Here is a 52802-nt window from a genome sequence, read left to right as displayed (position 1 = left end):
AATATTAATTCTTCCCAGAAAATTCTAATTCACTGATTCTCATCTTATCCAGAGCTCCAAACACAACCTATAACATATTCTATGCATCGGTCATAGTGAATTTCCTCACCAACAAAGGAACACAGCCACAGAGTCATGAGAAACCCACTCTATTACTTTGTTTAAGACCAAGCTTTAAACATACCAATGCTAATCCTCATTATCCATCGTAAGAGAGTTTGAGTCCCAAAACTGTTACGATATCCTGGCACTGATATACTGCTTTCCAGAGCTTACTGTTTTATTAAAACAAACTCTGAAGAATACAAACCCGACATTAAACAAGCACTTAAAGAGTCAGGCACTATGCTAAGCACTTTATACGCATTGACTAGTTTAAAATTTCATAACAGGGTTTTAGAAGAAAAGTAATATTATTACATTTACCTTTTTTTAAAAAAACACTGTGGTGGTAATGTCACCAATCAACGTGAAGGGGACAATAGAAGATGCAAGGAAACCAGTTTTTACACAGTTGGAATCGTCCAGGAAAAAGGACTGTGTTTTGGACTAGGACAGTGAGAACTGAAAGAAGTGGCTGAATTCCAAGAATATTTAGCAGCTATACCCACCGGCCTTGGTGCTATAGGGGGTGAGGAAAAGCTGGCTGCCTGAGCAGACTCTGTGGCATGAATTTTCTGATGATGAGCAAGGTGTGCACTTTGTCTGAAGACATTTCCACATTCCTTACATTCATAAGATCTCTCTCCAGCATGGACTCTTCTATGTAGATTAAGGTGTCCAATCTGGCTAAAGGTTTTCCTACATTCCTGACATTCATATGGTTTCTCTCCTGAATGAATTCTCTGATGAACAGTAAGGGACTGACGATGGCTAAAGGCTTTGCCACATGTACTACACTCATAAGGTTTTTCGCCAGTGTGGCATCTTTGATGACAAATAAGGGATGACTTTGTTCTGAATGCCTTCTCACAGTCAACACATTCATAGGGCCTTTGGCCAGTATGAAGTCTCCAGTGCTGTGCACGGGATGAACTATCACTAAAAGCTTTTCCACATTCGGTACATTGATAGGGTTTCTCTCCAGTATGAACTCTCTGATGTTGAATGAGGCGGGTAGTCTGGCTGAAGGCTTTACCACATTCATTACACTCATAGGGTTTCTCTCCCGTATGAATTTTATAATGTTGCACAAGGTGTGCCCTCTGATTGAAAGATTTCCCACATTCCTTGCATGTGTAGGGCTTCTCTCCAGTATGTATTCTCTGATGAGTGGCCAGCTGGGAACTGATGCTAAAAGCTTTCCCACATTCCTTACATTCATAGGGTTTTTCACCAGTATGAGTTTTCAAATGACTAGCAAGGTGTATACTCTGCCTAAAGCCTTTCCCACATTCCTTACACTCATAAGGCTTCTCTCCAGAATGCACTCTTTGATGTTGAGTGAGTGATGCGTGATGGCTAAAGGCCTTCCCACAGACATCACATTCGTAAGGTTTCTCTCCTGTGTGAATTCTATGATGTACAATAAGGGATGAGCCATAGCTGAAGGTTTTCCCACACACATCACACTTGTAGGGTTTCTCTCCAGTATGAATTCTCCTATGTTGAATAAGGCCTATGTGATCACTGAAGGCTTTCCCACAGTTGAAGCATTCAAAGGGTTTCTCTCCAGTGTGATAATATCTCCAGTGACGAATAAGGGATGTGTTCTGCCTGAAGGCTTTTCCACATTCAACACATTCATAGGGTCTTTTGCCAGTGTGACATCTCTGATGTCGGGCAAAGGAGGAGCCATCACTGAACGCCTTTCCACATTCCTTACATTTGTAGGGCTTCTCCCCGGTATGAATTCTCCGATGCTGAGCAAGGTGTGCAGGCTGACTGAAGGCTTTTCTACATTCCTTACACTTATATGGTTTTTCTCCAGTATGAATTCTTTGATGTTGAATAAGGTGTACATTTTGACTGAAGGCTTTCCTACATTCTTTACATTCAAAGAGTTTCTCTCCGGTATGTGTTCGGTGATGCTGAGCAAGGTGTTGACTCTGGTTGAAGGCTTTTCCACATTCTTTGCATTCATATGGCTTTTCACCAGTATGAATTCTCTGATGAACAGTAAGGGACGACCTCTGGGTGAAGGTTTTCTCACATTCGTTACATTTGAAAAGTTTCTTTCCTCCATAGACTCTTTTGTGTTTTCTTACCTTGGAATTTTTGGAAAAGCTTTTTTTATCAGACCTGTGATTATAAACATTCTCTCCTGCATTATCTAGATGGACAAATTTCCCAGATTTGTTGTATTTTTGGTCTATTTCATTAGTAAGGGTTTCTTTATAAGTGAGTGTTTCTTGCCTGATAAGTGACTCTTGGCTTACCAGCTGCCTCTCAAAAAAATCTCTACCTTTCCAGATTTCTCCAAAAATGCAATGTTCAAGTCCATAGCTTGTAATGTTCTCCATTAACACATCATCATACATGAATGGCTTCAGAGATAATTCTTGTGTCTCATATCTAGATTCCCGATCTGAAAGATATCAAAAAAGCAAATGTTTACTTTCATGGACTATAACAAAGGAAATATTTAATATAGAAAAGGTGATTCAAAAAATAATGAATCCCACAAAATGTATTATGTACAGGAATGTCAGCTGAAAAATATGCAAGAAGATCCCAAAGACTGAAAAATCATACAGGAATGTGAAACAGGTGATTAAGAAAATGAAATGTAAGATAATGAGGTAAGTTACCTTCCTCTACCTCTAATTAATTTGTATAACAGCTTAAATATTTTAAAATATTAATATCATCACAAAACTATTATTCCAACTGGTGTTCAGAAACCTCTACAATTCCCAACCACCGCAAATACCTTATGCTTTGTGATGTCCCTTGGGGTTTAGGTGAACTCCTGGAGTTATCTTTCGTACTCAGAAAATAGTAACCCTGTGAACCATCTCCACGTGCTTCAATGCAGTGCACTCTTCACTCTTTCTGTCTCACACATCCTTAACTTAAGGCCGCATATTAAGGAATTTTTTCATTCATCTTTTCACTTTGACTAGTCCAGGAAAGGTGTCACTTCTCAGGCTGCATCTTAATGGGATTTGGCCATGTGTCATTCTGAAGAAACTAGTTTTATAATAATATGTAGGTTGGTATCACTATTATTAATCTCATTTTTATTTACTGACACATAAGTATCTTTCTTGCCTTATCATGTAGATGATGTCTTTTTTTTTAATTGACTTTAGAGAGAGGAAGAGAGGGAAAGAGAGAAACATTGATTTGTTGTTCCACTTATTTACGCACTCTTTGGTTGGTTCTTGTATGCTCTGTCTGGGGATTAAACCCACAATATTGGCACAACAGAATAACCTTCTAACCTACTGAGCTACCCAGCCAGGACCTAGACATTGTCTTGAAGAAGGAATAAATGTGCATAAACACTAGACTCATTTGGTCTCCAAGGCTGAGAGACTCCTATGTTACCTTAACATACCTGTGATGTACTTGGAGCATATCTTGGTACCTTGCATAGTTTAGAAAACTCTGGATTGACGTATAATGAAAAAGCTAAAATGTGAAAGAGGATGAGGTCGGAGAAGTAGAAAATTACTGATCACATAGGGCCTGAAAGAGTTTGTATTTTTATTATTTGTAATGGGAAACCAAAGAAAGATTTAAAGGAGCAGAGTGTGTTATAATTGCAAGCAGCACCTAATTTTGGATTAAGAAACATTTAAGAAACCCAGAAGCTTATATATGTATATATGGCAAAATGAAAGAGGGGATAGAAAGGAGCTGGATAAACATTTTTGCAAAATGAATTAGGACAGCAAGTAGAAGAGAAGATATTTGAAAAGGCCATGCTAAAGAGTAATATTTCAACCATCCTCCAGGACCTTGAAGGCTTCAGAAGACTTCTAAGAGGCAAAACTGAAAAGGTATCACCTTTGAAAATGACTGAACTGTTACCTAGAAAGGATTCCCCTACCTGGTTTTCCAACACTCACCTGGGAATGGGCTTCTTGTCATCTCACTCTTCACCTCCCAAGGCTCCTTCCCTTGCTCCAATAAGGAGATCACATATGGCTTAGAGATACAAAGTCCTGCATGCAACAAAAGACATAAAAATTGGCCAAGTTTTGGGTATCTCAGACTAAAAGCCAATTCCTTAATGCTGATGGAATAACATGATAGGAATGATTAGGGAAAGGGATACAGCACATTTTTAGGATATATTACCTAAATCTTCGGCCATACTCTAGTGGGGCTGCCATCAGTGAACTCTATAAGTTAGACCATTTTCTAAGGGGTCAGGGGCAGAAATTTAGCCCAGCATTTTCAGAGGATCATCTGACAGTAGGAAATGAATATTAACCTTTAGAGACATGGTTTGAAATTTGAGTCAAGTTAACTGACTGCTTTAAAAAAAGTCAGTACTCTCCCAAGCATATAACAGAATCTAGAGTCTCTACAAAATATGTTATTTATAGTGTCCAGGATAAAATCCAAAACACCAGACATAAGAAAAAAGAGGAAAAAGTAAATCATACTCAGAAAAAAAGGCAATCAGTGGAGATCCAACCTACAATAATAAGAACTAGCAGACCAGGATTTTAAAACAGCTATTCCATCTATATTCAGTAATATAAAAAATATACAGTTGTTATTTCTTAACAGAGAAATAGAAATTATAAAAAGGAACCAAGCAGAAATTTTAGAATTAAAAGTACAGTAACTGAAGTTTTAAAATTTACTAGATGGGCTTAACAGATATTAAAGATGATAAGGAAATAGTGAACTTGTAAATAAGTCAATAGAAATTACCTAATTTGAAAAACAAAGAAAAAAATTTTAAAAAGTAAACAAATCCTTAAGTCCTTATTCACATTATCAGACATATTTGTAATCAAAGTCCCAGAAGAGCCCTGGCTAGTGTGGCTCAATGGATTGAGTGCTGGCCTGCAAACTGAAAGGTCACTGGTTCAATTCCCAGTCAGGGCACATGCCTGGGTTGTGGGCCAGGTCCCCAGTTGGGGGTACACGAGAGGCAACCACTCATTGATGCTTCTGTCCTTCTCTCCTTCCCTTCCCCTTCTCTAAAAATAAATAAAGATAAAACCGTAAAAAATAAATAAATAAATAAAAGTCCCAGAAGAAGAGAGGGATCTGAAAAAATATTTGAAAATATAATGGCCAAAAATTTAATTTTAATAAAAGACATAAATTTAGTTTCTGATGCTCAGTGAGCCACAAGCAATATAAAAGGACCCTTTAGAGAGGAAGTTAGTCTACCCAAGGAGATGGTCTCAGGGCTGAGAAGAAGGGTCCATGTTAGTTTCCTGATAACAAGTGAAGCCACGTTCACAGTTTGTGCTTCAGTTGTTCACTTGTTCCATGTTGATAAAAAGATACAAATTTAAAAATGGATATTCTAAATTTACAGTAATCCAGCTATATTCTTGGTGAAGCTTGTTACTGCCTGTTGGTGATAATGATACTGTAAAGAACAAGGAAGCCCAGGAGACCAGGAAGAGTCACATTACAGCCTGTGTTCCCAAATGTTTAAAAAGCATACCCATGGAATCTTTGATGGATAATCAAATTCACTAAGTCTGAAACTTCCATTAGTCCCTAAATACCCTCTTCCTTCCCTGATTCTATTCTGACCTACACAAAATAAAAAGTTTTATTATAATAAACTAAAAATGTAAAGAGCCCCTAAGCAGAGATTTTGAATTACGCACAGGGGAAAAGGTCCTCACCCAGTGATACCAGGCTCTCATAGTTCTCCAACATCATACTCCTGTATAAACTCCTTTGAGTAGGGTTCAGCCAGTCCCATTCCTCTTGGGTGAAGTCTATTGCTACATCCTTGAATGTCACCAAGTCCTGAAACGACGCAAATACATTCTTGATTAACCAATGCTCATGTCCACACGTGACTCCAACCTGAAGTGTTAAGTTGTCCCTACATTATGTTAGAAATAGCCCCAGAGAAGAAAACTCTAAACACAGGCTCCAACCTAATACAGCACTTATTGAAGCATTAAACTGAATTGAATGCAATTGTACTAATCAATTTCTCATCACCAGGAAATACGGATTTTTCTTACACAATAAAAATAATAAATATATTTAGAATGCAATTTTTTAAAATCATCACCTGAGGATATGTTTCTATTGCTTTTGGAGAGATAGGAAAGGAGAGAGACATAGATCAGTTGCCTCCGGTACGTGCCCTGGCTGGGGATAGAAACCGCAACCTCTTGATATGTGGGACTACACTCCAACCAACTGAGTCACCTGGCCAGGGCCTAGAATGCAATTTCTCAGGCTGTGTCATACCAGAGTAAGCTGGGAAGCAACATGAGGAATCTCCCAACATCAAACATACAATATATCCAACCCTCATACATGCTGCTGAGAAGGCAAAATGGCACAGCCACTTCAAAAAATAGTTTGGCAGTTTCTTTCTTTCCTTCTCTTTTTTTAAAGATTTTCTTTATTTATTTTTAGAGAGCGGGGAAGAGAGGGAGAGAAACATCAATGTGTGGTTGCCTCTTGCACACCCCCAAACAATGACCTGGCTCGCAACCCAGGCCTGTGCCCTTACTGGGAACCGAACCGGTGACACTTTGGTCCGCAGGCTAGCAGTCAGTCCACTGAGCCACACCAGCAGGGTTGGCAATTTATTAAAAAGTCAAATATGAATTTACCATATGACCCAGCAATTCTACTCCTAGATTAACCTACCAGAAAAATTTTAAAAAGTCCATTAAATGATGACAGGAGCATTACTCGTGATTGCTATAAAGAGGAACCAGCCCACATGTCTGTCAGCTGATGTGGATGAACAAAATGTGGCACACCTTTTAATGAAATACCATTGGCAATAAACAGAAATGAAATATTAATACATGTTGCAATAGAGACAAAACTCAAAAATATAAAACTAAGTGAAAAAAGCCTACAAGGGACTACATACTGTATAAGTCCATTCATATGAAATGTTTGAAAAGTGAAATTTAAGATACAAACGAGGTTAGTGGTTGCCTGGGGGTGCCAATGGTATCAGGGATCATTTTTTATGAGGGATCTTAGTGAGGTAATGAATGATCTAAAATCGGATTATAATAATGATTATACAACCTGGTAAGTTTACTAGAACTCATGGAAGTGTACACTCAATTTTATGCTACATAAATGATACCAAAATAAAGTTGTTTAAAAAAACAGAAACCTGCCCTGGATGGTTCGACTCCCAGTCAGAGCACATGCCTGGGTTGTGGGCCAGGTCCCAAGTTGGTGGCGTGAGGGAGGCAACTGATTGCTATTTCTCTCTCACACATCCTGTTTCTCTCCTTCTTTCTCCCTCCTTTCCCCTCCCTAAAAGTAAATAAATAAAATCTTTTTACGAAAAAAAGAAAAAGAAAAAGAAACCTAGTATTATTAGTTATCTAGAAAGGTACAAAAAAGACACATTACTGTCATAAGTAATCGATATTTAGAATAGCTATACTACAGAGATACCCACAAACGAAACAAAAACAATAATAAATAGTCCACTAAATATTGGGAAAATATTGGTTAACTATCTTTCCTATGATGATATGAATGTAGAGCTAAAATAGGGCCATCAAGCCACATAATTCCAGAATGACTATTATATCAAGGCCATGTGAATGTTATAGTCTAATATTGTCCAACAAATGTCCCTACACTAGGAAACTAGTTAAAAAACACAACATAAGCCAATCAGTCAAACAAAAAACTTAAAAGGAAATTTTTAAAGAAGAGGTTTAAATTTTAAAACTCAAGTTTTAAAACAAATTTTTTAGAAAGGTGCCTGGGTGTAAGACACATATTAAACAATTTATTTTTCCTTTTCAAACAACATACACTAGAGATGGAAATGGGAAAATACTCCATTCAGAATAGTGATGTATCTCTTTAAAACATTTAAACATATATTTAACAGAAAAGGTACCAAACCTACAATAAAGGCAACTGTAGAATTTTCTTAAAGGAAGTACAATACAAGAACAGGTGGAGAACATACTTGTGAGCAACACACAGGCTTAAATAAATGTAAATACATACTCATTTTTTATTCTGGTATAAAAACTCAGCTTTCTATGACTCACGTTGACAGACACATAGAAGCCCAAAACCCATAAATCTTCTTGAATATTTAAAGACATCTGATAGTGGACGTGGGAAGCAGTAGTGTTTTAAAATTAATTTAATATGGGACTTTTAATGTAAAATGTGTAAATAAAACAAATAAGTGGGCATTGACTTTTATTTTAATAGAAAGTGAATTTTCCACATGGAAAGACTTCTCTTTGGGAAACTACTCATTGAAAAAACTCAGGGCTCCCTTTATATTCAAGTTTCCTGCAAATGATGTTTTTTAATCATCCTTACCTAAAGATATGATTATTAATTTGAGAGAGAGAGAAACATTGATGTGAGAAGTATTGATCGGCTGTCTCCCATACGCGCACCGACCAGGGCTTAAACCTGTAATCTAGGTATGTGCCCTGACTGGGAATCAAACCTGAAACTTATTTTATTTTTTAAGATTTTATTTATTTATTTTTAGAGAGAGGGATGGGGGTAGGGAGAAAGAGGGGGAGAGAAACATTGATGTGTGGTTGCTTCTCGCACACCCCCAACTGGGGACCTGGCCTGTAATCCGGGCATGTGCCCTGACTGGGACTCAAACCAGCGACCTTCTGGTTCGCAGGTGGGAACTCAATCTATTGAGCCACACCAGCGAGGGCCAAACCTGAAACTTTTTGGTGTGAGGGACAACATTCCAACTGGGTCACCACGCCAGGGCGAAATGTGTATTTTTATACCACAAGATTAAAACAAGTAAAATTGAAATTAACCCAGCAACAAAATCAAATACATGCAGGAACTGAATGCAAGATGTAGGTGCCAATCCCAATAAGTAAGAAAGATTATTCAATAACTGCTAGTGGGTCGACTAGACAGGCAACTGAAAAAGAAAAAAAATGAAACTCTGCCTTACTTATCATGATAGGTTAAACATTTAATTTAACAATTTAACATACACTCAAATTTAATGTAATTTGGAGCTTTATCCTCATAGAAAAAAAATCACAAAGTCAATTCTCAATTCATCAGAAACTTACTGTGATGGGCAAAACACATGTGTTAGGTGAAAAAATATCTACATACCCTAGGGGTAGTGAAAGTTTTTTAAACAAAATACTAACTATAAATGAAGAGAAAATAGTATCTCTCTGTACATAGTGTGGCCCTGAATGAAACAGAAGCAGAGAAGTTACTGTCTCACAAGAACTGGGAGGCAAGAGGGGAAATTGAAGACCTTTGAATTTTGTTCTAAGTGCACTTCTTTAAATTTCCAATTTGGAAAAATTAAGTAGGATCAAATTTTGTAGGTGAACAAATTCGGCTGGGAATTCATATGTAGAAATTAAAGAAAAACTTTTAAGAATTAGGGATAGCCCTGGCCGGGTAGCTCAGTAGATTGGAGCATCATCCCACATACCAAAAGCCTGCGGGTTCGATTCCTGGTCAGGTCACATTCGTAGGTTGTGTGTTTGATCCCCAGTCAGGGCATATACCTAGGTTGGGGGTTTGATCTCTGGTTGGGTCGCACATGGGAGGCAACCAACCAATGTTTCTTTCTCACATCAATATTTCTGTCTCTCTCTCCCTTCCTCTCTCTAAAATCAATACACATATCCTTGGGTGAGGAGTGAAAAAAAGTTTAATTAAAAAAAAGATTTTAGAGATATAATTAGAGATTTGGACAAAATTCAGCTAGAGATGATTGTGATGCATTCCACGAACAGGAGAGAGCTATTTAATGCACATTTAACTTGGAACCCAGCTCGCTAGTCCTGAGATCTCTCCATTCTGCATAACAGAAACCAAATCTTCTCACAAGTATCTAACAACAATGAATTAAAATGTACTCATGAGGTGAGAAGAGAAGGCTCTGTGCCCCATCTTACCCAGTTCCACTTATCCACTAAGCAGTGTAAGGACAGTGTCCTCGAGGAGAAGTGGTCTCTAGACCCTTGGACAAGCTGGTTCATCGGGGAACCTTCCAAAGAAAAGAGGCATTACTAAGTCCTATGACGTAAGAACGTCTTTCATGGAGGAGAAAGGAAATAACTAACCTGCGGTATGGTTTTCATTGGTTCAACAGTCATTTTCGCCTTCACCTCCTGGCTTCTCTTGGAGAACAGCAGGGTCCTGGGAGGGCAAAGCTAAGGGAGGAGAAAGGATAGTGAGCGAGGAGGCCTGCTCTGCACCCCCAGCATCACCAGCCTAGCACCTGCTTTCCCCTCCGGCCTCCCAGCTTTCTCCCACTGCCCACATAACTGGGAGACTATGGGGAACCTATAGCTGTTGGGGGGGGGGTATAACTAATAACTGTTCCTCTTATGTTTGAGGTCCAAATTTTAGTGTTTTTTTACTAAAAGTTGCCTTCCCATTCTTTAGTCTTATCATGACTAAAGATTGCCCTGGCTGGGTGGCTCCGTTGGTTGGAGCATGTCCTTACACCAAAAAGTTGTGGGTCAGATTCCCTGTCAGGGCACGTACCTAGGTTGTGGGTTCCATCCCTGGTCGGGGCAGGTACAGGAGGCAACCAACAGATGTTTCTCTTTCACATCGATGCTTCTCTCTTCCTCTCTCTAAAATCAATAAACATCCTTGGGTGAGGAGTGAAAATAATAATAATAATAATAATAATAAAATAGGCGTGCCAGATAACTCTATATTATATTCTTTCACTCTATTTTTGACCTAATCCTTTGAAATAGTTATTTCCTCCACTTTGCTCTCCTTTCCCACTTTGTGGTCTGACACAGTCTAGAGTCTGAAAATCCGACTCCCAAATTCCAGAGGCCAGAGTTGTCCTCCTTCTGTCCAGACGCCCACAGGCTTCACGGCCGTCTCCGCCGGCGACGGTGGGTCCCTCAGCATCCAGTCCTGCCGCCCTCACCCCCACCCGCCCTCAGCTCTTTGGTTTCCCCTCCCGTCTGTCACCCAGGACGGACGGAGACTCCCACAGTCAGGTCTAGTTGCCACACCTTTTTTTTTCTTTTTAAATCTCCCTCAAGGGTTTGCTTGTTGATTTGAGAGAGAGAAGCAGGTTGGGGAGAGGGCGAGGAAGAGAAACATCAGTCGGCGGTTCCCGGGAGACCCAACCAACGGGGCCCCCCGGCCAGGGCTGGTTTCTCACATTCCGGTTGTCCTTTCCGTCGCGCTCTCTCACACACACTGGCCTCACTCTCTGACACACGAACCGGTCTCGGTCACACTCGGTCACACACGCTCTCACATAACCTCACAGGCCGGACACACACACCGCGCCCTCTCCTGCTCAGTCTCCCCGGGCCGCTCACACTCGGTGACCTTTCACCCCGCGCGCTCACACTCGTCGGACTCCACACGCCCGGCCCAACAGCCCCGAACACGGGTCCACCGCGGCCTCAGCGCGCCCACCCCGACACCCACCCGAAAACCCAGCCGCACGCCGCGCGCTGGCCTCTGGGAAATGTAGTCGGCTCAGGGACGACGACGCAGCGGCGCCCGGCCTGGTTCCCGCGTGCCGCCTCGCCTGCCAGGCCCGGCCCAGTCGTCGGGTTCTGACTCGCGACCACCCAGACGCCCCCTGCTGCGCCCGGAAGCCGGCCGCTCTCACCCGAAGGACTTCGGGAGTCGACGCCTGGACTCCGAGTGCGCAGGCGCCGAGTCTCTTGCGGAGGTGGGGCTAACAGAGAGGTCTGGCTCGAGGGGCGGGGACTGGGCGTGGCTTAGAGGAGAGGGGCGTTGAGAGTGGGAGGAGAATTTCAGAGCGTGGAGGCCTGCGACGTACGTCACAACGTTAGAAGGCGTGGCCCAGGGAGCAAGGTGGGGCTGCGCGCTAGTGTGCGCAGGCGCATAAAATCGAGCTCCTCCCACCCTTTCCCGGTCCTAGGAGACCACAGCGTCCTTAGTTACTGTATCCACTTGCTGCCCCCGAGCCAGGCGCAGGACCGCTGCGCCCTTGCCGTCTCCTGCTGTGGCTTTGTGACCTGTGTCTGTGTAACCGAGGTGTCTTGCGGGTCCGGCCGGAGTCTGCCCCTGGGAGTGTGATTTTCGTTCTGGGCTAAGTTTTCCGATACTAAGAACACCGACTGGAAACCCTGTGTTTAATCAATTCTTTGACTATAGCCTATTTTTCACCTGTAAAATGGGAATATTATTATTAGTGCTCGGAGGCAGTGAATGAGGGGACGTCTTTGGGACCTGACTGCCAGGATGGTACCCTGTTCTGTCCATTACCAGAGTGGAAATGGTGCCTGGTATTATCGGACTCATACTCCTTCACTGGAAGTTGAATCAAATAAGGGAAAGAAGAAGAAAAAAAAAAACCTTTCAGGAGATCCAGCAGAGAAAAAAATACATAAAATTCCATACCCGCTTAGATCTTATTTTCAAGTGGATGGAGACAAACCACCAATGAATGAGAAAAATAAATAGTCGAATGGTGAAAAGGGCTATGGAGAAATATAAAGCAGAGAAGAGGAATACAGAGTAGAGAAAATTAGAATGTTTATTGTCTAAAAATGAGCAAAGGAGTCAAAAAGAAGAGAATGGAAGTCATCGAGAATCCCAGAGCTTGGGGCTGCTGCTAACACCATTAACATTTTTGGCTTGTAGCTTGATACATATTTTTCTTTCACATCCAGGTTGAGATTTCTATGCCTAAACAAATAATTTAGAAAAATGAATTATACAGTATCTGATTTTGAAACTTTTTTTTCTCTGTTGTATCTATCTCAGGACCATCTTTTTCTATCATGAAGCACTTTAACTCAATTTTAAAGGATTATAATGTAAAAATTATTGATTGCCACAAGCGATTTAATACACAGCTATTGTTGGGCTCAAAATCCTGAATACTGAGCAAATTCTTAACCTGCTTCCTTATTTCATGTCTTAGCCAACTTACCCTCCTGTTCATGCAGTGTGGGTGCCTGGTAAGTAATTATTCATTTCTGGGGTCAGATTTGTGAGGTGTATGAACTACAGAGGATTGCATACTGTTGTTATTGGAAAGCTACAGAAAGCGTTGGGATTCGAAAAGTTACATTTTCCTATCCCAACTTCTTGTTCTACCCTGCAGAGTCCCTAGCACCCTCCACAGAAATGTAACATTAAAGAAAAAATCTGGGCCAATTTTCCTGCAGATAACAGATATAAACCACAGGCCAGGTCCCCAGCTGGGGATGTACAACAGGCAACCGATCAGATCGACGTCTCTCTCACATATTGAAATTTCTCTTCCTCTCTCTCTTACTTCCCTTCTCTCTGAAAATAAATAATTAAATCTTTTTTTTTTTTAAAGGAAAAAGGACTCATGAACATGGACAACAATGTGGTAATTGCTGAGGGGAGGGGGTATAAGAGGACTAAATGGTAATGGAAAAATACAATAAAGTTTAAATTAAAAGAAAAATAAATTAAGTGAACTTGATTCTATATGCAATGAGAAAACAGCACAATCTACCGTAAGTTCCATTAACATGCTTCGTAATTGTCATTGTACTGTCTGGTATGACATTCTATACTTATTTACTTGTGTGTATCGTCTAACTCCCTTGCTAAACACGTGTGCTCCGTGGGAATAGTTCTGTTAGTTTTATGTTTACAACAGTTCGTGGTACAAAATAGGTAACAATAGATGTGGAATGGATGAATTTTAAAAAATGCGCGTGTTCTAGCCTGACCTGTAAATGCCCACCAAAGATCGGAGGAGATTATCCTATTCTGAGATTTCCTCAGGGAGAAAAGATACTTTTCCCCTCTCAGGTGATCTAATGAAAAACACTATGAAATCGCCCACAGGAAAGAAAAAGAAAGAAGAGCATTAGGTGAAAACACCTTTGCGGAGTCCTCGGAGGCTGTTTCGCAGTGCGGCAGCGCCACCGTGTGGCCAGGAACACCGACTACAACAGCTCTGTACCCTGGAAGCTGAGACTTTCCTGGTGGAGCCCCCATTATTCTCCCTCCTCCTGATACCCCGATTGAGGGGCAAGACAACTTAGACTGAATAATTAGAGAGCAGGGGACCCAAAAGGCTTAGCTGGTCAAATTAAAATGCCATTCAGGGGTGGCAGCTACGGTTTCAGGAAAATTTTACCCCTTTCTCTACCCCCTAAAGAGACAGTATCCTAATGGGGCTTTTTTAAGGTCCCCCTTAGATGCCTGGACCAGATTCATTGATGTTTCGGCTCAGGTGGAAGCTTATGGTCTCTGCCGACGGAGGCAGCTGTGCAGACCCACGCGGTTTGGAGCAGGTGGCAGCACAGGCGGAACGGAATGGCATCAGCTGCAGACAACACTCGAACGACCAGACCTTACAAAACGCTAAGACTGGCAGAGAAATGGCCCAGCAGGAGACATAAGAAGGGAGCTCCGAGTTTATTAGAATAAAAGCCACACTGGGCCCTGGCTGTGTGGCTCAGCAGATTAAGTGCCAGACTGTGAACTAAAGGTAGCTGGTTTGATTCCCAGTCAGGGCACATGCCGGGGCTAGGGCCAGGTATCTCCTGCCCATCGATGTCTCTCTCCCTCTCTTTTCTCCCTTCCTTCCCCCCTCTCAAAAAGTAAATAAAATCTTTTTTAAAAATGTCACAGTGGTTGTCTAACAGAGGGAGAAATACAAAACTAAGCATACGACCTTTAAAATAATACTGTGATATTAGGTAAGGCCGCCCCCCACTAAGAACCAGAAAACCTATTTTATATAAAACAAGAGTTCTTTATCATTCAGCCGTAACAAAAAATAAAATCGTATGATTTGTGACAACATGGATATGGTGCAAAGTAAAATCAGTCAGTCAGAGGAAGGCAAATGCCATATGACTTCACTTATATGTGGAAACTAAAGAAAATAAATGAGCAAACAAAACAGAAACAGACTCAGAGATACAGAGAACAACTGGTGACTTCCCGATGGGAGGGGGTTTGGGGGACTCGGTGAAAAAGGCTAAGGGGTTAGGAAGTGCAGGTTGCCAGGTATAAAAATAGTGACCAGGATGTAAAGTCCAGCACAGGGAATATAGTCCATAATATGGTAATAACTATGTATGGTGTCAGGTGGGCACTGGAATTATTGGGGGGGGGGTCACTTTGTAAGTTATATAAATGCCTCATCTCTATGTTGTACACCTGAAACTAATATAATATTGTATATCAAGTCTAATTGTTTACTCTTAGTTTGTTCAAATTGTATAGCTAAAATTTCTGTTGCCATCGTGATTAATATTTAAATATAAAAATTTGTATCTTTACAAAATTCACTACCACGCATCTGAGGGATGAATCCACCAACATGTATATGCCAAGTGCAGGGACAGTAGAGTTCATTTTGGGGGAAGTGTCTGAACTGGGTTCACCAGGCAATGAGGTGAGGGATGGCTTTCCCAGGTGACCGGAACCCCATTCTCAGAGAGACAGAGTCACACAGTGCGGCATTACTGGAGGTTTTACAAGTAAGAAGGGAGCCCTGGTTGAGTGGCTTAGTTTGTTGGAATGCCCTGCTGTTCACCAAAAGGTTGTAGGTTCGATCCCAGGTGACAGCACATACAAGAAGCAACCAATGAATTAGTGCAACAAAAATCTCTCTCTCTCTCTCTCTCATTAATAAATAATTTTGCTCTTGCTGGTGTGGGTCCGCGGATTGAGCGCTGGCCTGTGAACCAAAGTGTCACTGGTTTGATTCCCAGTCAGGGCACAAGCCTGAGCTGTGGGCCAGGTCCCCAGCTGGGGGCACACGAGAAGCAACCACACATTCATGTTTCTCTCCCTCTCTTTCTCCTCCCTTCCCCTCCCTCTCTATATAAACTTTAAAAATATTAAAGATCAATCAATCAATAATTTTTTAAAAACCCATGGGAAGATCTTACATATCACAACATGAAAGAAAAACCAGCTACTACATAATACCCAGATGTGATCCCAAATGTAGGTTGGAATTACCTGACCATGGTTCACCTGAATTTTCTCTGACACTTCCTACAGTTGTTGTATTTTAAAGATCTCATCACCGTTTCTACCACCTATAAACAAGAATCGAGAGAAGGCCAACTGACAGGAGGGAATGTCTCTGGGGACAAATAGAAGGGGTATCAAGGTATACGTCAAGGATAAATATTCCCATACTGAATTTCCATTAAATGCGTATATAAAAAGCATTTAATGGGGATCATCTGGTAGGTTATCAGCTGGGAGGAGGAAGGGGGAGAAATGGGGAAAAGGTGCAGGGATTAAGAAGCATAATTGGTTGGTACAAAACAGACAGGGGGAAGTTAAGAATAATATGGGAAAGGGTGAAGCCAAAGAACTTATATGCATGACCCATGGACATGAACTAATGGGGGGTGGGATTGCTGGAGGGGAGGGGGGCACTGGGCAGAGGGGAGCAAAGGGGAAAAAAATTGGGACTACTGAAACATAATAAAATATACTTTTTAAAAAAGCATTTAAAAAATGCTCATGCTGGTCTAGAGAAGAAGAGATACTCCTGAACTCACCAACCGAGCTAAGATGGGGAACATTACCAGTACCTTAAAATTCACAGTGTATCCTTGAAGTACCATTTCCTTCTTAACCCATCAGCACCTCAGGTGATCCGTTTACAAAGTGACCCTACAATTCTCTGGGTTTTTGTTGCTGTTTTACACCTATAAATGTAATCCTAAACGAAATGTTCAGATGATTCTAAGGTGTGGTGAATAGTTATTTTTAGGTTTCACATTTGAATTCTACATATGCGAAGGCATTCTTCACCACAAGGATCAAGTGATTTTTCAATATTTTTCTCTTTAAGCAGCCTAAACTCTGGAAGAATAACCAACCTTAAACAGGTATATTCTTCCAAATTCTCAACAAATCATCTAATTAAAAAATGTATCTTAATGATTATCTTACTGGTTTAAAATTTTACATTTTGAAGAGGAAAATAAAATGTGTTAATTTTCTAGAAATTACAATTTTTTAAATTTAAATTTAGAAAATTTCACAACATGTAGAAAAGTGTGGCACTCATAGATACCTGGCACATTTTGTAATTCAGGAGCTTGAGGACATTTGCATATTTAGGCTTCAGTTTGTGTATTGAGATTACACTAAACTTGCAAATGTGTATCATCAATATTCTCTGTACATTTACAGTTTGGTAAATCTTTATTCTTAACTGATAATAGTGGATAAAAAAAAAAAAAAACTCAGTTGTAGTCCCTATAAAATTTGCCCTTTGATAATCTTTAGTCAATCCTGGGAATTTGGCTTTTCCATTTTAGGAAGCGAAGTTCATCTAAAATTTGAAATTTATTGGCAACAAAAATGTAATGTGTTTAATCTCATTTTTAAATGTTCTTTATATGTGCTATTACAACCTCCTCCTTTTTAATTAAGCTCCATAGCAGGGGTCCCCAACCCCTGGCATCGCTCCAGCTCCTGTCGTGTCTGCGCCCCCACTTCCACAAAGCCTGGTCCCTGGTGCCCAAAAGGCAAAAGGTTGGGGACTGCTGCCCTCTAGTACTTCAATGAAATCTGCTAAATGTTTATATTATCCTTTTAAAGAAAAGGCTTCGAGGTGGCTAAGATCTACTTTTCAGTTTAAACATAATGCATTTTTCCTTTAATTCTGTTTATTGCAAAGTTATGTTCATTTTCTGGCTTCTCAAGAGGTCTCTGGTTCACTTATTATTTCCAGTGGTATGGACTTCTGGTCTATAAATACAACAGCATTGAAACTTGGAGCTTTGTTGAGTGCAGAAAACTGGCCACCCCTGGCAGGTGTTCTGCTCTGCTGATCTCATTTAGGTCATAGTGTTCTCGTTTTACTGAAGCAGGACATACCAGATAAAAGTACTTTGTTAATACCTAATTCATGACATCTTCACCTGAGTTAACAGCCCTGTGTGTATGACCTGTTACAGACTTCTCCGCACCTTCCTCACCTTTCTTGAGAGTTAAATGTTTAACACTTGTTTTAAATGTCAAGGGTTTTATACACTATTTTCTGATGCGTAATAACTGATAAATTCTGAATGCTTCTTTTTTTACTCACAGTATGTTCTTCAATATGAGTTTTCCTTAAATTAAAGAATATCTATATGAGCCCTGACCAGTGTGGCTCAGTTGGTTGGGCGTCGTCCGCCAAGGCGAAGGATGGCTGGTTCGGTTCCTAGTAGGGGCACGTGCCTGGGCTGTGGGTTCAGTCCCCGGTTGGGGCAAGTATGAGAGGCAACTGGCCGATGCTTCTTTCTCACATCGGTGTTTCTCTCTCTCTCTCCTCCTCCCTTTGTCTTTCTCTAAAAGTAAATAAAATCTTTTTAAAAAATCAGTATACCTGAAACTAATACAAAATCATATTTAATGTCAACTGTACTTGAAACATCACATTAAAACAAAAGTAAAAAATCAGGATGAAAGTTCTTTACTTACATCTCACATACGTGATATTCACAGGATCACTTTTTCTTGTGCCTTCTTTTTCGTCCATTAGGGTGACTTTCCAAAATTTCTCCACTTATATGGTTTCTTGCTAGGATACACTTTCCAATAATTAATGACTGACAAACAGGGTAGAGAAGTTTTTCTACATTATCGTATTAATATGGTGTTTAGTGGTGAGTGTTATGATGAATTTGCCAGTGAGTGTAACATAAGATGAGCCAAACAGCATTTTTGCACTTGAAGAGGTTATTGCTTATAAATTACTTGATGTTCCTTGATGGACAGGACCAATAGTCTTTCCTTCCCTTATTGACGGGGGTTTTCTGTAGCATGAACTCATTAACATCGAGGAAGCTGACAGTGCCTGAAGGTCCTCCCATGTTTCTTGCAAACATTAAGACGGACTTTCTGCCCCGGCTGGGTGGCTCAGTCGGTTGGAGTGTCATCTTGTACACCAATAGGTTGTGGGCTCAGTTCTTGGTCAGGGCACACACCTAGGCTACAGGTTCGACCCCAGGTTGGGGCACATACAGGAAGCAGCCAATCAATGTTTCTCTCTCACATTGCTGTCTCTCTCTCCCTTCTCTCTAAATCAACAGCCCTATCTTTAGGTGAGGATTAAAATAAATAAATTGCTGAACACTCTTAATTTATATTAAAAAAAGAATGAGTTTTCTGATGTCACGTAGATCGTGAACACTGTCCAAAGTCATTCCCACAATCCACATTGATAAGGTTTCTCACCGGCATTTGTTTCTCTGATATTGAGGAAGATGTGAACAATGATGACGGCCTTTCCACATTCTCTGCATGTACAGGGTTTCTCCCCAGTGTGAATTCTTTGATGCTGGATAAGCTGTGAGGTAACCCGAGGGGCTACCCCCCATTCCTCACATTCATAGGGCTTCTCACCAGTATGAGTCTTCTGATGTTCAACAATAACAGTGTCAAGTGACTAAAACCTCTTCCACATGGAGCACATTGAAATGGTTCCCACCAGTACGGATCCTCTGCATTTGAGGAAGATATGAGAGGTGACCGAAGACCCTTTCATGGCCATTACATGGACATGGCTTCTCATTAGGATGGATTCTTGGATGTTAAGTTATGTGGTCCCTCAGAAGGCCTTTCCAAAATCCTTAAATTCCCGGGACTTTTCTCCAGTATGAATTCTCTGATATTGAATAATTATTGATATGGCTTTTCTACATCTGTTTTATTTTTCTCCTAAGAAAATAATCTGTCCTGGTCAGGTGCTCCGTTGGTTACAGCATTGTCCCAATAGGCCAAGGTTATGGGTTTGATCCCTGGTCAGGGTAGATACAAGAATCGACCAATGAATGCATAGATAAGTGGAACAACAGATCAATGTCTCTGTTTCTCTCTCAAATCAATAAATAAAAAGTTTTAAAAATTGTAAAAAAAAACCTGATCGCAGGGCTATTTTGAGGAATTATGATTACTGGCATAACAAGAAGAATGAGGGAGGCCTAGAGGTTGACTTACACTTGGAGAATCAAAGCCAGGGAGGTGGTCTTCTGTTGCTGTAACAAACAGAAGGGAAAAAAGGATAGGAATTGTTACTGCATACATTTTTTTACATCTTCAAGTTTTTAAATTATATTTTATTGATTATGCTATTACAGTTGTCCTGATAGTTCCCCCTTTGTCCCCTCCACCCAGGAACCCCTCCGCCACTCCCTCAGGCAATCCCCACACCATTGTTCATGTCCATGGATCATGTGTATAATTTCTTTGGCTACTCCATTTCCTATACTGTACTTTACATCCCCATGGCTATTCCATAACTACCTATTTGTGCTTCTTAATCCCCTCACCTCTTCACCCGTTCCTCCCACTCGCCTCCCATCTGGCAACCATAAAATTGTTCTCCATATCCATGATTCTGTTTCTGTGCTTCTTGTTTACTTAGTTTGGTTTTAGATTCAATTGTTGATTGATATGTATTTTTTGACATTTTATTGTTCATAGTTTTAATCTTGTTTTTTTAAATAAGTCCCTTTAACATATCATATAATAATGGTTTGGTGATGATGAACTCTTTTAGTTTTTTGTCTGGGAAGCTCTTTTTATTTTTAAAAATATTTTTTAAATTTATTTTTAGAGAGAGAAAGGGAGAAAGAGGAGAGAAACATCAATGTGTGGGTGCCTCTCGCATGCCCCCAACTGGGGACCTGGCCTGCAACCCAGGCATGAGCCCTGACTGGGAATCGAACCAGTGACCTTCTGGTTTACAGGCCAGCACTCAATCCACTGGGCCACACCAGTCAGGTCTGGGAAGCTCTTTATCTGCTCTTCGATTCTAAATGATAGCTTTGCTGGGCAGAGGAATCTTGGCTGCAGGTCCCTCCTTTTCATGACTTTGATTATTTCTTGCTAATCCCACCCAGCCTGCAAAGTTTCTTTTGAGAAATCACCTGACAGTCTTATGGGAACTCCCCATAACTTCTCTTTTCTCTTGCTGCTTTTAAGTCTCTTTATCTTTAACCTTTGGCATTTTAATTATGAGGTATGGTGAAGTGAGCCTCTTTGCATCCATCCTGTTTGGGACTCCCTGTGCTTCCTGGACATGCATGTCTATTTCCTTCACCAAATTAGGGAATTCTTCTTTCACTATTTTTTCAAATAATTTCTAATTTCTTGTTTTCTCTTCTTGTTCTGGTACCCCTATGATGAGAATGTTGGACCACTTGAAGTTGAAGAGGCTGCTTCTACTATCCTCGTTTTTTGGAGTCCTCTTTCTTGTTGTTCTGATTGGTTGTTTTTTTGCTTCCTTATGTTCCAAATCATTGATTTGGTTCTTGGCTTCATCCACTCTACTGTTGCTTCCCTGTAAATTGTTCTTCATTTCAATTAGTGTCTCTTTCATTTCTTCCTTAATCTTTTTTATGCTGCTGAGGTCCTCACTAAGTTCCTTGAGCATCCTAACCAGTGTTTTGAACTCTGCATCTGATAGATTGCTTATCCCCATTCTGTTTAGCTCTTTTTCTGGAGTTTTGATCTGTTCTTTCATTTCAGCCATAGTTTTTTTGTCTCCTTGTTTTGGCAGCCTCCCTGTGTTTGTTTCTGTGTATTAAGTAGAGCTGCTTTGACTCCCTGTCTTCTTAGTGTGGCCTCATGTAGTAGATGTCCTGTAGGGTCCAGTGGCACAGCCTCCCCTGTCACCTAAGCTGGGTATTCAAAGTGCACCCTTTGTGTGGGCTGAGTACATCCTCCTCTTGTAGTTGAGCCTTGGTTGCTGTTGGCAGTTCAATGGGAGGGATTTACCCAGGCCAGTCAGCTGCAAAAATTGGCTGTGACCACTGAACACCAACCTCCACCATCTGTGGAGGATCAGCTGTGCAGGGGTAGAGTGATGGTGCTCTGACGTGGTCTGTCCACTGGGTGTGCTGGCTCCGGAGTTTACCAGGTGGTGCAGGTCAAGGTCAGGCCTGTGTTTTACCCGGGGCAACCCTACCTGAGCTATAAAGCGATCTGAGATGGCTACTACTTCCACTGGGCTTGGAGATTCCCAGGTGAAGCCAAGCTGTGAATCTAAGCTGGGTGCTGCTAGTGCCAGGCCTGGGGCTCACTGAGGCCAGATGTTGCTTGTTCGAAAGGATTTAGGAAGTTGTGAAGTGTGAGCCAAGACCAGCCATTCACATGGAAAATCAGTTTGGATGGGCCCGTAAGTTGGATCGGGAAGAGTCTCTGAGGATCTCCAAGGTGGGTCATACAGTGTTAGCCAGGCTGATGGGAGCTCAGATATGGTACCAGCTTGCCAGGCTGTTGTGGGAGGGCTCAGAAGAGGGACAATGGCCTCTGCCTGTCTCGATGGAAGACACTTCAGTTCTTCCCTGTGTGCCGCTGGTGCCTTTCAAGCTGCTTCCCCAGTGCTGGAGCTCAGAGGAAGTGAGCCTTCCCACTGCCTCGTCCTCTGACTCCTCAGGTTCTAGCTGGAGGGGGCAGGGTATGGGAAAGTTTAGGGGGCAATGCAAGAGGAGAGCATCTTCTGCCAAGGTGGGTTGCCTCCAATTTTTAAAAGGGGATGCCCTGTACAAATGAGGAAGACTGAGACCCCGAAGAACAATCACAGGCAGGAGACAAGGTTTGAGGTGATTGCACCTGCTGGCTATCCTAATTGCCTGGGCAAATCCGTGTGTGGGTTCTTTAAGAGGAGTTACTTAGGGCTCCAGCAACTTCTTCCACTGACTGAATCCCCATTGGTTTTTTCCAGCCAGAAGTCATGGGGACTTAACCTTCCTGGCTCTGGAACCCTGGGCTGGGGGCCTGGTGTGTGGCTGGGACGCCTTGCTCCTGAGATATCCCTCCCAAATTTTTATCCAGTTGCATCAGCTTGTTCCGCATCTGTGCCCCTCCTACCAGTCTGGATGGATATGGTTTAGGTCTAATTCCATAGTTATCAGGCTTCTTTTCAACTCAAATTCTGATGGTTCTGAGTGATGGTTGTTCATATTTTAGTTGTAATTTTGATGTGGTTGTGCGAAGAGGCGAGTCATGTCTGCCTATGCTGCCATCTTGACCAGAAGACCTTCAAGGTTTTTGATCATGAGGGTATACTGTTTATTCAAAATATTAAAGTTTTTAAATAGAAATAAGAAAAACAATTGAGAAGTACTAAAGAAACAATATTTAGAAAAAAAAATTCCTTGGGCTTAAAGAAAATAAAAAGGCGTAAGACTGTCTAAACATATCCAGCTTAAGTTCCTAGATTCTGAGGACAGGAAGAAACTTGAAAAAAAAAATTTTTTTTAATGTATTGATTTGAAAGAGAGAGATGGAGAAAGAGAAACATCGATTTGTTGTTCCACTCACTTATGCATTCATTGGTTGAGTCTTGTATGTGGCTTGACCGGGGATTGAACCAGCAACCTTGGCGTATCAGGACAATTCCCTAACCAGATAAGTTCCTGACTAGGACAACCTGGGCTGTTTTTAGTCACTAAGACATGAGACAAATACATCTACATAAGCTAAGAGAATCAGATCAGCCTTTGGTTCCTCTTCTAGAAGGCCATAATTCAATAAAGGAACATCCATGGATTATTGAGAAAAAAACTATAATCTGAGAATGTTCTACCAACCAAAAATATAATTTGCAAGGATATAAGAAACTTCTTTTGACATGTAAAGATTCTGAGAATACCAGCTACATACCATTTGTTGAGACAAATATACTCAATAAAATAGTGTGACCAAATATCATTTGATATAAAATTATTCCCCAAGATCAGGAAAACAATGAAAGGAAACAATGGCCAGCAATAAGTGTGACTCAGTTTAGATTTAAATGGAAATCCTGAGTGGGTCTGGCAGTAAGTAATGTAAGCATCAAATAAATGAAATAGAAGCAAAAGTAACAGCTTTAGACTAAAACTTTCACTAGGTTAGGGAAGGTATAAAAAGAGAAAACAAGGGTCATGTCTCTTCTTGGAGGAGAGGGACAAAGAAAATCAATTGTGGATGAGAAAATAGAACAGTGCTCTCACCCTGACCAAATAATGACTAAGAACGGGAAGATCAGCCTGACTGGTGTGGCTCAGTGGATTGGGCGTCATCCTGCAAACCAAAAGGTCGCTGGTTTGATTTCTGGACAAGGCTCATGCCTGGGTTTCAGGCCAGGTCCCTGGTTGGGACACATACAAGAGGCAACTGATTGATGTTTCCCTCCCTGTCTCCCTCCCTTTCTCTCTAAAAATAAATAAGTAAAATCTAAAAAATAAAATAATAATCATAATCATAATAATGGGGAAATCACCACCACCTTAAGCACAGTGGGAAGTTCCAATTTAGCAAGAGAAAAAGGAAATAATAAGCCAACATATGAAAAGACCAAGATAATATCAATGGTTTGCACAATGCAAAATAAAAGGAATAAAGTATTATTAGCACACTAAATAAAAATATGAATTTTCCTATAGAAAAATTCAGAGTTTAAATTTTAAAAAATCAGCTGTGTGATTACAAAAAAAAAAAAAAAAAAAGAATTAACATGTCAGGGTGGAAAATAAAAGGATGGACAAAAACCAAAAACATACCAGCAGGTAAACAAAGATAAATCAGTATCAGTGTTACACAGGATGAATATAAAATACAAAGAAGATTATACTAGGTTAAGATTGGTATTTTTTTTAATCCTCACTTGAGGACAACCTATTGATTTTAGAGGGGAAGGAAAAGAGAGGGAGAGAAACACTGATGTGAGAAACATACTGGCTGCCTGTCCTATGCACTCCAACTGGGACCAAACCCGAAACCCAGGCTTGTGCCCTGACTGAGAATCAAACCCACCTTTTGGTGCATGAGACGACATTCCAACCAAATGAGTCACACGGGCCAGGGCAGCAAACTTCTTATCTTCAGGGCCGGACGGCAAACATAGGCTTCATGGCCAGTCTTCCTCACAGCCACTCAGCTCTGCCAGGTGTAAACAACAAATAAATAAGCATAGCTGTTCCAATAAAACTTTATTTATGAAACATGCAGCAGGCCAGATGTGGTCTGTTGATCACTACCCCTGGCACAATAGGATTTATATAATAATAAAAGGTATGATTCATAAATAGGGCTTAAGTCATATTCAAACAACATAAATAAAAAGGAATCTCTGGGCATTCATGATCTTGGCCCAGGAAGTTCCATTTTAAGAAATTCTGATCCAATATATCAAATAATATAAGACATGGAATATTTTATCATTTAAATCCACAGGCTTAAATAGAATCTTGTATCCAAACAGGCAGACAAGAATATATAGTCTTTTTCAGTGTTAGGGAACATCTACAAAATCAATCCTGTACTTAGCCACAAAGAGAAAATCAAATTTTTAAAAGTAGGTATTAATTTCCAGGCCACATTTACCAATCATAATAAAATTTGAAGTATTATAATTTAGGATGCTTATGGCTGCAAGTTTACAAGATATCCAACTAAAATTAACTTTAGCAATAAAGGTTTATTTTTCTTACATAACAAGGCATCAAAGAAAGTTTCAGAACTGGTTTCTAGATCAGCTTGTTTTTTCTTTGTTCCAAAATGGCTGCAGCAGCCCCAGACATCACATTCTCATAGGAAAATGTCCAGGAGCAGAAAATGAAAGGAAGTCTTCCTAATGTATCTGTCTCTTCTGGAGGAGGAAAATCCTTCCCGGAAGCCCAGCAGGTCCCTGGAACCCAGGGGTCTTCCTGAGCTGCAAAGGAGGCTGAAAGTAGCTTCTGACAGCTTCAGAGTCTAACACAAGACAGAGATGCTGCCATTAAGAAGGGGAATTGGGCCCTGGCTGGTGTGGCTCAGTGGCTTGAGCACCGGCCTGTGAACCAGAGGGTCACAGGTTCAATTCCCAGTTAGTGCACATGCCTGGGTTGCCAGCCAGGTCCCTGGTTGGGGACACGCAAGAGGCAACCCTTCTCTCCCTTTCTCCCTCCCTTCCCCGCTCTCTAAAAATAAATTAAAATCTAAAAAAAAAACAAAAGGCATCTTTAAAAAAAAAAAAAAAGAAGGGGAATTGGGTATGGCTGCTAGGTAACAACCGGCCCCTTCTCTTTGCAATAGGGGTTACAAAAGATAACCCACAGCAATCAAACAACATGAAAATTAAGAAGCCATCTGCTAAATTTAGTTTACTCTTGGGTCAGAAATAAATGAAAACTGAGATTGTTGTAAGATAACCACTTCCTACTTCGTTATTTTGTATGAACTCATTCTTTCATCATCTGGATGTTTGGTGTTCTCTTTTATGGCTTCTTGAATAGTATCATACATTTAGAATATCTGAGTATAATCTTACAGGTTTTCATGTTTCACGTGCATTTAAAGGTGATAAAAATTCCTGAGTGGCATTAGCCACATCTCATACTTGTTCAAGTGTGAAAAACTTTGTCATTCTTCAATTGATTTGAGAGAAATTTGAACTTTTTTGTTCCCCTCATGTATGCACTTACTGGTTGAGTCTTATACGTGCTTTGACCAGGGATTTATCCCTCACTCTTGGCGTATCAGGATGATGCTCCAACCAACTGAGCTACCTGGCCAGGGTCTCTGATTGTCATTCTTTCCTTTCCCATTTACGGTAACTGCATGATTTAGTTCCTTATTAACTCAAAAGTAATTTGGCTGTTCTGTTTATCTTTCGAGTTTACAAGAAAATGAAAACCTCTGGCTATTGTTAAAATTATTACATGGGGGTTAGAAAAGGTGAATTAAAAAGGAAAGGTGTTGGAGCCCTGGCTGGTGTGGCTCTGTGAATTGAGTGCTGACCTGTGAACTCAAAGGTCACCAGTTCTATTCCTAGTCAGGGCACGTTCCTGGGTTGTGGGCCAAGTCCCCAGCTGGGGGGCTTGAGACAGGCAACCGATTGATGTCTCTCTCCCACATCGATGTTTCTTTTTCTCCCTTCCTTCCCCTCTCTCTAAAAAACATAAATAAAATCTTAAAAGTAAAAAAAAAAAAAATAAAAGTGTTAAGAGACTATTTTTTTTCAACCTTTCCTTGTTTCGTTGACAATCATGGTATCTAAAGAATTTACATCCATAAAATCTTTCTTCAGCATGACCTTTATGACTCGTCAGAAACGACAGCTCTGGAGGAAGGCATTCTGACCCGCGTTAATTCTTCAAGTCTCTCCCCGCGATGAAAGGACAAAGCTGCAATTAGCCTAAGCCAATGGGCTCTCCCCACTGCGTCCATTCATGTGGTTGCTGGCTAACATAAGTTCTCTGATGATCAACAAGGGGTAAGTGCTGATGGAAGGCTTTTCTACATTTATGATATTCACCTGTGTTTCCCTGCTCTGCATTCTCTGATGCTGAACAGCAGCTGGATCACAATGGAAAGTCCTCTGCTCTTCCTCATAGTCACAGGGCTTTTCCTCAGTATGAATGAGCTGATGTTGAACCAGCTGGGAGCAGTGGCTGAAGGCCTTCCCACACTCCTTACACTTGTAGGGTTTCTCCCCTGTATGAATTCTATAATGCACAGTCAGATGCGAGACCCGTTTGAAAGCCCTACTGCACACCTTACACTGGTAGGGTTTCTCTCCTGTGTGAATTCTCTGGTGCTGCTTAAGTTGTGAGCTCACCCGAAAGGCCTTCCCGCAGGCCTTACATTCATAGGGCTTCTCACCAGTGTGAATTCTCTGATGTCGAATAAGGGTTGAGCCCTGATTGAAGGCCTTCCCACAGTCCTTACATTCATAGAGCTTCTTGCCAGTGTGAATAGTCTGATGTTGGATTAACTGAGACCGATGACTAAAGGTCTTCCCACATTCCTTGCAGGTGTAGGGCTTCTCACCCGTATGGATTCTATAATGTACTTTAAGATGTGAGATCCGATTGAAGGCCTTCCCACACTCTTTGCATTGATAGGGTTTCTCCCCAGTATGAATTCTTTGATGTTCGATCAATTGGGAGCTCCGACTGAAGGCCTTGGCACAATCCTTACATTCATAGGGTTTCTCTCCAGTATGGACTCTCTGGTGTTGTATGAAATTTGAACCCGAATTGAAGGCCTTCCCACATTCTTTACACTCATACGGTTTCTTACCAGAATGAATATTCTCATGTTGAACTAGTCGTGAGCCATATTTAAAGGCCTTCCCACACTCCTTACATCTATAGGGTTTCTCATTAGCGTGGATTCCTTGATGGTTAATAAGAAAGGCCCGTGGCCAGAAGTCTTCTCTGCAATTATTATATGCATAGGGTTTGTCTCCAGGATGGATTTTCTGATAAAAAGTAAGTGACGCTTGTGGGTTGAAAGTGGGAATTTCTTCAGGATTGATTATCATTTGACTCAAATGTCCTTCTGGACTCCCCTGCTGTCTGTCACACGGGCTCCTGCATTTCCAGTCGTCCTGGAAACTCAAGCACTCGAGACCACAACTTGTAAGGCTTTCTGTTCTCTTGCACTGGGTCGAGGGCACGTCACAAACGGGCTGCTTCGGAGGTAAGACCTGAGTAGTGTACCTGGACTCCAAGACTGAAAAACAACAAAGAACAAGAATGTGTTACATTTTTCCTTTTCCAGAAAACGAACTCATATAGTAAAAACTGAAAAGTTCAGACTCAAGTTAATACCTATGGCTCCCGAGTGTGGTGATGAAGGAGGAGGTTGTAAGAGCCATTCCTGGAAATGTGGTGGTGGTGATGTGTATACATTTGCCCATACTAATCAAAATATCACACTTTAAATGCACGCATTATGTTGAATATAAATGATAATCTCAATAAAGTGGATTTTAAAAAATGACGGCAAGGGTGGCCGGATACTCATCTGGCCAGAGGAGCACAGTGGTGTATCTCTTTGCTGGGACTGTGGTGCTATGTGGGGACTTATAGTCACATGTCCCCTGGAAGTTGTAATGACCCGGCGACAGTCTGCTGCTGGAATGCTTTCTATTTCTGACCTTCTACTGAACACCAAGGCTGGAGCTGGTGTCAATAGTACCCATCTCTCCTGGTCCTTTACATTGCCAAAAGGTGACCTTGGAGAAAGGAGGGCCTGCTTCCTTGTTCAGAGGGTCAGACCCAAATTTAATGGGTCTGGCATCTTCCAGAATATTCTTTGCTACTCACTCATACTGCAAGGAGAAGATGAATGGTGTATTGGATCCTGATTCTATCTGGTACATGATTTCAGCTGGGGCAGCCTATGTTACTACAATCATAGAAACCCACCCCACTTGGCTAATAAAGAAGCAGTTACACCAAGGAACTACCTGGCAGGGGGAGCAAATGGGTGCTCTTGAAGGTGCTCATAAAGGGTATCAGATAGTCCTGGCTGGGTTACTCAGTTGGTTAGAGTGTCATCCCAGCATCAAGGTAGTGGGTTCAATCCCCAGTCAGGGCACATACAAAAATCAACCAATGAATGAGTGAATAGATGAAACAATAAATCAACGTTTATCTCTCTATCCCCCTTCCTCTCTCTAAAAATCAATAAATTTAAAAGGCAGACATGTAGACCAATGGAACAAAATAGAGCCCAGAAATAAGCCCTCACGCATGTGGTCAGATGATCCTTGACAAGGTGCCAAGACCACGCCATGAAGAAAGAACAGCACCGCTTTTCCACAAACGGCGCCGAGGAAAGCAGACAGCCACAGGCCAGAGAATGAAGCAGGACCCTCGCCTCCCAACACACACAGACATTACCACGAGATGGACTGGAGACTGAACCAAAGAACCCAAACTATAAAGCTCCTAGAGAAAACACAGAGGGGCGCTTTAAGACACTGCATTTGGCACTACTTGCTTGGATATGGCACCACACGCAGAAACAGACAACAGGACTGTATCACACGTAAAAAACAACGGGGCATCCAAGGAAACAACAGAGGGAAAATGCAACCCACAGAACAGAAGAAAATATCTGCAAATCATACCTCTGACAGCAGGTGAACATCCAGACTATATAAAGAACTCCTACAACTCAACAACAGAACAACTCATCCTAATTTAAAAAATGTGCAAACGACTTGCATATACATTTTCCCAAAGAAGACATACAGCCAACAAGCGTATGAAAGGATGCTCAGCATCACCAGTCACTACACAAATGCGCGTCACAACTATGAGATACTGCTGCACAGCCAGGGGCATGGCCACTATTAAAAACAAGAGCAAGAACGAAAATAACTGGTGTTGACAGGATGTGGAGAAACCGGAGCCCTTATGCACTGCTGGGAAAATGGTGCGGGACTGTGGGAAGCCGCACGCAATTTCCTGACAAAACTAAATCACAGAGCGACCATATAACCCAGTAATTCCGCCTCTGGGCATTTAGCCCGAAGAACTGAGAGGGAAATCTCGAAGTGATATCTGCACCCCAGTGTTCACTGCAACATTATTCGAAGTAGCCAAGAGGCGGAAGCAGCCCGAAAGTCTGTTAACAGACGAATGGGTTAAGATGATGGTGTATGCACACAGCCTTAAAATGGAAGGAAACCCTATCACATGCTGCGACGTGGATAAACTGTAAGGAGATTACGGGGGGAAAAGAAGTCAGTCACAAAAGGCCACATACTGTACGATTCCATTCATGCAAAACATCCACAGTGAGCAAATCTATACAAAGAGAAAGCAGATTCGTGGTTGTCAGGAGCTGGGGGTGGGGAAAAGGAGAATGAGGAGTGCCTGCTCAACGGGTACAGGGTTTCCTTTTGGGGAGCCTCTCAATACCACTCTTCACTTCTGACACTTCGGGTCACCAAATGTTTGTTGGTTTCCCCTCACACCAAGCAATTCTCCAGTTCCCTGGTGTCCTAGAAAGTTAAAGTCAACTCTGACACTTCCCACAAGAGCGTCAGACCCCACAGGAGAAGGGCTCGGTCCACAGGACTGCCTCTTCCCCCCATTTCTGTGCGAAGAACCCACCACACCTGGGAGGCTTAGTTCTTCGCCCCCCACTTGAAATTCTCGTACAATACATTGTATGTTGTGAAAACTATTTATGGATGTTTTTGGTGTCATGTCACATTATGACTTTGGTTTTCAATCAGGGAAGATGTTACCCCTCCTGGGACACTTGGCAACATCTGGAGACGTTTTCGGAGGTCACAGCTGAGGGGAGGGATCGGCTGGCCCATAGTGAGTAGAGGCCAGCGAGGCTGCTCACCATCCCACAGTGCAAAGGATGGCCCCCCGTGGTACAGAACAGTCCCGCCTGAAATGTCAACCCTGCTGAAATTGAGATATGCCCCATCCTGGGAAGGAGCACCCTGTGCAGAGGGGACACCAAGGACAAAAGCCAAGGCAAGAACCTATCAGCCGTGTCAAAGCTGGGGTGCAAACTACCACAGCAGAGGCAAGGCGCCGCGACACAGACCACATGGCCCGCCAGCCTCAAACAGCTGCTGTCTGGCCCTTGAAAGAAAACAAGAGGCTTGTGCAGCTGGAACCAAATGAGAGATGGGGAGAGTGGCAGCAGATAAAGTCAGAGGGGAAGAGGCCACAGAGCGACACAGGCTGACAGAACTGTCCGTGACAATGAAAACGTCTCATCCTGCACGGCCCATACAGCAGCCTCTAGCCACGCACGGCCACTGCGCGTCCGAAATGTGGCCCTGCTACCAAAACGTAGGACAGGGAAAAGCAGCCTTGTCAGGGCGGGTCAAAGACTCCTTTTGGGACTTGTTCCCTTCAGGGCGCCTGGCGAGCACCCCGGCGGCCATGCTCTGCAAACAGTGGGATGTAAGTCGCTGGACTGTGAGAAAGATGCAGAGGGGACAGAAACCACTGGTGTTCTGACAACTCTCTGCGATGACAGATGTCCTGTACCTGCGGCGTCCAATACAGCGGCCACGAGCCAGAAAGTGTCTAGTGAGCATTTGAAACATGGCGGTTGCGGCTGAGGAGCTGAAGTTTTAAAGGTATTTCATGGTAATTAATCTAAATTTTAATGACCACACAGTGGCGCCATCCTGGACAGCCCCGGTACGGACGGGGTCTAGCGTGGTAACGGAGAAGGTCCTGGGGAGTGGGAATAAGCAGGAAGGAAGACGCCCAAGTCTGAGCCTGACGCCTAAAGAAGGGGAGATCCACCAGGAAAGGCTGTAGGTGGTTTAACGAGGCAGGTGACGACAGAGGTAGTGAGCAACCAAATATACAAATGCTTCAGGAAGGAGACCACGTTTGTCAAATGCCACTGACAAGCCGCAGAAGACACTGACGAGGACCCGACCTCTGAATTCAGTGACTTGGAGGAAAAACTTCCATCCAGCCTGCTTCCTCGCTGACCAGTTGGATGGTTGTCTGCGGGGGCTTCCCTCCCCCCGCACCTGCCTCACTCACCTGGGCACAGGCCTCCGGTCACTGCCTCCTCCACTCTCCATGGCTCCTTGCCTTGCTCCAAAAAGGAGATCACATCGGGTTTGGAAACGGCAAGATCTGGATGTGAGAAAGAACGTGACATCCAGTTATGCTGTGGGGCCCAGAATTTGGATCCAGGGCCTGGTTATCAAGAACGAGAGGCTGTTGCAGAAAGGGACAGGGGAAGATGTGACAGTCACCTGAGGGCAGGGCACAATGCAGCTTTAGCCCACGGAGCTGCCCTTGAACCACTCAGAGGATACTCCAAAACTGACAGGGAAGGAACAGCTATGTCCCATGGTAACCTGCAAACTCCCAGGCCAGGTGCCCTTACCCAGTGAGAGCAGGTTGCTGTAGGTCTCCAACATGACGTCTCTGTACAGGTCCCTCTGAGCAGGCGCCAGCTGCTCCCATTCTTCTTGGGAGAAGACTACGGCCACATCCCTGAACAGGTCTGACCCCTGCAACGACAAGCAGGTGTGTTACATGTGTACATCATGGAAACATCTCTTGGTGGGATGAGAGGCACTGAAGGCCTCTTTATGAACGGGATGTCCTGGTGGGAAAGAAGGGGGGGCCAGAGGCCTCCGCGGTGAGCGGATGGCAGGAGAACAAGGATGTGAGTCAGAAGTTCTTGAACATCCCTTTTTACTATAAACCAAAGCTCTGGTACACAGGTCTGGGATGAAAATTAAAATCCAGCTAATTGGAGCTTTCCCAGTTGTGACTTACTCTGTCCTTGGCATATACTAAATTCTCCATGTAACACCTAGAATTTCTACTTTTATGGAATTAAAAAAAAAAAAAACCCAAACGAACAACTTCTGATAGAGGGCAATGGAGGCAATGGGAGAAGATAGTGGCTGTCTGGTCCTTTTACTCCTGAAAATGGGAAGCTCTGACAATCAGATTCTTGGATGGAGACCAGGTGGGAAGGAAGCTTCAGGATAAGGAAAGCGAGTATTTACATGATCTTAAAACTCACGATGGACATGACTTTCAGAATTTCATGGGCTGATGGGGCCTCCTCCTGACTCCTCTCTGGGGGAAGAGCAGTCCTGAGATGGCAGAGCTGGGAGAGAAAACAGCAAACGTCAGAGACCAGGCTTGCCTCGCACCCCTTCGCACCCACGATTCCAAGTCCCCGCCCCCTTAAAGCCCCACCTACCAACAAGTTCGAGGGAGTTGGGACAAACTGACCCTCAAGCAATTTTAAGAAACCCAGTGTTAGCTGCTTTAAGGACAAAGGGAGCCACGGGCCTTTCCCATTTCTCCTAAATATCCAGAGAATTCCACCTTGTCACTGATGGAGATCTGAAATGGGGATGCTCCAACCTGGTCCAGTGACAGACCACATGGTGTCCCACAGCAGAGGAAGGCTGTCCTTGCCCTGGCCAGGTAGCTCAGTTGGTTAGCGCATCATCCCAATACGCCAAGGTTGATCCCCGGTCAGGGTACATACAAGAATCAACCAATGAACGCATAAATGGAACAACAAATCGATGTTTCGCTGTCTCTCTTTCTCAAATCAGCTTCTTAAAAAAGTTAAAAGGAACAGAAAAAAGTAAAAAAGAAAAGAAGGCTGTCCTCAGGCCAGAGGAAGAGAGCGCCTGCCTGACCTGAACCAACCCAGCCAAGAACAAAGTTTGCCCAGAACCTGAGCATTCAACTCTCACGCCCACAATGTAACCCCTTCAGAAGCCTCCCAGGCACTTTCCTCAACTTCCAAACTCACAGAGAGCCCCCCACAGCCCTACGGAAGGCCGGGTGGACACCGCTTGGTGAACCCCGCCTTGAGTCAACAGATGGGGTGCGGCTGCAGGGGGCCAATCAGACGGAGCAGGTCCGTGAAAAGAGGCCACCGCACAAAGAAAACGGTGTGTGAAGCTGCGCGTACAAAATATCTGCTGGGAGACAGAACCAGAAATTAGTCCCTAAAGGCCCACAGGTGGGCGAACGGGTGAATCACTGTGGCCCAGCCAAACGACCGAAGTCAAATGACAATGAATGACAATCAGAACTGGACCCTTTGTACATCAGGACATTCAGGAAAAGAAAGACCTCCCCCCACACACATTAAAAAAAAAAAAAAGGAAAACACGCCCTAAAAAAATTGGAATAGAGAACGTCCAAGTGTTAAAAAGCGATGTCATTAAACCACCTTTTGAGCTGTTTATGAAGAAGTTTGGGCATTATATATCTATATTTACAAGTATTTACCTGTAAGCAAGGTATAAATGATAATCATAAATGTGCCTTGATCCCGTGTAACGTTTTTCTTCCTACATGACCAGTTTCAGCGTTATCTGTAACGCTTTACGACAGGAGAGCCCCAGGATTTCCTCAACCCTCTCCCCACTGTTGGGCACAGATTTTGAACAAAATCACCTCAAATGTTCCCAAATACAAGTCTTTGCTTCTAAACCTTTCGGGGTCTTTTGTGAATCTCACGGAACAAGACTTCGCCCCAGATTTTTTTTTTTTTTTTTGAAGGTACCCGTAAGACGGAATGCAAAACACCCTCAAATATTCCCACAGGGTCCGGACCCCTCCACACCCACCTAAGGGGCCCGGGCACCCGGGTTATGAGCCAGGAAGCCAACAGGCGGCGCCGGCAGGGGCCGATGGGAAATGTAGTCCAGAGCACGGGAGCCCGCAGACCGCCGCTAGGACGAGACGTTCAGTTCTTCCCAGGCCCAAGACCTCCGCAGCGGCGGCGCCCGCTCCTGCGAGGACCCCGGAGCGCCCGGAAACCTCCAGAGCTCCTCACCTGCCGCCTCCCCGGGTCCAGGTGCCACCGTGGTTTCGTTCCCCCTCAGCCCCAGGTGAGATTCCCCGTCAGTACCGGCGGCCTCGCCGCCTGGAGCCGGAAGACGGCGCAGACGCACAAAGCCGCGCCGATGCCGTGTCGCGATTGGGCCCGCACCGCATTGTCTTCTGGGAAACGTAGTCTCTAAATGTAAAGGCGTCGTTAAGCGTCAAGGCCGGATCTCGCGATATTAGTAGTGGGCGGGACCTGGAGGTTCGTGCAGCGTGCGTGGGTGCCATTTGGGGACTCGAGGGAGTGTGTTCTGTTACGGGAGTTGCCGTGTGAAGGTCCGCGTGCGTTCGTCTCTGGTTGCGGGTGTGTGTGTGTGTGTGTGTGTGTGTGTGTGTGTGGCCGTGACTGCGTGTGTAGTGGTTCTTGTGACGGTGAGCTTCGTGTTTGGTTCTGACCTGGTCGTTTATTGTCATCAGTGATTAGTTTCAGACCATCACGTGGGTCCTCTCCGTCTCTTGAGTTTGTAAGGCCGCCATGCAGGCCTACCCTGTGCTTCTCAGTTTTATTACGTGGCCCCTTTTTCGTCTGCAAGCGGGACCATTCACTGCTTGTGTGGGACTAAGAATGTTTGTGTGAAAAAATTGTCTCATCTAGTAAATTGCCATTTCCGTGGAGCAGCCATTGGACCAGAAGGTTTGGGGGAGGAGCGGAGCCCAAGAATTCATCTGATAACCGATTTTAATCACCACATTTACGTTGACATAAACGTCGATTCTGAATGGGAGTGCAAAATCAGCAAAAATGTTGTGAATGAGACGACATCTAGGCCGAGTTCCCTACGCCACCAGCAGTTCAACGTGTGTGTGTGGAAGCGTGGGGAGCCCTGGACTTTCTGAGGCAGCGTGGCCCCGTGTGGTCAGGGGTCCCATGTCCTGGAGGCTGGTCAGGCCCTGTTATTCCTGGTCTCTGAATGAGAAAGTTTTTCCTGTCGATGCAGTTTGTCCTAAAGCCACGTCCTGAGTCCCCCTTGGAAATAGACAATCTGAGTATGGGTTATCTTCTTGTGCCAAAAAGGGAAATGCCTAAACAACATCAGGGAGGATGCCCTGCTTCCAGCTGCAATGGTTTAATTGTACTAAACTTGCCGGCTGGCTCTGAACAAAAAATGAAGTAATGTGTAAGAAGCCAATCTTTTCAGACTTGGGACAACTGGTAGTGCAGGACAGGAACTGAAGGGCTTCCTGCCGTTGCAGTTGCTTTCTCTCTGAAGGCTTATTCAAGACCTCCGAGCAGAGAGGAGGAACCAAGGCAGAGCACTGATTTGCTCAGTTGACACAGTCCACACAATTTGGGGAAACAAGTGACTGGAATTTGTGGGGCAGAGTGTGTCTACAAGGCCTTTGTACTTACGGCTGGAGGAAATGCTGCCACTGGTTTCTCAGTGGTGGATGAACCAAGGTGAGTTCTTGGAGAAAGTGACTTAGGCAGAAGACATGATGTCATAGAGGCCATGAAGCTCCATGGAAACAGCCAAAGAGACTCTGGACTCTGGGCTAGGATCTGGAGGAGATAGGGTACGATGGTGCCCATAGACGGTCACTGGACCATTCCAGGCTTGTGCTGGGTGAGACATTTTCAAGCAATGACTACAAGGGATGGAATTAACATCAGGGCTTCTGGTCAGTCCTGTAGGCTCAGCGTAAGGCATCTCCATGGCCTAACTGGGAATAGATTTGAGCAGGACCACAAAGCATGGCATAATGAGGCTGAAGGTGAGGAACCTGAGGTCCAAGGGTAAGGGCAGGTTACTTGTGGCCAGCCAGTATGACCAGACTGGACTCAGATCTCAGGCCCATAAACTGGGCTGTCTTCTCTGCTTAGCCTGACCTGTGGGGCTGGACTACATTTCCCGGAAGTGACTGTGGCTAGGAGCCAGTGATCGCCCTCTTCCACTGAATGTCCACCTCAGGTCTAATGTAGGAACAGGATGATAGCAGAGTTGGGAGGTGAGAACGGGTTGGATTCTTTAACGCAAGAGGTTGGGCCTGGAGATCTCAACTGCCCATTTGGGGAAGCCGAAGAAACCACAAGGAGGACTGGATAGAGCATTTATTACTCACAGGGAACACCGACAACGCAGATCAGTGAAACAGGACCACACCTCCCTGAGTCCAGGACTTGTTTTAAAGGGTCCGAGACAAAGGGGGCACGGTCTCGAGCGTGACTGTAAACTACATTATCTCGGTGTGTACGTGCAGAAAAGATGAGGTCAAGAGGCAGTCACAGAACAGGAAGCCACTCTCAAAAGGGGATAAGGAGGGAATTATAATCCATTTCCAAAATGGTACACATTTCTTCTGGCGGGGGGCCTTCCAGCCAACCTTCCATTAAGGGTGTTAGAAGAGCTATATCCAGCACGAAATCACAGTTCTATATATATTTTAAAGTGGAGCCGACAGGATTTGCTGATTTATTGGGTGGAGTAGCATGACAAAGAGCAGTAGTCAAGGATAAGTCCAGGGGATTCTGAGCAAGAATAGTGACATCAGTTACTGAGATAGGAGGACCTGGAAAGGAGCACATTTATGGAGGTAAGACTGGGTGTTTGGTTTGGAATGTGATAGACTGAAATGTCTGTTAGATATACAAATAGAAATATGGAGTATCATTTTAGGGAAAAAGTCTGGGTTAGAATGTTAAATTAGGAAATATTAATATCAGGTAGATAGTCGTAACTGAGGACTAATGGCATTGAGCACCTTTTAATTTGTGTGTCTTCTTTAGAGAAATATCTATTCAAATACTTTGCCCATTTTTAAAACTTTTTACTGGTCACTTTAAGTGTCCTTTACATATTCTGGATACAAGTTCTTGTCAGCTCTCTGAACTGATTTTTGACAAAGGTAAAAAAGCAATTTAATGAAGGAAAAATAGTCTTTGAACACAGTGCTGGAGCCATTAGACATCCTTCCCCCACCCCCAAAGACTTTGGCCTCAAAATTATTTACAAAAATTAACTTAGAATAGGTCATAGACTTAACATTGCTCCATGCTAAACCATAAAAAAATAATAAATGTATTGTATCTTCATTGTGCCGATTGAGGGCAAAATAAATGGGTCCTGGCTCTCAGGATTCCATATTTTATCTCTACTGCTCAAGATTATGTAATTAATTATTACATTAAACTTAGATATCCTGGGTGACATCTGTTTGTTCATTGCTGATTTGAAATTGATAAATGTGGTTTTATGTCAATTAAAGTAAGTTTTGATTCACTTAGTGACTATTACCAAGCTTTATAGAGTGTTCAGCCAACATAAGCTTAAGAGAGATAATGGCTGAAAGTGAAAAACGTTACCACAAATCTTCAGCCCCAGTCCTCATACATTTGTGAGATATGGAAAAGGCTGCAAAAAATAAATAAATAAAATAAATAAATCTGGCCGTTTACAAATACGTCCCAGCTTACATAACTTTGTATGGTTTGAAAAAAGCAAGGGGGAAGATAATCAGAATTTCATCAAACAAAGCAAACTGCCATTTTTGTGGATTATGTTCCTTTAACTTTTTACGTATAGGAAGTTTTCCAATGTTGTCTTAATGCAATTGTAACAGTTTCGTTCCTACTTAAAAAAACAAAAAAACCAACAACTAAGATGTATTTTCACATGTTGCTTCATTATCACAATTATTCTTTTTATAAGTCGTACTTTTCAAACGAATCAATTACTTAATCATTCTACTTGTAGCCATATTGTTTATCTCAACAACTTACTACTATAAACAGTGCTTCAACTGCATTTTTTATTTCCTCCATATAAAAATTCCCAGCTCACGTAACGCTCTTCGTCATTGGTGACTTTGGTGGGACAAACTACCCTGAAGCACTGAAGCGTACAACCCAATTTTGGAAGAGCTGAGACATAAATGGGAGACAACTAGAGAGGAGTTTATAAAATACTTCAAAGACATAGGTTCATTAGGAATAAGAGGGTATTACTGAAAGAACAAAGCCCGAAAAGAATGATCCATAAACTCCGCTGTTTTCCCTTGTAACACGTATCACTCCCTAATATCCATCAGCCGCCTTTCTCTTTTGTTGAATGGCTCCCGCATTAGAAGTGGGGTACGTGTGAGTGCGCACAGCTGTCAGCGCCTACGACAGTGTCGGGCAAGGAGGCGCTCAATAAATAAATGGCTATGGGGATGGGAGAGCGGAGAAACTGGGAAAGGAAAGACATCCCGGACACCTGGGCCTTAACCACTCGCACGGCCTCCGCGGCCCTTTCTCGGGCTCGCGCCCGGCGCTGGCACCTCCTGCGAGCAGGGCGCCTGGACGCCTTCGGGCACCGAGCGCGCCGCGCCTGCGCAGCACCAGCCGCCCCCAGGCCTGGTGGGTTCTCGGTGGGGCGGCGCTATGTCGGGAGGCCGGCGAGGGCTGGGGTGGGGAGTCCCGGGCGAAGAGGAGCGCGGCGGAGAGCGCTGGAAAGGGAGGCGGTGGGGCCCCCGGGCGTCCTCCGCCGGCAGTCCCAGGATGCTCTGCGCCGCGTCCCGCCCTGGACTCCATTTCCCGGCGGCCACCGCGACCGGCGCCGGCCGCCCGTCCGAGCGCCGTGACCCCTTTGTGAGTCCGCCGGTGCTCCCCGGGATCGAGTCCCCTCCCTGGCTCGCGGGGATGCTGGGCCTCCGGCCTGTGCCCGCCGCGCCGAGGGAGGTGCCGACCCGCTGGCCGGCGGCCGTGAGGAGTGCGGGGCCGGCGGGCGCGTGAAGGAGCCTGTCACCGCGCGTGGGAACAAAGTGGGACCGGCGGCGATCGTGTGTAAGCCGGCGTCACCCTGGGTGTGTGTGTGACTGCGACAGCGTGAGGCCTTGTCACTGTGCGACCGTGACAACGCATGTGACCCTGCCTGTGACAATGAGCGGGCAGCTGTGCGGCTAGGTGTGTGGTCACGTGAGACCGCGTAAGTGTGGCTTTCGGCCTGGACACTTGGTTCGTGAGTGTGACACTGTAGGTCACTGTGGCGGTGGGCAGAGTGGCCTCGGGGGCTCCCTGTGAGGGGGCCTGTGGCTTGTGCGGCGCGGGACGCCGGCGCCCGGGGCTGGGGACAGAGCTGGGATGATAAGCGGGGAAGACAGGGAGGGAGCGGAGGGGACTCAGCGCAGCCCCAGCCTTCGGCCCGACAGCAGACGACCAGGCTGCCGGGACAGGAAGGGGCCCCGCTGGGTGCCGCTCCCGGGGCGGCCATGCGTGGAGGGACCGCGGAGGATGGCCGGCTCCGTGCGCAGTGCTGCTCGCGGATCGTCTCCAGGTCCTGCCGACAGCCGACAGGTGGGCAGTCCCGGTCTCCCGAGGGGGACACTGAGGCGCGCGGCGCCGGGAGCTGCAGGGAGGTGGCGGAGCGAGGGAGTGCTGCTGGGTCGGCTGCGGCGTTTGACCCCCAAACGGGGTGGCCCGCGCGCTGAGTAGGCTGCAGGCTGGTGGGAGCTAACTCTTCATTAAGGGGTGCAGCGGGGGACTGTTGGCTTTCCGGTGCAGCTCGTCCTAAGCCAGGACCAGAAGCTCGGTGTCCTGACTCTGGTCCCGGGGCCCCCAGACCAAGACCCTTCTGGTGCCCGCTCTGCGTCAGGACGCTTTCTCAGAGGCGGTCACTCCGTAGCTTCTCTGTCGCCTCTGCAGACATTTTCCCTTTCGACAGCAGCACCTGGTGGAAAGATGAAAAGTCGGACCCGGATTCCCGTGGGGCGCCATTACTGATTCCTGGGAAGCCTTGACTAACTTCATGCGAAGCGGCGGTGGTGGCGGGTGCCCCTTACTTGGTAGTGCCATTCTGAAGGTCGACACTGTTCTTGGTTATAATCAAAATGGAGGCACTGACGTATGCAGACAAAGTTTTTAGCGGGTTCTTAAGCTCTAAAGCACATGGGAGAAAGAACTGTCCACTTAGACAGGAGTGACTGATTCCGTGACAGCTCCAATCTGTGTCTGTGGTGGGGGGAGGACAGAGGGTTTCCTAGGCTGGTGATGCAGGGTTTCTTTCTCCCCCTCCAGCTCTCTTTTCTCCGGACACTGCCCTCCTACCAGAGAGGAGCCTGAAGGAAGAAGACACAAAACCTGTCAAATTCTGAAGTTCTTAAAGCCATGTCCAAGGTAAGGAAGCATTTCTTCTCCTGACCCTGAAATGCCTCGTTTTTCAGCTTTTATGTGAACATTTTGGTTTTCTTCGGAAACTCCCCAGCCTAATGAAGTCCCATTCATTAGTCACCTAGTCCTCATGTTCATCAGTCCAGTGAAAGGAGGTCCCCAAGAGCCCACTGAGCTTCCTCTTTCTCTTAGCATTTTCATCTTCATTCAAGAAACAGTTTAGCACTTCATTGGGTTAGGAGCTCTCAAGAGGGAAAAATGCATTCCTTCGTTGCAGGGACTTGATTCATTGAGGGACGTGATTCATTCGATATGTGCGTTCAGATGTGGCCACCAGCTTCGAGCTTTTCCACAGGCCCGGGTTTGACAGGAAGGCAAGATGAGGGCTGTAGGGTAGTCTTAGTCACAGTACCTGACCTCTTGCTCAAGCTGATTCTGAGGAGCTGTTTGTGTCTTGAGTAGTGAAGCGTGGATCAGGCAGGGATTTTTTCAGGCACGCTGTAGACTTTAAGGAGCAGGATTCCATGGGAGTAATGAGGTCCTGTTTTAGGGACATCCTGAGTAAGTAGTGGGGTACAGGTAGTATATTCTAGGTCATCAAGTTAAGATTAGTGGAATTAATATAGAAAAATAGCAGGAAATTTTTAGTAAAATAATAATAGGGAGTACTTGAATCCACATTTAAAAATGGTTACATACGGCCCTGGCTGGTGTGGCTCAGTGGATTGAGCACCGGCCTGTGAACCAGAGGGTCCTTGGGTTCGAGTCCCAGTTGGGGAACATACCTGGGGTTGCGGACCACGTCCCCAGTTGGGGGCGCATGAGATGCAACTACATGTTCATGTTTCTCTCCCTCTCTCCCGCCTTTCCCCTCTTTCTAAAAACAAATAAAATAAAAAAATGTATTAAAAAAAGAAAAGATTTGTTATTCATTAGGTTTAAAAAAAAAAAAAGGGTTACATACGTATTTAACAGTAAATAGTTTGGAATGAGAGCCAGAAGGAACAAGTGAAAAGATCACCGTATATCTAGAAACAAATGTAAATATAAATAAGAATGGAAAATACTGATTCGTTCACTAAACATAGTTATTAAAGACTTACTATACCAAGTGCTGGCCATAAAAACAGGTTCTATCTTTGTCACATGGAATTTAGTATCTCCTAGTTTGTTTATTATATAATGATGTTAAATCAGGGAGACGGGATGGGTTATTCGATTAGAAAAAAAATTTCTTCCTTAATTATGCAGGTTAAATCTAAAAAATAAAACCACGCAAACTGCTAAAATAGAGAGGATGGTGGTAAAGAGGAAGATGAGCCAGAAGCAGCAATCAGCACTGTCCAGTGGGCCTTCCTGTGACGACTGATGAGACGTGTGCCACACGCGGCTGAGGAGCACTTTGCGTACTAGTGTGCCTGAGGAGCTGAACTAATAATGTTAACTCATTTAGATTTACCAGCTGCATGTGGTTAGGAGCTGGTGTGATGGACAGCGCAGATCTAGGTGTGTAAAATGATAAAGCCAGGGGGAAACTGGGTGAACTTGGCCAGAGGAGCAAGGGAGCAAGTCTCCATCATGGGTGAGTGCCTGTGTGGTTGCAGGAAGCTGTGGTACGTGGTGAGGGTCAGGAACACAGGCGGTGGTGAGTGAGGGTTCAAAGAGGGTGGCAGGAAGGGAGGAAGGACCCTGGGGAGCCATGCGCCTGCTGATGGAGCTCGTCACTCATTCCTTGGCCCGGAGCCTTCACTGGCTTCCATTTTACTTAGGATGAACTCCCGTGTCCTCATCACAGCCTCAGAGGCCCTACGTGGTCCAGCCCCAGGCGACCTCAGACCTCGTTTTCTGTGAGCGTTTACATCTCCTGGCTCCAGTCACACCGGTCAACTTGCTGCTCCTCAGACCTGAGGTTCCAGGCTCTTCCCTGTCTCTGAAGAGATGGTGTGTCCCGCTCTCCGGCTTTCTTTAGATTCTTGTTCAGACACTACCTCTTTCTTTAGGTTTATCCTGATCATCTTATCTGAAATAAATACCGCTCTCACTCTTAGTCACCTTCCCTTGTTTCTTGTCAGAGCAGTTAACACTACCTGGCATTGCATGACCTTTTATTTAATGTCTTTCTTCTCTGTTAGAATATTAACCCCACAAGGGGAGGGACTACATTTTGTCCACCTGTGTATTCCCAGGGTGGGGCAAAAGTAGGCTCATACGGAAAATAATGTAATAATAAATAATAATACAAGAATAAACTCTTGGTTCGCATACTCGCAACTGCAAGCCTACCTCTGCCCTTCCTGTATTTGCCAAATGCACCTGTGAACGAACGAAGGCGTGAGTCCCCCGGAGGCCAGAGCCAGCTACCTACTCCTCCTCTGCTGCCCCTGAGTCGGTAAGGGAAGGAGAAAGTGAGGGTATGATGTGTAGAGTGGAGTCTGGGATCCCACCCTGGACCTCCTGAGTCACAATCTCGGGTGGTGGGGCCCAGGGGACCACATTTTCATTGAGTCCCAGGATGATGTTAATGCACATTTTTTGAGAGCCTCTGCCTCCGAAGTGTACGTGTGAAGTATGCCTCCTACACAGCGTTCTGTTGGCTGGCGTCCCCCCCCGTGCTCACAGCTGGGCTCTCAGGTGGCCCTGCGCACCTCCTACAGTCCCTGTGTCTCCCCGCAAAACGTTGGTTGGGTTTTCAAAATCCAGACTGATAATCTTGGGTTTTTTAATTAGTGTTTAGCCCTAGCTGGTGTGGCTCAGTAGACTGAGCACTGGCCTGCGAACCAAAGAGTCGCTGGTTCAATTCCCAGTCAGGGCACATGTCTGGGCTGCGAGCCAGGTCCCTAGTTGGGGGCACGAGAGGCAACCACACTTTGATGTTTTTCTCCCTCCCTTCCCCTTGCTCTAAAAGTAAATAAGTTTTTAAAAAAATGACAACAGGCTCACAACTATCAACAACTGAATCTAAAAATTAAAAACAAAAAAATAAATTAGTGTTTAATACATTTTAATTTAATGTAATTAGGGATATTTTTGTGTGTAAGTCTACCATATCGCAGTTTGTTTTCTACTTATCACCTCTGTTCTTTTCCTTTATTTCTCCCTTTTGGCCTTCTTTTGGATAAATCAGGTATTTCCCCCTCATATTACCTTGTTCACTATACATTATCATTCTTTTAGTAGCCACCCTGGGATAATACGTACTTATTACTCACTAGGTAATAACCCTCTTTCTTCCTCCTGTAATCTTTTTTCTATAATTAGCCCTCTCACCACTTTCTGAACAACATAAGACCCAATAGTGGTTTAACTCCAAAATAATTTACTATTGGTAGGTGTTACATATGGTTTATAATTACTGTTTTGGGGTTCTTAATTTCTTCCTGTGTTTCTGGGCTTCCATTTCCTCCCATTTTTCTTCTATGCAAAGAACCCCTGTTAGTATTTCTTTGAGTCCAGGTCAGTTACTCGACTCTAGGCCTCAATTGTTTTTCATTGGTTTCTGTTCTTGCGGGGTCAAAACAGTGTGATTTAAAACGTTTTTGAGGTTAAATAATTCTGGGAAATCCTAGTCTCCAAGGAGAGGAAAACATCTAGAAATTTATCTTAAGGAAATGGAGACATTCCAGAGTCAGAGTGAAAATTAAGATTCATGTAACTGAAAGTAATCAAGGGTTTAGTAAATGAGATATGGCATGTTTATACCATGTAATATTACCCATCCAACGAAACTTATAAGTAAATGAATATACAGAGAGATAACCATAGATATATCTGTATAAGGACACATTTAAACAAGTATATACTAACTGTAAATTTTGATTTGCTTCCAAGAGGTAGGATGACGTGGGGGGTGGAGGACTTCCAATTCTTTAATTTAAAAAGGGAAAATATTCACTGAAGGTAGAAATACTGAATATCATTTTCTAAGTTTCCTTCATAATGACAAAATTGTATGAAAATTCTGTTTTATCTAACCAAAGTAAATGTAAAAATATTTGAAAGGTAGTCAAGTCTCATCGGCCAAGATAAAAATGTAAGACAGTTGAAACCTAGAATGCATTAGTTTGTAGGTGCAGCTAAAAGATGTCTTTAAGAACTTTATCTAGCAAAACTTACCTCACCTCTATCTACAGAAGAAATAATGTGTGAGGAACACTTTTCTTGCACAAAATTTTAAAGAGTTTGTATCAAAAATCTGAGTTTGAATAGAGTTGATGGTTGACGGTGCCCACGCTGCCTAGCACAAGGTTTGTCTTCTCAGACCCAAATTCCCTTCCTTCCTTGAAGCCTTTAGTCGCCTCTCAGACTTCCCTGGATTCTGACATGTTTCATCAATGGAAGCTGATGCATGTAACTGGTGCCTGCGGGAGTCAGATCTTCGCTTATGTATAGGCTACATAACACCTTTGTCCATTACGCAGGCACTAGCGATTCATATTGACTCATTTCTCCATTAAAAGCGTTTTTGTGTGAAATTGCTGATGGGCCTAAATACATCCTCAGTGGGAGCATTACTCTACAGAATAGCACAGGAGTGACGTTTGTATGTGACAACCAGTGAGGCCGGGAACACACCAGAACTTACTCCAGCTGGGGCCCCAGAGCCTGGGCCGGGCTGGGCCTGCCCCTCTGCTGCTGGACTGAGGGGAGGCTGGGCACAGCTGCCCACAGCACTCAGCGCAGTGGCTGCTCGCCAGCCTGTGAGGCAGTCGTTCGGGGTCTGACCACTTGGTTCAGCTGTCCAGGTGTGCTCTGTGGCTCACCACCTGTCCATCAGCCCAGCGAAGAGTGGGCACAGCTCTGTGACAGGGCAGACCTAAGAAGCATGGACGGAACCGTCCAGCGAGCCCTGGTAAGTCTGCAGCAGATGGAGCTCATTAGGAAGAGGACCCATTTTCAGTTTTTAGGGACCAGACTAGGTCTTGCTCCACGTTATAAATAAGATTCTTAGTTCAGCACACAGCAACAACTCCCACTCGTTAGACATGCGAAGGTGGGTGTGGCCCCCCAGTGAGGCAGGGAGGTATTTTTGATGCACTCATAATCACATGTTTGCTATTTAAGCTAATTAGCGGTGCTTAAAATTCCCATTATTTTGTCTCGTAGGCAGCACGCTGGGTTACCAACTGTCATTGAGACTCGTGGGGTTATCAAGAGCTGTTAATCTTCTGTTGCTCTTGCTTGTTCTCTGTGATGGCTTATATTTGTTTAAATTATACTTTTGCAAAATCACTGTAACACTTGTTTACTATTTTATTACATAGTATAAGCATCAATAGCATAGGGTGATGTGTGTGTGTGTGTATACACATGTCCTATTGATATATCTGGAACATTCCACTGTAGAGTTCGGGGAAATGCTGGTTTAGACCACGTACATCTCAGAAGGCTTGACTCACATTTCCTGTGTCATCCTTCAAGCCTTTCTTCACTGCCCCAGTCCATCCTTATTTTCCATATTGAGAAATGCTCTAGCATTTAGTATGAAAAACGTATTATTTTACCCTTGGTTGTTAACATTGGTGCTGCTCATTTTTGTGTGTTATAGATCTTTTCTCCATCAGTAGAGACTATGAAATTGTACACTTAACCACGGCAATGTCAAACTAAGCACAGAGACGTTACCCAGCATTACCTGACATGTTGTCGGAACCCAAGATACTACTAGAAAATTTCACCGTGTGTAATATTTCTCTTCGAAAGTATAGATGATTTATCTCTTCAAACTATGCACATATGAGGGTAAGAACACTAGCAGGACAGAAGTGTGTTTATGTCATTTCAGGATTCGGTGACATTTGGGGATGTGGCTATAGATTTCTCTCAAGAGGAGTGGGAATGGCTGAATCTGGCTCAGAGGAATTTGTACAGGAAGGTGATGTTGGAGAACTACAGGAACCTGGTGTCCCTGGGTAAGGTCTCCCCATAATTCAGAATCTGCATAGAGGGCTGCTCTCCAGCTTCAGCTGAGAAGCCTCTGATATAATTCACTGAATTTCTCTTTCTGGTGCTGCAAATAGGCTGTTTTATAGAACTGGCCACTCATTAGACTATTCTTGCAACGTCCTGTTCCGCGTTCTTCAGAACACTTCCTCCCCCCTAACTCCCTCTGTAATGCCCCCACCTTCCGATGACCAAGGAACTTGATGTGATTAAGGGCCTCGCTAATCCCCTCTGTATTTCTTCCAAGCAGGAGTCTCACTTTCTAAGCCAGAGGTGATCTCACTGCTGGAGCAAGGAAAAGAGCCCTGGATGGTGAAGGAGGTGGAGACAGGAGGCGCATGCTCTGGTGAGTGAGAGGACTCGGGAGGTGAGGCCACTGCAGGAAGACAAACTCTTCCATTCTGAAAGGTTCCAGGGTGTAACTGGTACCTTCCGGGTAGCTTTTCTTAAAGGCTCCAGGCCTGGGACACACATTGAAGGTGTCCTTAGCATGAGCTCTACAACTTACTTTCCTTGTATGTATACATTCTCTCACGTTACTGTCTTCTCTGATAACCTGTCCTGTTCTCTGGTTCCAGATGTCACAGGGTCTCCTTGTCCTTGCCTTTTAGTTTTGCACAAGTTGCTCTATCAGATTTAAAAAATCCAGACACAGCAATGCCTCTGCTTTTTCTTTTTAGTCGCTCATTTCTTTTAAAGGATTGATTCATCTATTTATTCATTATTCTTTTACTAATAACGTTGAACATCTTTTCATGAACTTACTGGCCATTCATATATATTTCATGAAGTGAAACTTGTTCAAGTTTTGGCCCACGTTTTAGTGGGTTGTTTTTCTTCTTGGATTGTAAGACTTCTTTAGATACTCTTCGTATAAGTCCTTTGTCGTTTATATGTATGCCAATTGTGGTTTTTGTTTTTCTACTGCTGTCTTTTGAACATCCAAAGCTTTTAATTTTTTTGAAGTCCAATTTATTAATTTGTCTTGGTTGGTGCTTTTGTACCATATCTAAGAAATTCTTGCTACTCCCAGGTCACCAACATTGCCTTCCATGTTTTTTCCTAGGATTTTATATTTTAGTTTTTACATTTGCATATATGATCCATTGAGCTAATTTTTGTGTCTTGTGTGAGATAAAAATTGAAGTTCATTTCCCCCCTTGGATATTCAGTTGCTGCAGTCCCATTTGTTTTAAAGACTTTACTTTCCCCGTTATATTGCCTTGTTGGTACCTTTGTTGAAAATCAGTTGACCATAAATGCATAGGTCTAGTTCTGAACTCCATTCTGTTCCCCTGATCTAGATGTCTGTCCTTTACCAGTACCACACTCTTGACAGCTGTAGCTTTCTAGTAAATTTTGATATCAGATAGTTCAATCTGTAAAACCACTTTGGCTCTCTTAGATTTTGGCATTTCCATATAAAGTTTAGAATGAAGTTGAGAATTTCTACCCAAAAATTTTGACTGGGATTATGAAGAAGCTATACATTAATTTAGGGGAGAATTGACGTCCTAACATTATTGAGTTTTCTAGCTCATGAGTATGGTATTTAGCCACTTATTAGTCTTCTTTCTCCTTTCTCTTACTAATATTCTATAGTATCCAACATAGTGGTACTAAATATCTGAAAAAAATTTTTTCAGTCTTTTATTGTTTTGTACTATTATACATAGAATTTTTAAAAACACCTTCTTCCAGTTGTTTATTGCTAACGTGCAAGAATGTAGAGTGATTTTTTTATATTAACTTTATATTTTATATAACCTTGCTAGATTTGTCAAGTAGTTATTCTAGTAGTTGTTTTGTAGGTTCCTGAGTGTCTTCCATATAGATGATCATGTTATCTGCCAATACACTCTTATTTATGCCTTTGTGCCTTGTTTTTCTTGGTTTATTACAATAGCTAGGGCCTCCTGTATAATGTTGGATACTATTGGTAAGAGCAGATATACCTGCATTGTTCTTAATCTTAAGGGGAAATGTCAGTCTTTTACCATTAAGTTGATGTTAGTTTCTTAGATATCCTTTCTCAGTTTTAGAAAGTTCCTTTCTCTTCTTGGCTTGCTGAGAATTTTTATTAATGAATTTAGTAAAATACTCTTTCTACATCTATTGAAATGATCATATGATTTTCATCTTTAATCTGTTAATGTAGTGATCATGGATTGGTTTTCACATATTAAACCAACCTTGCATTCCTGGGATAAACTATACTTGGTCATGATTGTGCTTTCATAGTTTCCTGGATTTGATTTTCTGTGATGTTACTAAAGGTTTTCCATGTATGTTCATGTGTTACATTGGTTTTGTGAACCACAATGGGAATTTCTGTTCCATTCTGAAAGTGGTGGGAAACCATTGGGAAATCTTGAGCAGAACAGGTGATCTGATTTGTGAATGGAAAGGGGAAGGCCAATTAAGGCCTGTGGCAGGTTAATGAAATCAAATAACCTGATACAAAATTACTTCTATACGAACACATCTTGGCTTTAGAGATACACTGAAAATTTACATTTGGTTGGCATATATCTCATAGAAAACGGTATTCAGGAAGACCTTTCTCAGACTGCAAAAGTTTAACCACAGAGTTTCATGTATAGCCTAAGGCAACTAATATTACCTGGTGTGTCTTTGGGTCTGAGGATCTTATGGAGAATTTTTAGCCACACTGACATTATGAAATTGGTTTTTCTAAAGATAATGAACATGTCTTGAATGCAGGATAAACTGAGGCAAGAGAGGAAGGATGTTTGGAGACTGTTGTATTAACATAGATATAAAATGATGATTGTGATTTTAAATAACCTCTTTAATTTTTAATTTTTCTGAGTTACCTTATTGGTTATGTATGATTAATTTATGTCCTTAATCAACTTTCTTAAGTTCTTGTTATTTATAATATACTTTTTAAACTGCATTTTAACAGCTGTTAAATCCTCAAACTTCTTATATATTTTATTCACTGATTTTTGTTTTAAAAGTTCTCTTCTATTGCAAAAAAACGAAAGACTTTTTTTCTTACTATCTTTCAGATTGGGGGTATGTATTTAAAAACAGTGAGTTTTCATCAAAGCAAGTTATTTATGAAGAATCCTCCAAAATAGTGAGAATGGGAAGAAGCTATCTTAGTTATAACCTTGACTGCTCCAGTTTACGAGAAGACTGTAAAAGTGGGGACTGGTCTCAGAACAAGCTGGGAAGTAAGGAGGTCCATCCTAGTCAACTGATCATCACTCATGAAGAAATCCTCACTGAAGATCCAAGTAATGAATATACTATATCTTGGCAAACTTTCCACCAGGATGCAATATTTGCTATAAAACAGGGTTTTCCCACCAAAGAAAGAGTACGTAAGCATGAGTCACAAAAAAGAAGTTACCGAAAAAAATCTGTTGAAATGAAACATACAAAAGTCTACGTAGGAAAGAAACTTTTGAAATGTAATGAGTGTGAGAAAGTCTTCAACCAGAGTTCATCCCTTACTCTTCATCAGAGAATTCATACTGGAGAGAAACCTTATGCCTGTGTTGAATGTGGCAAAACCTTCAGCCAGAGTGCAAACCTGGCTCAACATAAAAGAATACACACTGGGGAGAAACCCTACGAATGTAAAGAGTGCAGGAAGGCCTTCAGCCAGAATGCACACCTTGCTCAGCACCAGAGAGTTCACACTGGAGAGAAACCATATCAGTGTAATGAGTGTAAAAAAGCCTTCAGCCAGATTGCCCACCTGACTCAACACCAGAGGATCCACACTGGAGAGAGACCGTTTGAATGTATCGAGTGTGGCAAGGCCTTTAGCAATGGTTCATTTCTTGCTCAGCACCAGCGAATTCATACTGGAGAGAAACCTTATGTATGTAACGTATGTGGGAAAGCCTTCAGCCATCGTGGTTACCTAATCGTACACCAGAGAATTCACACCGGAGAGAGACCTTACGAATGTAAGGAATGTAGGAAGACCTTCAGTCAGTATGCACACTTAGCTCAGCACCAGAGAGTTCACACCGGAGAGAAACCTTACGAGTGTAAAGTGTGCAGGAAAGCCTTCAGCCAGATCGCTTACCTCGATCAGCATCAGAGGGTCCACACTGGAGAGAAGCCCTATGAATGTATCGAGTGTGGGAAGGCCTTCAGCAATAGTTCGTCACTGGCACAACATCAGCGAAGCCACACTGGAGAAAAGCCTTACATGTGTAAGGAGTGCAGGAAGACGTTCAGCCAGAATGCGGGCCTCGCTCAGCATCAGCGAATTCACACGGGGGAGAAGCCTTATGAGTGTGCGGTGTGTGGGAAGGCCTTCAGCTACAGCGGCTCGCTCACTCTGCACCAGAGAATCCACACTGGAGAGAGGCCCTACGAGTGCAAGGACTGCCGGAAATCTTTCAGGCAGCGCGCGCACCTGGCTCACCACGAGAGGATCCACACTATGGAGTCATTTCTGAGTCTCTCCTCTCCCTCACCCTCACCGTCCAGTCCGTTGCCAAGGCCTGTAGGTTTTATCTCCTAAATAGGCCTTGACTCTCACTCCCTTAATCATATCCACTCCATTGTCTTTATCTAGTACACAGTAATCTACTTGACATGGACTATGGAAATAGCTTCTAACTGGTTTCCCATATTTACCACTTACTTTGTTGATTGTCCACACAGCAGACAAACTTGTATTAAAAACAGTTTGATCGTATCACTTCTCTCATTAAAACCCCTCAGTGGCATCCCATAGTTCTTCAGGTTAAAGCACACATTCCTTAAAGTAGCCTAAAAGACCTTCCCCCGTACCTTGTACCAGTCTACCTTACAGGGCCCATCTCATGCCAGTATCCATTTTATTCTTTGGAGACTTGTCCAGAATTAAGAACTCATGTTCCAGCATCAAGTAGATCTTGCTTCTAATCCTTGTTCTTCCGTTTTTTGACCTCTAATTTTGGAGAAGCGTTTTTGTCTTTTGTAAGTGTCGGTTTTATTTATGTTATGGGAATAATGGTACTACCTCGAAAGTTAATGGGAGCATTAAGTGAGATAATGCATGTGAATTGCTCGGCAGAGTGCCTGACGTAAAGCATTCACTCAGTAAACATTAATGTAAAATAAAAAGACACCTTGCTATACGAAGAAGACATGTTCATTTCAATAATGATCAGCTGAGAAATAACAAAAGCAGCAGCTCAGGACTCAAGAGGTTGTAAAGATTTCTGATTAGGAACAGTGGTTGTTGTCCTAAAGGTGAGTGACCAGGGAATCTGAGACAACAGGACTGAGGTTAGAGTACGTGATAACACAGTGAGATGGTGCTTCTAGTTCAGCTTGAACTACATAGTCAGTGGTTCTAACAAGCTAGCTTTAAAAATTCAACTTGTAACAAGTAGAATTTACTGAGATGTATTTTTCATTTATAAAAGGCAAACTAGATACTTAAAGAAAACTTGAAAAGATCAATAACCAAAGAAGACTGAAAAATAAAGTCTAAGTTTGACCCTTGCTCCTAATTCCCAGTGGATGCATTGTATTACATCTGTCATTTAAACTATAGAGGTTCTGCCCTGGCTGGTGTGGCTCAGTGGACTGAGCGCTGGCCTGTGACCTGAAAGGCTGCC

The 52802-nt window shown here is 43.4% G+C and overlaps 3 protein-coding genes and 1 long non-coding RNA gene across 20 annotated transcripts; 2 read left to right on the top strand and 2 right to left on the bottom strand.

Moving 5' to 3' along the window:
• Positions 1 to 336: 336 nt before the first annotated feature.
• LOC149995595 (uncharacterized) lies at positions 337 to 11777 on the bottom strand. 4 transcript variants are annotated; one of them, XM_090261258.1, is made up of 5 exons: positions 11723 to 11777; positions 10191 to 10280; positions 5772 to 5898; positions 4017 to 4112; positions 337 to 2527 (listed from the first exon to the last, which is right to left on the bottom strand). In XM_090261258.1, the coding sequence occupies exons 2-5, from the start codon at positions 10221 to 10223 to the stop codon at positions 507 to 509; spliced, it is 2277 nt and encodes a 758-aa protein (XP_090117384.1). In that variant the 5' UTR covers positions 10224 to 10280; positions 11723 to 11777; the 3' UTR covers positions 337 to 506. The 4 variants fall into 4 exon arrangements, with proteins under 4 accessions (XP_090117384.1, XP_090117383.1, XP_090117385.1 ...); XM_090261257.1 differs by having other exon boundaries at positions 11536 to 11744; XM_090261259.1 differs by lacking the exon at positions 11723 to 11777 and adding an exon at positions 10618 to 10705.
• An 851-nt stretch (positions 11778 to 12628) lies between these two features.
• On the bottom strand, positions 12629 to 35226 carry ZNF582 (zinc finger protein 582). 9 transcript variants are annotated; one of them, XR_016507884.1, is made up of 9 exons: positions 33693 to 34433; positions 33343 to 33429; positions 32692 to 32818; positions 32340 to 32435; positions 27326 to 28527; positions 25521 to 25782; positions 24844 to 24969; positions 18143 to 18386; positions 12629 to 12768 (listed from the first exon to the last, which is right to left on the bottom strand). XR_016507884.1 is itself a non-coding variant. In XM_090261275.1 (6 exons), the coding sequence occupies exons 2-6, from the start codon at positions 33349 to 33351 to the stop codon at positions 25618 to 25620; spliced, it is 1599 nt and encodes a 532-aa protein (XP_090117401.1). In that variant the 5' UTR covers positions 33352 to 33429; positions 33693 to 34433; the 3' UTR covers positions 25007 to 25617. The 9 variants fall into 9 exon arrangements, 2 of the variants coding, with proteins under 2 accessions (XP_090117401.1, XP_090117402.1); XR_016507881.1 differs by lacking the exons at positions 12629 to 12768; positions 33693 to 34433 and adding an exon at positions 34919 to 35226 and having other exon boundaries at positions 17347 to 18386; XR_016507883.1 differs by lacking the exons at positions 12629 to 12768; positions 33693 to 34433 and adding an exon at positions 35128 to 35226 and having other exon boundaries at positions 17347 to 18386.
• ZNF583 (zinc finger protein 583) lies at positions 35161 to 52323 on the top strand. 6 transcript variants are annotated; one of them, XM_090261272.1, is made up of 5 exons: positions 35161 to 35182; positions 41170 to 41268; positions 47045 to 47171; positions 47453 to 47548; positions 50238 to 52323. In XM_090261272.1, the coding sequence occupies exons 2-5, from the start codon at positions 41260 to 41262 to the stop codon at positions 51713 to 51715; spliced, it is 1710 nt and encodes a 569-aa protein (XP_090117398.1). In that variant the 5' UTR covers positions 35161 to 35182; positions 41170 to 41259; the 3' UTR covers positions 51716 to 52323. The 6 variants fall into 6 exon arrangements, with proteins under 6 accessions (XP_090117398.1, XP_090117395.1, XP_090117396.1 ...); XM_090261269.1 differs by lacking the exon at positions 35161 to 35182 and adding an exon at positions 39708 to 39939; XM_090261270.1 differs by lacking the exon at positions 35161 to 35182 and adding an exon at positions 39950 to 40081.
• Positions 42764 to 43309, top strand: LOC149995593 (uncharacterized). Its single transcript, XR_016507891.1, has 2 exons — positions 42764 to 42907; positions 43032 to 43309. It is a non-coding gene; the product is annotated as an uncharacterized LOC149995593 (long non-coding RNA).
• Positions 52324 to 52802: the final 479 nt, after the last annotated feature.

This window comes from Furipterus horrens, unplaced genomic scaffold (genome assembly GCF_987537825.1).
Source record: "Furipterus horrens unplaced genomic scaffold, mFurHor1.1.pri manual_scaffold_13, whole genome shotgun sequence".
Lineage (NCBI taxonomy): Eukaryota > Metazoa > Chordata > Mammalia > Chiroptera > Furipteridae > Furipterus > Furipterus horrens.
Note: the sequence above shows the minus strand (reverse complement) of the source record. Positions and strands in the feature narration are given on the sequence as shown.

What these genes read in the sequence shown, in the direction of transcription:
- LOC149995595 (XM_090261258.1), bottom strand. Translation starts at nt 10,223, where the DNA reads ATGACTGTTGAACCAATGAAAACCATACCGCAG. An exon ending in CAATGAAAACCATACCGCAG is followed by an intron (nt 5,899 to 10,190) that starts GTTAGTTATTTC and finishes GCGTCGTTTCAG; the next exon opens with GACTTGGTGACATTCAAGGA. An exon ending in TGAGAGCCTGGTATCACTGG is followed by an intron (nt 4,113 to 5,771) that starts GTGAGGACCTTT and finishes TGTTGCATGCAG; the next exon opens with GACTTTGTATCTCTAAGCCA.
- ZNF582 (XM_090261275.1), bottom strand. An exon ending in GACCGGAGGCCTGTGCCCAG is followed by an intron (nt 28,528 to 32,339) that starts GTGAGTGAGGCA and finishes GTTGTTTTTCAG; the next exon opens with TCTTGGAGTCCAGGTACACT. An exon ending in TGCAGAGCAGGGAAACACAG is followed by an intron (nt 25,783 to 27,325) that starts GTGAATATCATA and finishes GTCTTGTGTTAG; the next exon opens with ACTCTGAAGCTGTCAGAAGC.
- ZNF583 (XM_090261268.1), top strand. Translation starts at nt 47,033, where the DNA reads ATGTCATTTCAGGATTCGGTGACATTTGGGGATGTGGCTATAGATTTC. An exon ending in CAGGAACCTGGTGTCCCTGG is followed by an intron (nt 47,172 to 47,452) that starts GTAAGGTCTCCC and finishes TCTTCCAAGCAG; the next exon opens with GAGTCTCACTTTCTAAGCCA. An exon ending in GACAGGAGGCGCATGCTCTG is followed by an intron (nt 47,549 to 50,237) that starts GTGAGTGAGAGG and finishes ACTATCTTTCAG; the next exon opens with ATTGGGGGTATGTATTTAAA.